Source organism: Dromiciops gliroides, chromosome 4 (assembly GCF_019393635.1).
Source record: "Dromiciops gliroides isolate mDroGli1 chromosome 4, mDroGli1.pri, whole genome shotgun sequence".
In the NCBI taxonomy this organism is placed as follows: Eukaryota; Metazoa; Chordata; class Mammalia; order Microbiotheria; family Microbiotheriidae; genus Dromiciops; species Dromiciops gliroides.
In genome coordinates, this window is record NC_057864.1 from 76,110,249 (window position 1) to 76,175,385 (window position 65,137).

The following is a 65,137-nucleotide window of genomic DNA, read 5'->3' on the forward strand; positions in this document are numbered from 1 at the left end:
CGAACAAAAACCCCTTGCATAAACAAATCATATATAATTTTCTTTTTGTTTTTTGTTTTCAGGGCAATGGGGGTTAAGTGACTTGCCCATGGTCACACAGCTAGTAAGTGTCAAGTGTCTGAGGCTGGATTTGAACTCAGATACTCCTGAATCCAGGGCCGGTGCTTCATCTACTGTGCCACCTAGCTGCCCCCATATATAATTTTTAGTCTTCCCCTTACTGTGAGAACTTAGTAAAGGCTTGCTCTGTACTTTCAAACATTTAAGTATTGAATTAATGGGTAAAATTACTGCCCTTGGTTAGATTTGAATTGTAAATTTCCACATTGTACAAAAGGATTAAAAAGAACAAAAAAGTGAGAGGGTGTCATGTGTCTGTGATAAGAAATTCTGGATTTAATTGTTCTCTTAGTAAGTCTAAAAATGACATATTAGCCCTCTTTCTGTTACTCAACTGTGGATGTTTGGTGAAATAAATACAGGATATTCTGCCTAACCTAGAGTTTCCTTTAGCTATGACGCCAGAAGGGAGTTGGAAGAAACAATACAGAAAGGGGTAAATTCCAAAACACACACACCTGTGCATTTCATTTCTTTACCTACTCCCCACTTCTCAATCTATTGTAATCTGTCTTCTGACTCCACAACTCAGGTCAAACTTCTTTCTCCAACTTTACTGACGACTTCTTAATTGCCTTCCTCAGCCCTCATTCTACTTGACTTCCCGGGTACTTCTAATAATGTTTACCAGCCTCTCCTCTTAGAATCCTTAATTTCCTTCCAAAGGGAGCTGAGCCTTGAAAAGAGGCTATTTCTGATGCTGCTAGTGATTAGTGCTCTCTCCTACTTGGAGGAACATGGTGTATACTTTATGTTTATTATCTCAGTAATTACTGTATCCCCCAGTAGAATGTAAGTTCCTTACTACTAAACCTGTTTTGTTTCAAAAGTTTCTTGAATTGAACAGGATACTGAAGTTTACCAAAATTAAAATGCTTTTAAACCAGGAACTATGAAAGCAAAAACATAAAAACATTTGTTAAAATGAATCATTCCCTCCAAGACCATTAATAAAAAAATCTTCATGGTTTAATTAAAGAAACTCAAAACTTAATTACAACTACCATTTCCTTGGGAATCAGCAACTATTTATTAAACAAATATCTCAAATAGGCATCCTCAACATGAATCCTGATGCTTTAACTTGTTACTATTCTGATATCCCCCTTTAAGTTTGCCTCTATCTTATTACTATTCATTTCCAGATTCAGATTCTGCATTACTTTGGAAAGCATATCATCATCTTTTTTATCTCCTGAAGCAGCTCCTTTGTTAAGAGTTCCTTCTGCTATAATAAAAAACTGTTCTGTTGGCTGTAGAATGCTTACTCCATATCCATTGTTGCTATAAATATGATTATTATTCATCTTCAATTTAGGGGCAGGAAGAACCTGTTGGGGTATTAAAATTGGTTACAAAATATAAAGATGAGAAAACTAAAATGTTAATACCTAACTTGAGCCTAATTAATCTGTCAGTTAAATAACTATCTTTATAAACATTAGCTGGAAACAGTACTACTTGCTTCACTTTTTAACAAGTGCTGCTTTTCCGTACTCTGAATAATAAAAACTGTAAAATATTCTTCAAAATGGCCAATTCATCAATATATCTAGATTCACATTCTTACAAAATTTAATTGTGCTCATAAATAATATTCTACTCAGACTTACTTGATAGATCCTTCTATGTCACATAATCCTTCAGAGAAGTCCTACTCTGATGTGACCTTGGATTCTCAAAAGCAATTTTAGCAGATAGTAAGCCCTTGAAGTTTCTAAAAGCTAGAAAATCTTCAAGCATGGGCCCTTTGCCAGACTGAATCTACTGTCTAAGGACAAGCCTAGTTGGATTATTACCAAAATTTTGACCACCTGGTGACAGTTCAGAGTAGTTACACTACACATTCTACAATGATGGTGGGAACAAGGAAAAAGGGAAAGAGTGTTAAGAATAATACAGTCTAGGGGCAGCTAGGTGGTACAGTGGATAAAGCACTGGCCCTGGATTCAGGAGTACCTGAATTCAAATCTAACCTCAGATACTTGACACTTACTAGCTGTGTGGCCCTGGGCAAGTCACTTAACCTCCACTGCCCTGCCAAAAACCAAAAACCAAAAACAAAAGAATAATACAGTCTACCAGCATTAATTTATCTGCTGATATGTGTGATAAAATAATGGAATCTGGCAGATGCCCAGGGGCCCCACCTGATTGATTTAGTATTGTTTGAATTGGATGGAGGCCAAACCTGGCCAGCGTGGTGGCGGACTACTGACGTCAGCAAGAGACTACTCTCAACCAACCAGCTTGAAGGACCTCCCCTTTGGGGGAGGGAGAGAGTAACGAGGAAGTGAATGCTCGCTTAGGGAAGAAGTCTTTTTTGGTGAGGAGGAACAAGATGGGGGCAGATGAAGAGCAAGGGGAGCCCCTCTTAGTCATTCGGACCAGTTGGTGGTGAGAGATTTCACGTGGGCTACTAGGAAAGGAAATTGGTTTCTTTCTCACTGGCTATACCGAATTAAATCTAAGCTAAGACTTCCATGCTATAAGGAATCTGTTCTCAATCTCTCTCTTCACTAACTTATAATATATATTTTAATAAATCTTTAAAAGCCTAAACCCTTGCTCAATTTACCAGTGATTTTAGCCAGATTAGGACCCACGATTTATATTTTAAACAACATATTCAATTTCTGTTCAATGACCAAGAAGCTGTTACAATACTGGGCAGTCACATCAGGAATACCTTGTTAAATTCTAGGAACTGCATTTTAGCCAAGAAAGACGAGATGAATTCTGTGCAAAAGACTCATCTTTCATTGGGATGGTGAAAAGGTCAGAAAGGATGCAAAGTGAGGATGAACATCCCATCTAGCGGTTCACCTGGCCTATCTTGTCACTTGCCATGTCATTGCCCTGATGTACCCAACTAAGTTAACATGAGATACAGATTAGACTAAGTGGTCTCTGAGATCCTTTCCAGCTCTTACATTCTGATACTGTGTAGAATAAATCTGACATTCCACTATCATCTGAATTCCTACAATGAATATTTTTAAATTCTTCCTAGTAAAAACTTTAAGACAAGTATAAAAAATTAGATTACCTTCATGTTCACCCCGCCTAGGGTGCTTTTTGAATTGTCACTAGTTCTAAGATTATTGCAGTGATGAATTTCATTTCTTTCCAAAATGGCTATGCTGCCAGGATACAGTTCAACGCCAGCACCCTCCAAAATAAAAACAAGCAAAAAGTCAATAAACATCACAAGAAAAAACTCATAAACTTTATTTAAATCTGAAACCATAGTCCCGTTTTTAAAGAAATGAGGCAATTCTTTGACTTATGGAAATTCACAGGATGGAATAGGTATTTAAATTCTGAAACTCCATGAAAGAACATACAAGCGTAGCAATCTTTTGCAGAAATCTCCTTTGGAAACTAGAGCTAGAAAATGGCTAAAACGGAAACATGTTTTACATGACTGCACATATACAGTCTTTTGTGGGGGGAGGGGGCAGGGCAATGAAAGTTAAGTGACTTGCCCAGGGTCAAACAGTTATTAGTAAGTGTCAAGTATTTGAGGCCGAATTTGAACTCAGGTCCTCCTGAATCCAGGGCTGGTGCTTTATCCACTGTGCCATCTAGCTGCCCCACATATACAGTCTTTATTAAATTGCTTGCCTTCTCTGGGAGGGAGGAAAAGAATCTGGAACTCAAAATTTAAAAAAAAAATGTTAAAAATTGTTTTCACATGTAATTGGAAAAAATAAAATATTAAAAAATAAAGGGAAAGAAAAAAAGAGAAAATATGGCTAGAAGGGATAGTAAGATCATAGAGTCCAATTCTCTGCCACCCTAGATAAATGTTAATTTCTAGGGAAAGATATTCTAAAATCTCCCGTTCAATGTTAATTTCTCTCAAGCAATTACAATTATCCTTTCCACATTCCAACTTGCTCCATTGTGGTTTTGATATAAAGCAACTTGGCATAAGAAATTAAATGGGAATTTTGTGGGAGTTTTGCAGAGGCCACAGATGGCAGTTAAGGCCAGCAGATGACACAGAGTCTATGACCAAATACTTAATCCAAATTTTACAATAAGGCACTTGTAAACACCACACAAAAAAACAAAAGAAAAAATTCAGACTTCTGAGGTATGAACGGAGGGCCAAAAATTTTTATGCAGATTTTCCAGATCACTGGGAGGGGAGTGGGGCTAATGCCATCGATATGAAAGGGATAACTGTACTCCTTATGCATCAGTCCACTTTTCTTAGTCCTAGGCCAAAATAAAAAGTGGGTCATCATTCTAATAATTAATGAACATTTTAAATCCTAATTTTTTTCTTTTCCCAAATTCTTTGTTAATTTCTTATTAGATTTTTCCTTCTAGATCACTAATATTTTTGGCTATCAAATGGACTGTCTCTGAACTTTTAGGTCCTGTTTAACCCATTGCTCTGTAGCAATGTCTAATACTTCATAAATGTTAAAAAGTATATAAATACATACATACATATGTATGCATACATATATGTATATCATGTATAATGTAAAGTTTTATTTAAAAGGTAAGACATTTACATTAATTCACATTTGATTTTTGCCTCAGAGCCTTTTGTCACAGTTACATAAACTAGTCACTCTAATCTTGAATCTGTATGATTTTTCCCCTAAATGTACTCTCTTGAACCTGTTTCTGATTAGCTTATTTTAGTTACTGATTACTTTGCAGAGTAATTTGAACTCTGAATCTGTTCTAAATAGCTGCTTGTGATATGCACATCAAAACCATTTCCAAGTCTGCTTCTAAGTAGTGATGTCATTAAAATGAAATACCTGAGCTCCAGTAATTTCACTGTCAGTGATAGTTAAAGCTGCTCCTGTAAGAACACATACTCCTGTTCCTTCACATTTCAATACACAGTCTTCTAGGGTCATATGACCAGATTCCACAACCACAATACCATCAACAGTCCCTTGTTGTACCAAAGTAAGATGCATCAGTTTCACATTTTCAGCTTTAGATACTACAAAACTGTCACGAGAAGGTTCTGAAGTGATCACAATCTCCTCTCTCTTTCCAACTCCTGATTTACAGAAGAAAATATATAATTACTTAATACTAATAGAATGGATTTAAAGTCTTTTAGCAATTTAGTCATAAAAATTGTCCTTTTCATATTTACAATAAAAGATCCAATAAATAGCTAAAGAAGATCCTTATCTACAATAGCCTGATTTTTCCAAATTCATTTTCTCAATTATAGGGTATCATAATAGAAACAATCTCTAAACTTACTCAGGACTTCTATTCATAATCCTTCACTTAAGGCTTACTTTAATGCCCCACAGAAGTCCTACTCTATTGAGGCAAAGAAATGACATTTCTTGAAGGTTAATGCTAGCACAGATGTTACATGGACCAAATGAAAGACTGTAATATGAAGGGCAGACTATCCTAATTCATAGAATCTCATTACCAAAAGGGAAGAGTATCTTTGGCTACAGCTACTTATCTATCAAGGTTATAAGTAAGTGACCACACTGATGAAAAAAGATTAATCAAACAAGCATATATTAAATGCCTACTATGTGTCAGGCACTATACTAGTCCCTGGGGATACAATTACAAAGGAGGAAACAATCCCTATTTATGAAGAACTTACATTCTAAATGTAGGAAATAAGTACATATATAAATATAAACAGTATAAATATAAAGTGAATGAATGTAAATACAAAGTAATTATATACAAAATAGTTCGGGAAGGAGGGCATTAAGCAGTTGAGGGAAGGAATCAGGGAAGTTTCATGCAGAAGCTATTGCTTGAGCTGCATATTAAGGGCGAAAGGGATTTTATGAGGTGGAGGTAAGGAGAGAGTGCATTCTAGGCATGTGGGATAGCCACTTCAAAGGCATGGACAGAGGAGATGGAGTGTCAATAGTGTGGGGAGAGAAGTAGAAACCAAAAATATAGATTGGGGCTAGATTTTAAAAGACTTTATGAGCTAATCAGTGTTCATATTTCATCCAAGGCATAACGGGGAGCCACTGGAAATGACTGAGTACTATGACTAACATGGTCAGATTTTTGCTTAAGTATCAGTTTGTGTGAATAGGGAAAGTCAAAGAAAGAAGATGGAGCAGTGGTCAGACAGCTAGGAGGAGAACAATGAGACAGTAGTGTCATGAAAACCCAGAGAGGAAACAGTATTCAGATGGAAGAATGTGGTCAATAATGTCAAATGCAGATCAGTTGAGATGGATGACTGAGAAAAGACCATAAGAGGTTGTTTTGGTTGCATGATAAGAGGAGAAGCCAGATTGCAAAGTTAAAGGGTGAGTGAGAGGAAATGGAGACAGTTTTTCAAGGAGCTTAGCTAAGAAAGGGAGGACAAATTATTTACATATATATGTATATATGGGGGGGGGGGAGGATAGCTCAAGGGAATGGCAGATACTTACTAGGTCTAGTGAAGGATTTTTTAAAAAGAATGAGATAGATTTGAGTACTTTTGAATGCAGTAAGGAAAGAACCAACAGACAAGGAAGAAAGAAAAAAGGGATGAATGAAGATGCAATCTGCTGGGGGAGTTGGATCAGCTAGTCAATAAGCATTTATCAAACACTTACTGTGTTCCAGGCACTGTGCTAAGATCTGGGAATACAAAGAAAGACAACACAGTCCCTGTCCTCAAGTAGTTCACAATCAACTGCATATGTAGAGACATTGGCTTTGGCCAGGAGGACCACCTCTTTGTCAGAGAATGGAGAAAAAAAGAAGGTAGAAGGTAATGTCAAGGGGTTTTGACATGGAAAAAAAAAGCAACACCAGGAATGCCAAATGGCCTCAATTATTTCAATAAAGTCCTCAGCTAAGAGAGAAAAGAAGAGGAAGAAGGAGAGGTATAGGACGTTTACAGAAGAAAGAGATTTGAAATAGTTTTGTAGGGAGATAAGCAATCATTTAGGGAGGAATAAAAGGACTGCTTTGTTGTAGTGAGGGTCTAGGTGAGTTGTATAACATGATTGCTAATATAATTTTATTATATACCTTTAATTAACAAACATTTATTTTTTCTTTCTTCCCTCCCTTTGCCAGCCCTCCAACAACAAACAACAACAAAATCCCAACTGTAACAAATATGCAAGGTTAAGCAAAGCAAATTGCTGTTATTTGGGTATGTCCAAAAATATCATTCATCTCTCATTTAGGAGATGCATTGCAAGCTTCATGTTCATTCCTTTGGAAACATGATTTTTCATTGCATTAATGATTAGAGTTCTCGAATTTTTCAAAGCTGAATAACATGGATATGTACTGATCAGCATGGTTGTGGGACCTCATCTAGCAGTTGGAGTACAGAAAATGAACAGTGGTAGTATTCCAGATCTGAGGTTTGGAAAGAGATGAGTAAGAATAAGAGGACAAGGGATTCAAGAGCAGAGGACAATGGAAAGTTGAAATGGCAAACAATAAGATTCAGATTGAAAAATAAGGAGGATAGTAAAAAAGCAGTTATAGCCTGAAAAAGTATAAATGGTACAGGGATTAAAGATGTCAATGAGGGTAAAATATTAGGTTTAGGAGGGTGTGAGGCACAGCAAGAGGTGGAACAAGAGGTCAGATAATGTCAAAGTCTCTATTTAAAGAAGTGGAACAGGGGCAGCTAGGTGGCGCAGTGGATAGAGCATTGGCCCTGAAGTCAGGAGTACCTGAGTTCAAATCTGGCCTCAGACACTTAACACTTACTAGCTGTGTGACCCTGGGCAGACACTTAACACTTACTAGCTGTGTGACCTTAACCCCAATTGCCTCACTAAAAATTAAAAAAAAAAAAGAAGTGGAACAGTTGTGGGTAATGAGCTCTAGTGTATGACCATCCCTATATATGGAGTAAAGGAATAAACAGGCCATGGGATTTAAAGAAGCTACAGAATTGACAGGTTAGAGGATCTGAGAAAGCAAATACATGAATATTAAAATCTCCTAGCAGAGAGGTAGGAGTTAAGGAGAGAAAGATGTGAGACTGGTGCTAAATTCCTTGAGAAAAGAAGAATGTGATGAAATAATGAGATTTAGCAGATACTCAAACACCCACCTGGAGATTAATGTAGACTGATTGAATCAAGTGAGAGTGGTTAACTGCTGATTAGCCTACTTCAAGTTAACTGGATTGTAATCACACCTTGAGAACACCTTCAGAACCAATGGATTTGGAGGATGCCAACCAATCAGCTTGAAGCAGTGTGTAAGGACCACCTCTGTTCCAAACCTATAAAAAGCTTCCACAATGAGTTTGCTGGAGAGAGTTCCTGATTAAAGTAGGCTGGTGGAGGAGGACTTGAGGAAGAACCCAACCAGGCTGGAACTCTAGGCTAGGTAGGACTTCTTTTTCTCAACTTTCTGAACTCCTTGTAAATATCTGTATGCTTTAATAAATGTTTAATGCCCAAAGATGTGCTGAAGCTTCTAATTTAAGGCGACCACAATATAGATTTTAAACATCACAAGAATTACCTAAAGTTGATACATTACAGCCAATAATTTAGACCATGGGAGGGACAGTTTAATTGAGAGAACTTCAAAGGAAGAGGTTGCTGAGTGATGGGAAAATCTGGAAGTGACAGTAGAAGAGCAAGGAGTATTCTGACTCCTCTAGATCAGGATGTACAGGGGTGTGGGGTGGAAGTGTGTGTCAGAGAAGGTAAAGGATAATGGAGTGTTGTCAAGGAGGAGCCAAATCTCAGTAAGATCTGGTAGATGGAAGGAGAGTGAGGCAAAGAGATTCAGGATGAAGGGAATTTTGTTCACTATGTAATGAGAATTCCAAAGAGCAGAGAGGAAGGGGTGGCCAGGGTTGAGATGGGAGATGAGTGACTAGGATTTGGAGAGTTAGGATAAAAGAATACAAAGAGTACTTAAAGGGAATGTCTATTAAAATACCTCCTCATATGAGCATTTTTTTTTTATAGTGAGGCAATTGGGGTTAAGTGACTTGCCCATGGTCACACAGCTAGTAAGTGTTAAGTGTCTGAGGTCTGATTTGAACTCAGGTACTCCTGAATCCAGGGCCGGTGCTCTATCCACTGTGCCAACTAGCTGCCCCTCACATGAGCATTTCTAAAGTCTATGATCTACAGTCAGAACATAAAATATTCTAAGGCATGAAAATTTAAAATATTTTCAGGACAACAAATGATCACAAATAAAGACTGTAGGTCTTTTTGAAGCTAACATAGCCAGGCCAATATTGAGATATTCCCGTTGGAAGGTAAGCTACTTGAGGGCTTTTTGTTTGCTTCTCTTTGTATACTTAAGGACTAGTACAGTGTTTTGAGTGTTTTGCATGTAGTAGACATTCAGTACTTACTGATTTCAATGTTTATAATCAAGTGTACAACTGGTTCTGGAGGAAAAGCTAAACAGGCATGAAAAATTAGCATCTACTAAAAAAGAGGCCCTGAAAAAAAGCTTATATATCTTGAAACAAGTTGCAACTCCAATCCACAATATGTGGCAACAGAGAATAAAGAAACAACTCTGAACTTTGTCAGCAAACCTGAATTTGTACTCCAACTTTGGTACTTACTATCTGAATGATCATGGACAAGTTTGTAAAATGGGGCTATAAATATGTACTACTTTTCTCACAGGACTGCTACGAGGAAAGTGATTTGTAAACCATAACTTGATATGAGCTATTATTATACTCATTTTCAGATCATTGTGACTATCACTAGATGTAATATCACTATTTAAATGTAAGAAAATCTGGTGACAACTATACTAGATAATATATAGGCAATACTAAAGGTACATCTGTATTCAAGAAGACTGGGACAAAAGAGTAGGTAGCTATTACCTGTTCTAGATGTAAATAAAATGAAAAGAAACAAATTTGGCCTTTCCTTTCAATTAATTTTTTTTGTTTGTATGTAAATATGTTACTGTTTTTTTAAAAAATAAAATGGAATTAAAAATATGAGAGAATGTGAGTTCAAACCCTGCCTCTGATAGTGATCACCTTTGTGACTATGAATTAGTAATACTATAGACTACAGATGTGAAGGGCTGTAAGTCACATCAACCAACCTTCTCACTTGAGAGACCTGGAAACTGAAGCTCACTGAGGTCAAGAAACTGCCCAGTCTCACGAAGGAAGTAGAGAAAAGAGCTCAGATTAGAATCCAAGTCCTCTGACTCACAATCGAGCGCTTTCTCCACCAAAGTATACTTAGTGAACCTTGGGAAACTCTTTAAGGCATAATGCCTACGTTATAGATGGGCCACAGTCTCAATGGAGTGAATTTTCACATTAATAAAATCACAGATTCTTTATGTGGAAGTAAAAGATGAATACATTGGAAAAAGTTAAACTCTTAAAACTTATTTTTTTGGGAAAAACTACCTCAAAGCTGACACAAAAATATGTCTCTGGAACCTATACATTTTATCCATATCTAACTATAGACTTAAACATAAGTTTTACAATATGTAATTATACTAATCCCAAGAACTAGAAAAAGAGTTAGGCTAACCTTTAATAATGATGTCATCAGTCAATAAGGCAAGATTTGTAGCTTGATATTCTCCTGGAAAAATGACCACGGTGTCACCACTGTAACAACTATCCAAAGCCAGATCTAAATCATCATGTTGTTGGAGAAGTGTGTCTGAGGATAAGTCTTTAACCTGTAAAGAGAAAAAGAAACACTGGACTTCTAAAAGTAGATTTACTTAATGAATTTATATAGGTTATAGGATTTAGAACAAGAAGGTAATTTAATAGATCATGTAGCTAATCCTACCACTTTTCTGATAAAGAAATAAGAGGAAAGTAATTGTCCCAAGGTCAGTAGGCAAGTAAGGCAGAGCTCAGTTTCAAACTCAAATCCTTTGATTTCAAATTATTCTGTAACTAAATTATACCCCAGCTGCACTTTGCTGAAGTAGAAACCTAGATGCCATTGATTCCTTGATCATCCTTACCCTCCCCTCAAATATCTTATCTGTTGCCAAGTCCTTTCCATTCTCAATACTGCCACCCTGGTAGAGGCTCTTGTTACTTCATGCCTAAAGTCTTTGCCTTCTGGTTGGCCTCGCTCTCTCAAGTATCTCCCATTCCAGTCCCTCCTACACTCAGTCATCAAAATGATGATCCTAAAATGCAGATCTGACCATGTTGATTTACTAGTCAATAAATTTCAGTGGTTTATCTATTGCCTATAATATATATATATACACATTATGTTAAGGGTTAAAATTCTAGCTAAACTGTCTAAAATATCTAATGAGTGGTCGCCAATAAATTATAAGCTTTAGCAAGAGTTAGACTTTTAAGCATTTATTAAGGAGAATAAGAGTTTGGTAAAGAGAGAGAAAAAGGCCTAGATTCCTATCTATTAAAGGGAGAGCACATTTCTAGCTCCCTTCTCCGCCAGCGTCCAAAGGAAAAAGAGCGAGACTGAGCGCCAGTCTCTTCCTTCCTCCTCCCACTAGCCCGCGTCACTTCCTGACTCCTGGTCTTGCCCTCAAAGACCTTCCCTTCATGGGCAGAACTCCTCTACAGTAAGTATCCAGCAGGTGGCGTTATTCCAATCGTCCAGCCTTGGACATTTGACACTTACTAGCAGTGTGACCCTGGGCAAATCATTTAACCCTCACTGCCCTGTCAAAAAAAAAAAGAGAGAGAAAGAAAGGAAGGAAGAAATAAAGGAAGGAAGAAAGAGAAAAGGAAGGAAGGAAGGAAAGAGAAAAGAGAAAAGGGAAAGAAAGAAAGAAAAAGGAAAGAAAGAAAGAAATAATGAGCAGGCAGATTTCAGAAAAACCTGGAAAGGCTTACATGAACTGATGCAAAGTGAAGTAAGCAGAACCAGGAGAACACTATGCACAGTAAAAGTAATATTGTATGATGATAAACAGTGAATAACAGCTATTCTCAGCAATACAAAGATCCAAGACAATTCTAAAGGACTCATGATGAAAAATGCTATCCATGGGGGCAGCTAGGTGGCGCAGTGGATAAAGCACCAGCCCTGGATTCAGGAGGACCTGAGTTCAAATCCAGCCTCAGACACTTGACATTTTACTAGCTGTGTGACCCAGGGCAAGTCACTTAACCCTCATTGCCCAGCCAAAAAAAAAAAAAGAAAAGAAAAGAAAAAGAAAAAAGAAAAAAAGGAAAAAAGGAAAAAAAAAAGAAAAATGCTATCCATTTCTAGAGAAAGAACTGATGGAGTCTGAATGCAGATTGAAACATACTATTTTTTACTTTATTTTTTTTTTCATGTTTTACTTCTTAGTCTGTTTTATTTCACAACATGAGTAATATGGAAATGTATCACATGACTGCACATGTGTAACCTATATGAAACTGCTTGCTGTCTTAGGGAGAGGAAAGAAAAGGGAGGAAAGAATAGAATTTGGAACTCTAATTTTTGTTTTTGGTGAGGCAGTGAGGGTTAAGTGACTTGTCCAGGGTCACACAGTTAGTGTCAAGTGTCTGAGGCCGGATTTGAAGTCAGGTCCTTCTGAATCCAGGGCTACTTTATCCACTGCGCCACCTACCTGCCCCTGGAACTCTAAATTTAAAAAATGAATGTTAAAAACTGTTTTTCCTGTAATTGGAAAAAATAAAATAATTATATTTTATTTTGACATTCATTTAAAAATTTTTTTTGGTTCCCAATTCTCTCCCTCCTTCTAGTCTCTCCCTTACCCATTGATTAAGAAGGCAAGCAGTATGATAGCAGTAATACATGTGAAGTCATACAAAACAGATTACATTTTTTTTTCCATGTTGAAAAAAAAAGGCAAGGACAACAAAGTAAAAAGAAAAAAAGCATGCTTCAATCTGCACTCAAGAGTTCATCAGTTTTCCCACTGGATATAGATAGCATTTTTTTCATGAGTCCTTTGGAACTATCTTGGATCACTGTACTGATTAGAGTAGCTAAGTTTTTTACAATTGATCATTTAGAGCATAGATTCTTTTCTTCTTCTTCTTCTTCTTTTTTTTTTTTTTGCAGGGCAATGGGGGTTAAGTGACTTGCCCAGGGTCACACAGCTAGTAAGTGTCAAGTATCTGAGGCTGGATTTGAACTCAAGTACTTCTGAATCCAGGGCCAGTGCTTTATCCACTGCGCCACCTAGCCACCCCCTAGAGCATAGATTCTTAAATAGATTGTGTCATGGACTCCCTTGGCAGTCTGGAGAAACTACTGGATACATTCTCAAGAATAATATTTTTAAATGCATAAAAAAAATGTTCAGCATTACAAAGGAAAGGCATTATACTGAAATAAAGATGTAATTTTTCTTCCCAGCCAAGATCATGGATACTCTGAAATCCATGTTCAAGGACTCTAGGTTAAAAAACAACAACCTGTGCTATATAAAGCATTTTATCTGTTATTGTCCCAGATTATTTATAAGCTAGTCATAATTTTAAAGTCATTTGGAATGAGCATTTCTTCACTTCATATATCCATCTGATAATCCCTATCTACTTATGCAAAATGAATCTAAAAACAGTGAGAAAAACAAAGGTTTTACCTTGGCAATTTATTACACTTAGAGTAACACAATATCAGGCTAAAAAGGAACCTCAGAGGCCACTCATTTGGTGAATCAGTTAATCAACCTATCATAATGGATGAAAGGGCAAGGGAAGAACCGCTGAAATCATTGCTTACCACATCACACCAAGACCTACTTGCTCCTTTTTCCACAGTATAAAATAAACTTCCTAACTACAAAACTTTCCAAACTCCTTAAAAAATACATTATACTATGAGATTAGCTCCTGGATAATTCTGTGTTTTATTTTATAGTTTGGGAATTTAAATGAGTTGCCTAGGATTTTCTGAAGCAGGGAAGAAACTTTTATTTAATGAATAAGAAATGAAAATTTTAGTGATTCTTCTTTCTTCCTCAACTATAAGGCAAACAGCCTACCTTCCCTGGGAGACATTCCTTACATGAACTTACATAAACAGAAATCAGAGAATGTATTAGCTGTACTAAAGAATCTAAAAATAATTTAATGCAACTTGAACAAAGATGAGCTTTTTCCAGAAATGTAAAATTATTTTTAGATTTTTTAGGACTTTCATGCCATAATTCTACCTACAGATATTTAAAAAGGTTTGCCAAACAAAATGCTTTCATAAATATGAAGAATATTAACCTATTTAAGAGTGAAGTTTTTAGCAAAGTCTATTCAAATGATCATTTCTACTCTTTTTTTTTTTTTTAGTGAGGCAATTGGGGTTAAGTGACTTGCCCAAGGTCACACAGCTAGTAAGTGTTAAGTGTCTGAGGCCGGATTTGAACTCAGGTCCTCCTGACTCCAGGGCCAGCGCTCTATCCACTGAACCACCTAGCTGCCCCATGATTTCTATTTTAATTCTATTCAAATAGTCATTTGCCACTTTTTCCTGTTAAAGCATATTCATAATATAATTTACTTATTTATCAAAATATTACCCTTTCCCTTAGAAGTAATGACTGTTATCTCATTAATTAGATCATTCCTTCTAACAATGCAAAGTGCAACCCATCCCCATTATGTGCAATTCTTATTTATGTCCTTTCTATAAATTCACCTCAAGTGTGTCCCATATATGCTAGAGGCCCTTCTCACTTTATCCTTACATCATGAAGGTACCTTTGCTGTCCGGCTCTTATCCCTCATTCCTGCATGTGGCCACCCCATCTTTTCTTCCTTCTCTGACATTAAAGATATTTTTTACTCCTATTTTTCAGAGTTCCTCATTGGTTATATGTTACAGGCTCTTCCCAATCATCACCAATTTCTCTACTGCCTTCTGTGTGATACTCATTTTGAATTCTTTGAAAATAGTATCATCCCATATCTTGCTGCAAAATTATACACCAAGAGAAGGGCTGCAAAAATGAGCTTTTGGTTTTTTGACAAGATGGAAGCAACATCATCTCTAGGGCTGAGGATCTAGCAGATGTACTGATTATCATTGTTAAAAAAAAACTATCCTGGAATCTGTCTGGTTGACTCAGAACTCATTCTTTGCTTAGATCTGGAGTTTGTTTTATGATTTTATTTTATTGCTATATACTGAAAGCAGGGTGATATTACATACACTTGAAAATACTAATAGAAATATATTTCTTTTAAAATGACCTATAGGGGCAGCTAGGTGGCGCTGTGGATAGAGCACCGGCCCTGGAGTCAGGAGTACCTGAGTTCAAATGTGACAGACACTTAACACTTACTAGCTGTGTGACCCTGGGCAAGTCACTTAACCCCAATTGCCTCACTAAAAATTTTTTAAAAAAATAAATAAAAATAAAATGACCTATAAAAAATTCACAGGAAAGAGCAAAAGGTGAAGAATATCAAAGGAATTAATGGAAAAAAAGTAAAAGAAGGAGGTTTAGCAGCACCAGATCTTAAATTGTATTATAAAGTATTATCAAAATTATCTGGTACTAGCTAAGAAATAGGTGGATCAGTGGAATAGAGTAGTCATACAATACACCGTGTTAAGTTATTATAGTAACACTGTGTTTGACAAATGCAATGATTCAAGCTTGTAGAATAAGAATTCACTATTTGGTAAAAATTGTTGGGAAAACTGGAAAGCACCCTGGCAGAAACTGGGCATAGACCAGTATCTTACACCATTTATCAAGACAAGGTAAAAATGGACACATGACTTAGATATAAAGGAAGATGTCATAAGTAAATAAGAGGCTCACTGTTTCAGTTTTGATGGTTCAGAGTGAATGTAAATAGCAATTGTTTCTGTTTTGCCCAGAAACTCTTGAGGGTCTTCCCCACACTGACTGTTTTGTGAAGGCAAAGTAAGCCATCTTTTACCTCAATTCTTACCTAGCCTTAACTACTGAATGAGTGTTGCCTCAGACAAAGCAGGACCTGGGAAAGACCTTAACTTAAAAACGCCAAGGTCTCCCAACTACATCCTGACCTATGTCTTGCCACTGGATTCTAATGACTATGTAGGAGAGTGGGGCTGATGAATTTGCACAGCTCTGCCTCACTTAAATCCAATTCACTTGTAAGTCAAGACATGACTCTGCTGGTCACTGGTCCTCTTCAAGAACAAAGGACGAACAACAACGAGAAATAAATTAGAAGAAAGAACATGGAATATATTACCTATCAGACTTAAGGACAGGAGAAGAATTTATGAATAAACAAGAGATGGAGAGCATTGTGAGGTATAAAATGGATAACTTTGATTGCATTAAATTAAAAAGGTTTTGTATAAATAAAACCAATATAGCCAAGATTAAAAGGAAAGCAGAAAATTGGGGAAAATGTTTATTGACAATTTCTTGGATAAAGGTTTCATATCTCAAATACATAGAGAAGTTTGTAAAATTTATAAGAATATGGATCATTCCCCAATTGATAAATGGTCAAAGGATAAGAACAGGCAGTTTTTCAATGAAAAAACCAAATCATATAAATAAAATTCATCCTATAAAAATGCTCTAAATCATTACTAATTAGAGAAATGCAAATTAAAACAACTTTGAGATATCATCTCACACCTTTGAGACTGGCTACAGTGATAGAAGGTAAACAGATGAATGTTGGAAGGAATGTGGAAAAATTGGGACACTAATTCTTGGTTGGTGGAATTGTGAACTGATCCAATCATTTTGGAGAGCAATCTGGAATTATGTCCAAAGAGTTCTAAAACTATATATATCCTATGATCTAGCAATACCATTAAGTCTGTTTCCCAAGGTGATCAGGGAAAAAGGAAAAGAACCAATATGTTCTAAAATATTTATAGCAGTTCTCTTTGTGGTGCCAAAGAACTGGAAACTGTGGGGATGCCCATCAATTAGGGAATGGATAAACAAGTTGTAGTATATGATTGTGATGGAATACTACTATGCTATAAGAAACGATGAGCTGGATGATTTTAGAAAAACATGGAAAGACTCCCATAAAATAATGAAGAGTGGAATGAACAGAACCAAAAGAACAGCAATACTGTTCAAAGTATATCTGTGAATGACTAAGTATTCTGAGTATTATAAATACTCATATCAATCACAATGGACCACTGAAGGAAGATGTTATCCACCTCCAGAGAAAGAAACGATAACTAGAAGTGTGCAACTATGGTTTTACACATGTGTGTGTGTGTGTGTGTGTGTGTGTGTGTGTTTGTGTATATGTGAGAGAGAGAGATGGTGGTCTTCTCTAGTGTGAGGTAGGGAGGGAAACAATTCAGAACTTAAAATATAATGAAAAAGTAAACTTAATTTAATTTTTAAAAAATTAAATTAAATTAAAAATACCTAATAGTTTTTTCTCCATTACTTTAGAAGGATCTTCCTGCTCTTTCTTACTTCTCTCCAATTAAGGTCAACTATCAAGGTTTTATGTATAGTGGGTAACTGAAGAGAGCCTCTCAGGAGCCTAATGACTTCAGCATTATAAAAATTCAACATTTGGTCTTCTAAAAGAAGATGATGTATTTTGGAAGGGGGAAAAAAGGGAAAGGAAGGAAAAGGGAGTAAACATTTATGTAGTGCCTACTATATGCCAGGCACTGTGCTAAGTACTTTACAAATATTACCTCATTTGATCCTCACAAAAATCGTGGTAGGTAAATGCTAGTAGGATCCCAATTTTACAGCTGAAAATGAGGCAAACAAAGGTGAAGTGATTTGCCCCAGGCCATACAGCCAATAAGTATATGAATCTGGATTTGAACTCAAGTCTCTCAAACTACTGCACTACCCCACTGTCTCTTTTGGAAATGAATAATGTAGAAGCAGCAGCATCTTACCACATTTATACTGAACTTTCACTGTGCTACGTCAGATGACTTCATTGCCTTTATTTCCCTCTACTTCCTTTCTGAAGGTCCTCCACTTTTCCTAAGCCAAATTTAGTAAAGAATTCTTTTTTATTATACACCGTCTGGGTATTCTTTCAAACAGTACTGACTGAAATGCCCTACTCATCTCAGGGTCTGACCTTCCACATCATTCAAAAAGTTCCCAATATACAAACTCTTTCAGGAAAATTTCCCCAACAAATTAGAGAAAAAGTAGTGGTTTCATCACTAACATGATAAAAGTCCCCAAATTTCTTCATACATCTTCACCCTCCACTAAATACGTCTGATTGATTATATTAAGAAATACTTCGGGGCAGCTAGGTGGTGCAGTGGATAGAGCACCAGCCCTGGAGTCAGGAGGACCTGAGTTCAAATCCGGCCTCAGACACTTAACACTTACTAGCTGTGTGACCCTGGGCAAGTCACTTAACCCCAACTGCCTCACTAAAAAAAAAATTTGAAAATTAAAAAAAATACTTCATCTTTCTAGATCCTGTCAAGCTTAAATTTTAAACTTCTCAAAGACAATGGTAATCTCAAATTTCCTTTAAACAATACCTAGCCCAGTGTACCACATGCAAAGAAACATTTAATAATTGTATTTAGTAATGATGAGGCAGATAGTTAAATCTGAATTAACAGAAGCCTAAAGTATATTTCTCACCATTTCAGTAGTCATCACTTTTGCTACAATATGAGTTATAGTTTTCCCCAATTCTCTTTTTCCTTTCCTACGTCTCAAGATTCTTGGGAAGAAAGGTCCATGGACTCTGTAATTTAAAAATCCAGATGTTTATTTAAATAAAATGTTTTAAGTGAACATAATATTTATTATGTTAGAACCTTGGTTATCCAGCTTCACAGGGGAATGAGAAATTCTATACGCTTTTGTAGATAAAAAAGTTTTTGTCTTTTCATCAACACACAATACACAAACACATACACACACTGTCCTGTAATTTTTTATTCAAGAGTTTGCTAAAGTAATGCTATCTGTCAGTAGGACAAAGTCAATAAATGATTATCAATTTTATTTGTTAAAATATATTTTCTTTATAAAAACAATATAAACAATTGATAAGTTTACTCCTCATGTATGCATTTACCTGACAATAGTATTTTACTTTTTCCAATTTCATGTAAAGATTGTTTTCAACATTCATTTTTTTGTTTGTTTGTTTGGTTTTTGTGGGGCAATGAGGGTTAAGTGACTTGCCCAGGGTCACACAGCTAGTAAGTGTCAAGTGTCCTCCTGAATCCAGGGCCAGTGCTTTATCCACTGCTCCACCTAGCTGCCCCATAACATTCATTTTAATAAGATTTTGAGTTCCAAATTTTTCACCCTCTCTTCCCTCCCCTTCCCCAAGACAGCAAACAATCTGATATAGCTTATACATGTACAATCATGTTAAACATATTTCTACATTATTCATACTATAAAAGAAGAATCAGAACAGAAGGGAAAAACCATGAGGAAAAAAAAAAGCAAAATTAGTGTGCTTCCATCTGCATTCGTATTCCACAATTCTTTCTCTGGATGCAGATAGCATTTTCTGTCATGAGTCTTTTTTTTTTTTTAAGCAACAAACATTTAATTTATTTTTTCCAGTTACATGTAAGGGTAGTTTTCAACATTCATTTTCATAAGATTTAGAGTTCCAAATTTTTCTCCTTCCCTCCCTCCCTTTCCTCCCCCCTCCACAAGATCGCAACCAGGTACAATGTACAATCCACAAGTGTTCTTTTTATCAGTTCTTTCTATGGGGGTGCATAGTAAACTTCCTCATTAGTTCCTTGGGATTGTCTTGGATCATTGCATTGCTGAGAGTAGTTAAGTCATTCACAATTGCTCACTGAACAATACTGCTGTCAATATGCACAATGTCCTTCCAGCTCTGCTCACTTCACTATACATAGATGTCTTTCCAGGTTTTTTGGGGATCATCCTGTTTGTCATTTCCTGTAGCACAAGACCATTCCACTACAATCATATAGCACAGCTTTTTCCATCATTCCTCAATTGATGGACATTCCCTTGATTCTCAATTCTTAGCCTCCACCAAGAGTTGCTATAAATATTTTTTGTACAATTTTTCCCCCTTTTCTCTTTTTCATGATTACTATTGTTAACTGTTTCCCTTCCATCCTATTCCCTTCCCCATGATATTTATTCTATTATCCATCTTCTTTCATCCTATCACTCTTCAAAAGGGATTTGATTCTGTCTGTCCCCTCCCCCACTCTGCCCTTCCTTTTTTTGCCCCTCTCTCTTTATCCCCTTCCCCTCTTATTTTCCTGCAGGGTTAGAGAGATTACTCCACCCAATTGAGTGTGTACATTATTGGAGGGAATAATGAGATTGAGGTCTTTGAGCCAATTCTGAAGAGTGTTAGGCTCATTTACTGCCCAGATTAAATAGATTACTCCACCCAGTTGCATGTGTGTGTGTGTGTGTGTGTGTGTGTGTGTGTGTGTGTGTGTTAGACCCTCATGAGTTCCAGAGCTCACTGCCTTTTCTCCACCATCTTGGCTCCGCCCAGGAAGTCTCCTGTCATGAGTCTTTTGGCACTGTCTTGGATCACTGCATTGCTGAGAAGAGCTTAGTCTATCAAAGTTGATCATCCCACAATGTTGCTGTTACCGTTATCTCAAGTTTGAAAATCAAAGGTATAAGAGAACACAGAGACAGCAAAACTGTTTGATGATAAACTGTGAATGACTTACCTATTAGCAGCATTATAATGATCTAAGACAACCCCAAAGGACTAATAATGAATCATACTATCCACCTCCAAAGAAAGAACTGATATTGATTGAACACAGACTAAAGCATGTTATTTTTTACTTTCATTTTTTCTTTTATTCAAGTTTTCTTGTACAAAATGATTAATATGATAATGTTTTATATAATTACACATATATAACCCATATCTGATTGCTTACTGCCTCAGGGATGGGGAAGGGTAGGGAGAAGAGGGATTAAATTTGGAATTCAAAATTATGAATAAAAATGTTTATTGGGGCAGCTAGGTGGTGCAGTAGATAGAGCACCGGCCCTGGAGTCAGGAGTACCTGAGTTCAAATCTGACCTCAGACACTTAACACTTACTAGCTGTGTGACCCTGGGCAAGTCAATTAACCCCAAATGCCTCACTTAAAAAAATGTTTATTATTTTAAAAAAGGAAAACTGTATTTGATAAGCAGCTAACCACATCACAAAAAAAATGGAATTGAATTTATCTTAAACAGAAAGGAAATGACTAATTACTGATGTGGAATTCACTTCACAATCTAATATCTGAGTGAAGTTAGACCATAAACCAGAACAAATGTCACAATCAACATCAAATTAGAAGACTAAAAAAGGTGCTGAGTATGAATGCAACAGGTTCCACCTCACCTTTTCAAACAGGCTACAAATAATAAAAAATAGGAACTAGAAAAAAGACAAAAATATTGACTGACCCTAATTAAGCATTTTCTTCAAGAGTGATATAAAGTAGTCATCACAGTAAGTTGGCCAAAGAGTTCAGAAATGCCTTAGTCACCCAACATTCGTTGTCTTGCCATGTAGAGAAATAGCAGTGAAGGGTAACACTAATTTAGAATATAAACTCATTTACAAAACACTAGGGAAAAATTTAAAGAATGGCCAAAGACTAAAAGCATTACTGTATTTAGTTTCATTGATAGCAAAAAGCAAATAAGGGGAAGACAAGTCTATAAAAAGCTTGGTATAAGAGTCCCAGGGGAGTGAGAGATGGTAGTTAAATTTTTAATGTGAGCATTTACACCTCAGAAATAGGTAAACAGTACAAATCAGGGCTTAATTTAAGAAAATAGAGAAAGTGTTAATGCAGGTTTAACTTAAAAGTATGTCATGTGAACATCTTTTTTGGAAATGTGTTGCTTAAAATCTAAATTGTGGGTTCTAATCTGACCCACCCCCCAGTCTTGGGGGGAAGCTGGCTAAAGTCACTGATAAATTCAGCAAGAGTTTAGGCTTTTAAAGATTTATTAAAATATATGTTATAAGTTAGTGAAGAGAGATTGAGAACAGATTCTTTATAGCATGGAAATCCTAGCTCAGGTCTAATTCTGTATAGCCAGAGAGAAAGAAATCAATTTCCTTTCCTAGCAGCCTACCTGAAATCTCTCACCACCCATCTGGTGTCTGAACGACTAAGAGGCCTCTCCCCTCCACCCCCCCTTCTCCTTCTGCCACCACGCTTGTTTCTCCTCACCAAAAAGAGAGTTCTTCTATGACCAAGTGTCCACTTCCTTGTTCCTCTCTCCTAGAAAACCCCCTCTCCAATAGGAAACAGGGCTGTCCACACACACAGCTCCAAGCTAATTCGCTGGTAGCTCTGATTGACAAGTCCCACAGGTGGTTCTATAGATGTAATTTCTGGATGCTAAAGTCACATGGTCTCTAAATCACATGCTTTCTCCTCATGCTGTAGCTTCTCTACAGTATCTCTCCAGTAGGGGTGTCATTCCAATTCTCACAGAAACAGTTGTGAAACATTTACCAGCACACTCCTGCCAGAGACCAAATCTAAGCAGCCATACCACCCCAAAGTAGTTAAAAATGAAACTGTCAAGAATCACACAATCTCAGAGTTAGAAGGAACCTCATAGGCCATCAAAGCCAATATATATCTAAATAACATTCCCCTCTAAATCAAAGAGGGAAAGGAGTTGGGGGGAAGGACAAGTAGAAAGTGGCACAGATTTGTCAGCTTTTCTTTTTTAAAATAGTATTTTATTTTTTACAATTACATGTAAAGACCATTAAAATTTTTTTTTTTTGTACTGGGCAATGAGGGTTAAATGACTTACCCAGGGTCACACAGCTAGTGTCAAGTATCTGAGACCACATTTGAACTCAGCTCCTCCTGAATCCAGGGCCGATGCTCTATCCACTGTGCCACCTAGCTGCCCCCTAAAATTTTTGAGTTAAAATTTTCTAATTCCTTTCTCCCCTTCTCCCTACCAGTAGTAAGAATTTTAAACAGGCCATATATGTGCAGCCATGTAGAACACATTTTCATATTAGTCAGATTGGGAAAGAAGAAACAGACCAAATGGAAAAAAATACAAAAAAGATAAAGTGAAAATAGTAAGCTTTGATCTGCATTCAGACTCCATCAGTTCCTTCTCTGGAGATGGAGAGCCTTTTTCGTAATAAGTCCTTTGAAATTGTCTTGGATCTTTGTATCAAAGGTTATGCACAGTTTGATTTCCCTTTGGGCTTAGTTTTAAATTGCTCTCCAGAATGGTTGGATTGGTTCACAACTCTACTAGCAGTGCATTAGTGACCCATATCCTCTCCAGCATTTATCATTTTCCTTTTCATTTGTCAACTTTTCTGCAGCAATCTACTTTCATCACAAATGAAACATCACATGGCATTAGATCTCAGTTCCATATATATGTACATATATATGAATATGAAGAATTAGGAATGGTATTTAGTAAGAAAAAGTTGGGAAAAGACACTGTCCCAGGAGAAGAACATACAGAAGAAATTTGCATGGAGGGCAACATAATCTTGAAAGTATCAAAGACTGTTCTAGAGGTAACTTGGGAAGGGGAAAATGCTAAAAGAACAGGAAAAAAGCATAGACAAAATTACTATCCAATTTTCATCCTTACAAAATTCTTCTGAGATTTAAATAATAAATTCCAAAGAATTAAAATTAAATATCACCCAAATGCAAGGGGGTATAGTGGGCATGAGAAAGATGCAACATTTATTAAAATTATACAAATGTCCTTAATAAATGCAACGCTATAGAAAACTTCTGTTCAAAAACTTTATTAACCTTGAATGAGGCACATAAGAATGTTTTCAAAGATCCCAAGGTGCATGAAAAACACAAAGGTAAAAATCTTTGTCCTCAAGCTCATATTACTGGATCAATTGGAATACTAAAGTATTAGGAAAGTTAAATTCCTCAAGAGCATGTATTGTTTCATTTTTGTCTTTATATCTCTAGCACATAGAATAGTGCTTCAATCAATCAATAAACATTTATTAAGCACCTACTATGTGTCAGGCACTATGATAAGATCTGGGGATACAAAAAGAGGCAAAAGACAGTTCGTACTCCTCAAGAAGGGAAGACAATAAGAAAACAAATCTATACAAACAAGCTATATATAGGATAAATAGAAATAATTAAGAGAGGGAAGGCATTAAAATTTAAAAGGGGTTAGGAAAGGGTTCCTGTAGAAAGATAGGATTTTAGACTGTCCTTTAGAAAGTCAGGCCTTTTTGTGATGGCAAAGAACTGGAAATTGAGGGAATGCTCATAAACTGGGAATGGCTTAACAAGTTGTGACATATGATTGTGATGGAGTACTATTTTGCTATAAGAAATGGTTTCAGAAAAAAACATGGCAAGACTAACGAAACATGAAGTGAGAATGAGGAGATCATTGTGCACGGTAATAGCAATGTTGTAATGATCAACTGTGGAAGACTTAACTACTCTGAGCAATACAATGATCCAAGATGAGAGAACCGCTGAACTCTGAGTGCAAACAGAAGTATAATTTTCTCACTTTATTTCTCTTTCTTTTTTTTGGAATATGGTTAAAATGAAAATGTTTTGCATGATTTTACTGGTATAACTGATATAATGCTTGCCTTCTCAGTGGATGGAGGAGCATGGGGGAGGGAAGGAGAGAATTTAAAGCTCAAAATTTAAAAAGAAAAGAATGTTAAAAATAAATAAATGATAAATAGAAACAAACAAACAAAAAAAGATACGGAGATCAGTAGTTGTAGTGAAGGGAGTCCCATGGGGGACAGCAAGAGAAAATGCCCAAAGCCAAGATAGGGAGGTCTTGTTTGTGGAATAGCCAGGAGGCCAGTGTCACTGGATCAAAGCATGCGTGTTGCTGAGTAAGGTGTAATAAGACTGGAAAGGTAAGAGGAAGGCTAGATTTGTGAAGGGTTTTGAATGCCCAAACAGATGATTCTGTATTTGATCCTTAAGGAAACAGAGAGCCACTGATGTTTATTGAGAAGAAGGGGTGACATAGTCAGACCTGCACTGTAGGAAAATCACTTTGGTGGCTGAATGGAGGATATATTGGAGTGGGGAGGAGGGGGAGAATGTCAACTTGAGGCAGGCCAACCCATCATCAGGCTAGTTCAGGAGTCCAGAAGTGAGGAGATAAGGTTCTAAAGTAGAGTAGTGGCAGTGTCAGAGGAGAGAAGGAAGTGTATTTGAAAAAGGGTGCAAAGGTATTGAAATCAGTAGGCCTTGGTAACAGATTGAATATGAGAGTGAGAAATAGTGAAGAGTTGAGGATGACTTCCAGGCTGTAAGCCTGAGGGACTAGCAAGATGATGCTGCCCTCTACAGGAATAGGGAAGATAGGAAGAAGGGCTGGTTTAGGGGGAAAGATAATGATTTCTGTTTTGGACACGCTTAGTTTAAGATATCTATTGGATGGCAAAGTGGATAAGAGCACCGGCCCTGGAGTCAGGAGTACCTGGGTTCAAATCCGGCCTTAGACACTTAACACTTACTAGCTGTGTGACCCTGGGCAAGTCACTTAACCTCAATTGCCTCACTAAAAAAAAAAAAAAAAGATAGCTATTGGACATCCAGTTGGAGACGTCTGAAAAGCAGTTGGAGATGCAAGATTGGAGGTCAGCAGAGAGCACTGTGCTTAGTCAACAGCAGGCTTGATTAATGTCTGCTGAATACAGGACTGTGGAATCATTATGTTCAATGTCATGCTACAGAACCCTAAATCCTAACTGAAACAAGATAATAATTTTGAAAATCACTTATATTTATACTGTATTTTATAGTTTTACTTATATTTACACTGTATTTTATAGTTTTAAAAAGTCTTTTCCTAAACGGTCTCATCTGATTCACATAATTATTCTGAAAAGCAGGGAATGTTAAATAGAATGATCCTTATTTTACTAAGGAAATAGGTCCTTTCAGAGAGTACACTATTCTGCCTGGAGTTATACAGCTGGTAAATGCTGATCGCCATAGTACAATGAGCTTATTACATTTATATAGTGCTTTATGGTTTTCAAAGTACTTCACATACACTATTTTATCTGATCTCAACTTAGACAGATAAGGAAACTAAAGCTTGGACAATTTAAATGATGGGCCCATGGTGACATATATAATAAGAGGTAAAGAGCCAAGACCTGAACTCAGGGTTTCTGTCCAATATGACACCATATTGCCTCAGTTATTTGTCCACTGCCTGGGGAGACTGGAATCATAGACTTTCAGAGCTGGAAGGTCATAGTCCATACCTAATACCTATAAAAGAAATCCTTTTTTAATGACATCTCACACAAGTAGTAAACTAGCTTCTGCCTAAAAAGCTACCAATGATGTGGAACTCACTAATTCCTAAAGGATCCCATGGTACTCTTGGGTAGCTCCAGCTCTAATTAACAGGGAAGTTTCTATTTATATTAAAGCAAAATTCTACTTTTGGGCACCTTTTACCCACTGATCTTTATTCTGTCCTCTGCAGCCTTTTATCAGTATAAACATTAATCTACTGCCCTTCAAGTCTTTGAATAAAGTTCTGATACCCATTTGGTCTTTTCTACAAGCTACACACCCCCAGTTCCTTCAATTAATCCTTCTATAGTACATCTTCTAGTATTTTCACTATCTTAGTTGCTCCTCCTTTAATTTATATTCCATTCTGAAAATATACTTCCTAAAATGTAATCCAGCATTAAATATAGCATTCTAAAAATATCCTGACCAGGGCAAAATGCAATAGGACTCTTATTCCATCTTTCTGGGTAGTATGCTTCTATAACCAAAGATGCTTAAGAAAGCATTCATTTGGGGTTTGGGTTTTCTTAGAACATTTTAACTTGTTCTTCTTTTTTCTCATTGCATTATACTTTGTATCATGCTTGTGTAAGGGGGTGGGGGGAGGGAGACTGTAATTTTTATTTTTGTTTCCCAGTGCCTGACAGAGCCTTAAGTGCTTTTTCTTTTTCTTTTTTTGGCAGGGCAATGGGGGTTAAGTGACTTGCCCAGGGTCACACAGCTAGTAAGTGTTAAGTGTCTGAGGCCGGATTTGAACTCAGGTACTCCTGAATACAGGGCCAGCGTTTTAACCACTGCGCCATCTAGCTGCCCCCTTAATATATGTTTTTTAAAAATTAAATTAAGATTGGATCGTCAAAGAACTTATAATTAAAATCTAATCAAGGTAAAGACAAGAACTCAAATAAATATTATAAAAAAAGAAAGGTGAGATAAATGTAGTACAAGAAAAACACTTTGAAAGACTGGGGGAGGAAGGAAAAATTATTTTCAACATAGGAAGGTTAATGTAATGATTGGAATGGCGCCACCTGCTGGAGACTTACTGTAGGAAAGTTCCACCATGAGGAGAAGGCCTCTGAGGGCAAGGTCATGCAGCTTTTCTTTGGTGTCAGGAAGTGATGTTTGCTTGGGGGAGGAAGAGGGGGCGAGGCTGGCTTTCTTTCCTCAGGACTCAGGTGGAGAAGAGAGCTAGAAATGCGTTCTCCCTTTAATAGACAGATGAATCTAGGCCTTTTTCTTTCTTTTCACCATATTCTTATTCTCCTTAATAAATGCTTAAAAGTCTAACTCTTGCTAAAGCCTATAATTTATTGGCGACCACTCGTTAGATATTTTAGACAGACTAGCTAGAATTTTAGCCCTTTACATTAGGCAACACTTTATCAAGAAGGCATCACTTAAGTCTTGAAAGAAGGGGCTTTAAGAGATGGAGATGAGAGATAGAAGAAATCCAATCTAGACATGAGAAAAAGCCTTTTGCTCATTAAAATGCTAAGTGGAGGAAAAACGCAGAGTAAGAACAGTTTGTCTGGAACAAATATGTGAAATGGAATTGTATGGACAAGAACTGCAGATGAGAGTTGTGAGTCATATTGTGAAAGATCTTGAATATCTTCAAAGTTATATTAGAAATTTATACTTTATTCAGTAGGCAATGGGGAACCACTATAGATTTTTGAGTAAATATGAGGTGGATAAGCCATAATACTTGGGGAGTGGTATAAAGGAAGAATTGGAGAAGGAAAAGAATGAAGGCAGGAACAACAACTAGGAGACTTTTATAACAGTCCACATAAGACTAGATGAGACCTTGACTATAGTTTTTGCAATTAAGAGTAAAGAAGAAAGGAAAGAAAGGAGAGACATTGTGGTGACAGATTTGATAGAATTAAGCAATGGACTGGAAGATGTTAGACTTGAACTTTATGAGCTCTCTCTCTTTTTTTTTTTTTGAGAGGCATGGGGGTTAAGTGACTTGCCCATGGTCACACAGCTAGTAAGTGTTAAGTGTCTGAGGCTGGCTTTGAACTCGGGTCCTCCCGACTCCAGGGCCAGTGCTCTATCCACTGCGCCACCTAGCTGCCCCCTTTTATGAGCTCTCTCTCTTTTTTTTTTTTTTTTTTGCGCGGGGCAATGGGGGTTAAGTGACTTGCCCAGGGTCACACAGCTGGTAAGTGTCAAGTTTCTGAGGCCAGATTTGAACTCAGGTACTCCTGAATCCAGGGCCGGTGCTTTAACCACTGCGCCACCTAGCCGCCCCCTATGAGCTCTCTTAATGAAGGTGTTATTTATAATTATTAACTCTATTAAAATATTTATTGTAAGATTTCAAGAATTGCTACATAGATGCAAGTAATATCTGAGAAGATTCTAGAATAAACAGAAGTTAGAAATACTAGTTCCACTAATCTTGCTCCCAAACCTAACAAAACCCCAAACAAATGAAAAGCTAAGAAAAGTTAAAAAAAAAATTTAAACTTCCTAAAAACAAAAGACCCTAAAGCCATCACCATTGCTTGCTCCTCTGGAGGTAGAGCAGAAAGGAAAAGGCTGGAGGCACTATCACCACAACGTGCATCTTTAGTGTGAAGCACAAAAGGAGCCATAACTAGGAAAGTTATGGATCACAGGTCTTACCCAATCTCTCATTCTTCATGAGTTAGACAAAAATGAAAAAGAAACAAAACCATGACTGACAAAGGTAGATTAAGTAAGAAGGTAGTAGAAGAAGGTATGAAGAGAGTCTATAAAATGGTTAAAGAAACAGCAGCATGTGGACCAAAATGTCCTTCTTGGATTACTCTATATAATAGAGCAGAAGTGGGGGTCATCTTGACATTCAGGATACTAATCCCCTTTCTCCAAATCCACATAAACAAATGAAGGAAGCAGCAGAAGGGACTCCTGGAGATAATCAATAAGCTACAAAAATAATCCTTCAACATTATAAGGAAATTCTGCAATATCTAAGAGTGAGGGACAACATTTCTATGGAAATGTAAATTGAATCAATACCAGTAGTGTTATAAAAAATACCAAGTGCACCAGCCCTGGATTCAGGAGTACCTGAGTTCAAATCCGGCCTCAGACACTTGACACTTACTAGCTGTGTGACCCTGGGCAAGTCACTTAACCCCCATAGCCCTGCAAAAAAAAAAATACCAAGCAAGAGACAAAATAAATTGCATAATAAAGAATGAATAAATATTTTAATTTAAGGGGAAAAAATTTTAAAAGGCATTTTTAAAAAATCTTACACAAAGAGGCAGCTAGGTAGTGCAGTAGATAAAGCACCAGCCCTGGAATCAGGAGGGCTTGAGTTCAAATCCGACCTCAGACACTTGACATTTACTAGCTGTGTGACCCTGGGCAAATCATTTAACCCTCATTGTCCTGCCCCCCCCCAAATCTTACACAAAGGACCATCAAGCAAAATAAGAATAAATGTAATTAAGCAAAGATCAACAGGTAGTGACACTATGAAGCCCAGGATATCATGGAACCCCAAAACAAGACCAAATTTTAGATTAAATGGGAACCTGGTAGGAATTAAAAAGGGGAAGGGGATAGAATGCCATATTTGGAAATATATAAACAATTTCTTAACATGGCCAAGGACAGGCAACATGCCAAATGTAAAAGCCTACAGGATGTTAATGTGGTGATATCCAAAATCCAAATCTCCATGACATAGAATTATCAAGCCTCAAATTACAAAGACAAGGAATTATTAAAGCATCAAGAAGAAATTATTTAATGAAGCATATCAATTTGGAATTTCAGATATCTTGGCAAAAAACCAAGGCAGATAGTATAGCTGGTCAAAAAATCTTTACAAGACTTCTGATCCAAAAAAACATGTATCCCACAGACATAAAAAAAATTCTGATCAAAGAAAAAATGCCATTCAAAAAATCAACAATATCTGGAAGAACTTATCAAAAAAAAGTCCAAAACTGAAACAATTACCCTGGAAAACCGAGGTCCTTTAGATCAATCAAGTGACAAGTGCTCAACAAAATTACTTATAACCTTAAGAGTACAAAGTCGTGTATATAAGCTTAAAAACCCCCAACAATTTGCCTCGGGATAAAAGAATATGCTTACTATGATTAATGAGAAAAGAATAAAGAGTTAAACTATATGAAATGTTTTCTATTTTTTAAAACCAGAAAAAATGTTTAAAACATTTAACGAGGGGAAAAACCAGAGATCTAGCTATCCTGCTCAAATAGGAGTTAAGCCTCAGGGAACCACGCAGATAGCTAAGTGGTATAACAGATGGTTAGGAAAACTCGGTTAAATCCTGCCTCAGACAATTACTAGCCGTGTGACCCTGGGGAAGTCATTTAAGTTCTCAGAGCTTGTTTTCTCATCCATAGAACAAGAGGGTTGGAGTTGAAGCCTTCTAAGGTCTCTTCCAGTTTATAATCCAATGAATCAACAGTGTAAAAGAGAGAAATTTAAACTGGTTCATTTATCAGTCTTAGTGCAACAGAATGACTGACAATCTCATCTCTCACCTGGCTGCACCCACTATTAGGGACTTCTTTGACTGACTTGTCCACTGCACTCCACTTTTCAGCTTCCTTTTATGTATTTTCTTTTCCCTGTTAGATTGTAAGCTTCCTTGAGGGCAGAGACTATCTTTCTTTTTTCATATGTGTATCCCTGGCATTTAGCACAATGCCTGGCATATAGTAGGCATTTGATAAATGTTTACTAATTATAGGAAAATAAAATAGCAATCATTTTCTCTGGCAATATTAAAATAGGGGAAAAAATGACAAGAGGCAAATCAATTTTGACATTTATAACATTAAATGTGAGAGGCATAAATTCCCTTAATTAAAAGTAAAATTCTGAAATAGATTTAAAAATTCACAGACACGCTGACTGAAAGATCATTTTTTAAAAGTCATCCATCTGTTCAAAGGTTAGGATAGAGACTAGATCTGTGAATTCATTGATACAGGGAAACTACCAGATGAGGAAACCCCTTCCAGTGCAGGCTGGCATTTTCTTTGCAATTTACAGTCTTAAGAGAATGGCATAGTACACGAAGAGGTTGAGGGACTTGCCCAGCATCAAACAGCCAATATGTTTCAGGAGGGGAATGGAACCAAGGTCTTCCTGGCTACAAGGCCAGCCCTCTAGGGGTATATATAACTGTAAAAAAATTGAAAACAATTTTAAATGTCTGTCAATGCTGTCCATCATGCCTGGAATTCTCTTTCTTCTCAACCTTGCCTCTTGGAAGCCATAGCCTTTTCAAAACTCAGCTCAACTACGACATCAAGAGACCTGTCTCAATCTCCCCAGTTGTTAGTACTTCACTTCCCAAAGAAAATTACTTTTATATATTACTTTATATTTACTTGTCTATGTACAGGTTATTTCCCCCTAGAAGAATATAATTTCCTATTCCCTTCACCTGGAGCACAATAAACAATAAATGCTTGTTGACTTGAATTGAATAATTAATGGCTGAAAAAAAACTGGTAGCATATCAGTGTAATGTGAATTACTTGTCATTCTTAATTGCATTAAATGTGGAATAAAATGAAATATGGAAAGATATAAAATAATGTGAACCAGAAGATCTGCAGATATACTGATTGCAACTACATAAAAGGAAAATATATGGACAAATAAGAAGTGAATGAATGGGCAAAAAAGGAGATAGGGACATAGCAGGATAAGTTATAGTATGTTGAAGAAAATCACTCCATATTTTATTGATGTTTGAGAGGAAGTAGTTACCTGAGGCGCAAATCTTCCCACATCTTCAACAACCCACATAGCATTACAATCTCATAGTATTTTTTCCAACACTCAACAGCTTCTGCTGCAGATGGATCTTCTTTAATATTGCTTTGGTATTCAATTAGTTCCACACGCTTGTTTTTGTACTTCTCCAAAGTTTTTTTAAAACGCTGTGCAATAGGACCAGGAATTGTACCATCCTGTATATCACACCACCTAAGAAATATAATAGAACTTTTATCTTCTGAAATATAATTTGGATCATAAAATTTAGAGCTACAAGGGAGTTTAGTGCTAATAATCTAACCCAATTCTAATTTTACAGGTGATGAATAAAGGCCCAGATTGGCAAAAGTGACTTATTTATGAAGCCACAAAGTAGGCAGAGTTGGGATTCAAACCCAGGTGTTCTGACTAAAAATTCAATATTCTTTCCATTAGATCAGAGGTGTCAAAATGACAAAATTCCCAAATATAGGGCTACAGCAGATTAAAATGTAATTGGGAAATGTTTAACAAAATAAATAAAAATACAAAACAACATAAGGAATGCTAATTTGTAATTTTCTATCTTAATATGCTGCCCACAGGGATCCATTTACAAGTTGGACACTATTGCACTAGATCATTTGTCAAAATATACTTACAGATTAATTCTTTCTTCAATTAGGGCTGTATAGTTCTCACAACTTTCTTCATCATCCCAGTCTCTCCAAAGGAAATCATAGAAAAACCTAAGATAAACCCAAATTTTCTTCATGATAGTAAAAAAATTTGTCCAAAAATATGGGGAATGGTTAAATAAACTGTGGTACATAAACAGTGAGATACTGTAATGCAATTAAGAAAGACAGATGTTAGGTGTATATAGAAATCTAGAAAGATCTATATGAAAAAACACAAAGTGAATAAAGCAGAACTAGAAGAATGGAGGACATACCAATTAGATAATCTATGAGGAAAAGTGAAAGAAAATAAACAGATAACATATTCCTGATGAGGATTAAGGTAGACTAAACTAAAAAATTGTTCTGATAATTTATACACTGAGATTAAACTAAAATAAATTGAGTTGGTTGTATTGAGGTTTTATGTTTATATTTTATTAAATTTTTTAAAAATCCATAACCTTAAGAATAATCGGCAAAACTTTAAATAAAAATGTTTTAAAATTTAAAAAGAATAATCAACACGTTATAATATTCAAAACTTTAGAAGTTTTTCTCAAGAATTTAAGTTATGAAGTATTTCTCAAAGGGACTAATAATTAGAGATAGAGACTTAAAAGTGGCAAGTTCTGTGTTCTTCCTAAGGCTATCTCAGATTCTCATAGGAAAAACAACAGTAAAGTTGACAAAATATTTTTGGTTTTGTTCCCAGAAGAAAAGATTAAGAAATGGGGAAAACAATTAAAGAAAATTAATCACCCTATTGGCAACCCTGACAGACCTCAGCTGACTTGGTCATATGATGATACAGGTAATAGAATAATAGTGAGGTGGTTGAAATAAACACCATAAACATGCTGAAGCCGAATAGTTGGGTGATAGATAAGCAAAGTTTTGGGACAAGTACAGGTGTCTCATAAAGCAAGGAGCTCTACCGAAAGGAACAAGGCAGAAGAAACAGGAAAGAGATGATTGGCAATAGGAATAACTGATGCTAATAATCACATAATGATTAATTTTTAATGTGTTTAAATGTAGACAGAATATTTGTTGCTTATTTCCTAGGCTTTAAAAAATCAAATTCTTGATAAAAATCAAGCTCTAATTACAGCAGTCTCTTATCCCAATGGAAATACCTGCCAGAAAGAACAATAATAAGAAGGCAATTTCAAACAAATCGGGGGTTAAATAGGCACTGGGTGAATTGAACTTTGTACTACATAATCAAAACAAAATAAATTTAAACTTAAAAATGTTTATTGAGAGCCTTCCATGGGCAAAGGCTACAGATTAAGTAAAATCGGCACAATTAATGTCATTAACATCAAATCAATGAAAAATACTAATACCTTACAGCTTCCAAGGCCAGGGCAATATCATGTATATCATCGTCTTGCCCTTGAACTGGATAAACTTCCAAAAGAGGTACACTGTGTTCTAGTTCTTCTAATGTTTCATCAATCAAATCCCTTGGGATATTTGCAATATTAGATGAAAAGGGCTCAGCAATAGATACATTAACTTTGAAACAAGATGATGAGCTTTGGCGTGGTTTACAAGTTACCTAAAATAAATGTTAAAAGACATGTAATTAAATATTTTGTTTGCTTTTCTTTTTTATGTGGCCCAATTATGTAGTTTTTAAAATTAAAGTTTTCCTGACTTTAAAATTCATGTCATACTTATTTCATTCTGATCCTGTGCTTCATTAAAAAAAAAACAAAAAGCTTTTGCTTACATCTTGTATTTTAGAAATTAAATTAGCATAAAGGGACATGAGGGCATAGGTTGCATATTTTCAATACTATTTCTGAAGTAGAAAATATATTCTTGTTTAATAAAAGATTACAACTTCATGAAATTTTTTTGAAGTATAAACTAAATATTTTAAAGGTAAACATGTACAGCTATATTGTAATATTATGCTACTAAATATATCTACACAAACCAAAGAATTCTAGCTTCAGATACAGCTAAATTAATTCAGAGATTAGAAATATCTGTGTGCAGCCATTCTGTACCGAAGAGTATAGGATCTTAGATATCAGTTAGAAAGGCACTTAAATCATCTGAGAAGTAGGAGGCCAAGGGACTTGCCACATCACACAAGTATCAGAGGGTGGAGCCAGAATTTAAACTCAGGCCCTCTGTTTCCACAGCTAATGCTTATTTCACAGCAGCACACTGACTTTTTCCTAGCAAAGTCATTTCATAAATAGCTGTTAACACATCATTAACAATCCCCTTTCTAATAAAATTCACAAAACTATAACATCTTTTGAACAACTTTCCAATGTTAACACTTTATAGAATTAACTGATTCCTGTAATGAATTCCTAATATCTTTTGGCAAAAACAATTGAAGGCACTAAATGGAGAACCTAGGCACCTAGGGAGCACAGTAGATGAAGAGCTGGGTCTGGAGTATGGAGACCTTGAGTTTAAATCTAACTTCAAACACTCATTAACTGTGTCCCTTAACCTGTTTGCCTCAGTTTTCCCATCTGTAAAATGGGGGTAGCAATAGTTAGTACCTACGTCACAGGATTGTTGTAAGGATCAAATAAGTTAATAATTGTAAAGAGTTTAGTACAGAGTGTCTGGCACATACTAATTGCTACATAAATGTTAGATATTATTATCACAGACTATGCCTCTGTTATCTGGATTATCTAAACTTCTAAAACAGGTACTTCATAATACAAATCCATGAAAAAGTCAATTTATGAAAAAGAAAAAAAGTTCCTTGTCTAGAATTAAGATTTATTTAACTGAGGTAAAAAAATATTTAACTATAGGAAAAAAAATTCATATATCACAGTGCTTAATACCTAGAGCAAGTCACTTAGCAACTCTGTGGTGCAGTTGTCTGATCTGTAAAATGTGGAAGTTGGACTAAATGATCTCTAAAGTCTTAACAAAACCCCAAATAATAAGACCAGATGATTACTCTTTATATTCAAAGAACAAATGTTTTCCTAAAATTGGCCTGGACAAAAAAAATGTATATGGAATCTTATTTTCCTATTGAATTTAAAGCTATATATACATGCATTTAATTTTTATGCATGTACATGCATAACATTTTCTGGTCATAAGATATAACAAAATAATATTTTATATAACCACCATTTTAAAATGGTGACCTTACAAGTTAATTGTTAATTTAAAAATAAACAAAAATGTTCAATCAACCCCAACCACATTCAAGCTTAGTTTGTTGGTGGTGTTCATTATTCCTCATCTTATTGTGCTACTTTTCTGCCTTTGCTATTCTAAAGTTCTAAAGGACATTAACAGACATGGGATTCATAAACTGCTATATTATCTTTCTTTTAAAAATTCTTTAGCTATATTGTAGTCATCTAATTCACATCGTTTTATTGTACAGGTGAGGCAACTGAGTCTCAAAAAGGTTAAGTGACTTGTTTAAGGTTATTTTTATTCACTTATTCAATATATATTTATTATACATTTATAGTGGGCAGGTTCTGAGTGAAAAATAAAAATTAAATGAAACATAATCCCTGTCCTCATAGAGATTGTAGTTTAATTATGGTCTAAGACATGGATAACTAAAATATATACTATCAGATAATTATATTATAAAGTTGAAAAACAATGTGCTACTGGAGCTTTAAGGCAAAAAGTCATTATTAGTAAGAGATCACAGAAAATTGCATTTTTAATTGTCCAAACAGAACCAATATAGCCAAGATTAGAAGGAAAGCAGGAAACTGGGAATAAAAATTTTACAACAAGTTTCTCTGATAAAGAACTTGAAATGAAGCAAGCAGAACAATGTACACAGTAGTAGAAACACTGTATAATGATTAACTGTGAATGACTTAACTATTCTCCGAAATACAATGATCCAAGACAATTCCAAAGGAATCATGTCGAAAAATGTCATCCACCTCCACATGCTTTTATTTTTTTTGGGGGGGGGTGTCTGTGTTTTCTTTTACAACATGACTAATACAGAAGTTTTGTATAACTGTACACAGGGAGAGAATTTTGAACTCAAAATTAAAAAAAACAAATGTCAAAAATTGTTTTTATGTGAAATTGGAGAAAAATTTTTTTTTAAATAAAATCATCCTGATCATCATTTCTTACAACACAAAAATATTCCATCACAGTCATATACTACAACTTGTTCTGCCATTCCCCAAATTAATGGGCATCCCTTTGGTTTCCCTCTTGATCTTATTGGGAAGACTTCTAGCTTATCCTTATCAATATTTATGCTTGCTGATGGTTTTAGATAGGTACTACTTATCATTTTAACAAAAGCTCCATTTATTCCTATGCTCAGAGGGCTGTATTTTGTCAAAAGCTTTTTCTGCATCTATTGACATAATTACATGGTTTTGGTTGTTTTTGTTATTGATATAGTCGATTATGCTGACAGTTTTCCTAAATATTGAACCAGTCCTGCATTCTTGGTATAAATCCCACCTGGTCATAGTGTATGATTTTTGTAATATATTACTATAATCTCCTTGTTAGTTTATTTTATTTAAAATTTTTGCATCAATAATAAGGGAAATTGCTTTATAGTTTTCTTCTCTATAGTTTTGCTCTTCCTGGTTTAGGTATCATCCCCATATTTGTGTCATAAAAAGAATTTGGTACAACTCCTTAGGGTATTTTCCCAAAGTTTAGATAGTATTAGAATTAGTTTTCTTTAAATGTTTGGTAGAATTCACTTGCAAATCCATATGACCCTGGGGAATTTTTCTTGGCAGCTCATTAATGGCTTGTTCAATTTATTTTTTCTAAGACAGAATTATTTAAAAATTCTATTTCCTCTTCTGTTAATCTGAACAATTTATATTTTTGTAAACATTCATCCATTTCTCTTAAATTATTAGGTGTATTGGCATGTAACTGCTTTAATTTCATGTTCATTGGTGGCACATTCATCCTTTTCATTTTCATTTTTGATACTGGTAAATTGGCTTTCTGTCCTTTTTAAAAATCAAATTAACTGGGGGAAGCTAGGCAGCACTGTAGACAAAGCACCATTCCTGGATTCTGGAGGACCTGAGTTCAAATGTGACCTCAGATACTTGACACTTAGTAGCTGTGTGACCCTGGGCAAGTCACTTAACCCTTATTGCCCCGAAAAATAAAATAAAAAAAATTAACCAATGGTTTATCATTTCCCCCCAGCTTCTAGTTTTATTTATTTATTCAATGGTTTTCTTACTTTCAATTTCATTAATCTTTCCTTTGCTTTTCAGGATTTCCAATTTGGTATTTAATTAGGGAGGGGTTTAGCCTTTTAATATCTCTCATGATTTCTTTTTCCTATTTACCTTTTTATGCTTCTCTAGAGTCTTATATTTGAAAGTCAAATTTTCTATTCAGTTCAGGTCTTTTCTTCACAAATGCCTGAAAGTTCTCTCTTTCATTGAATTCCCATTTTTTCCCCTGAAAGATTATAATCAGTTTTGCTAGGTAGGTGATTCTTGGTTGTAATCCCAGTTCCTTTGCCATCCAGAATATCATATTCCAAGCCCTCTGATCCTTTAATGTAGAAGCTGCTAGATCTTGGGTTATCCTGACTATGGCTCCACCATACTTGAATTATTTCTCTCTGGCTGCTTACAATATTTTCTCCTTGACCTGAGAGTTCTGGAATTTGGCTATAATATTCCTGGAGGTTTTCATTTTGGGATCTCTTTCAGGAGGTGATCAGTGTATTCTTTCAATTTCTATTTTACCTTCTGTTTCTAGAATATCAGGGCAATTTTCCCTGACAATTTCTTGGAAGATGATCTCTTTTTTTGATCATGGCTTTCATGTAGTCTAATAATTTTCAAATTATCTCTCCTGGGTCTATTTTCCAGATCAGCTGTTTTTCCAAGGAGATATTTCACATTGCCCTCTATTTTTTCTTTCTTTTGGTTTTGCTGTATTGTGTCTTGATTTCTCATAAAGTCATTAGCTTCCATTTGTTCAATTCTACTTTTTAAGCAATTATTTTCTTCAGCTTTTCAAGCTGTTTACTTTTTTTCATGACCCTCCTCCATCACTCTCGTTTCTCTTTTCATTTTTTCCTCTACTTCTTTTACCTTATCTTCAAAGTCCTTTTTGAATGCTTTTATGGCCTGAAACCAATTCATATCTTTCTTGGAAGCTTTGGATGTAGGAGTTTTGACTTTGTGATCTTCTTCTAAGGTGAATTTTTTTCCTGATAAAAGTGTTTTATTTTTTTCCAGTTACATGTAAAAATAGTTCTCAACATTTGTTTATACAAGCTTTCCAATTTCAGATTTTTCTCCCTCCCTCCCCTTCCTCCCCCCTCCCCTAGACAGCAGGTAATCTGATATAGGTTATATATATAATAACATTAAACATATTTCTGCATTAGTTATATTATAAGAGAAGAATCAGAGCAATGAGGAAAAACCTCAAAATAGAAAAACAAAAGAAATAGTATGGTTCAATCAGCATCTATACTCTACAATTCTTTTTTTTTCCTGGATTTGAAGATCCCCTTCCATCATGAGTCCCCTGGAACTCTTCTGTACCATTGCATTGGTGAGAAGAATCTAGTCCATCACAGTAGATCAACACACAATGTTGATGATACTGTGTACAATGTTCTTCTGGTTCTGCTTATCTCACTCATCATCAGTTCAATGCAAGTCCTTCCAGGTTTCTCTGAACTCCTCCTGCTCATTGTTTCTTACATCACAATAGAATTCCATTACATTCATATACCACAAGTTGTTCAGCCATTTCCCAAAGAGATCATAAAAAAGGGGAAATATTTATAGCTGCTCTTTTTGTGGTGGCAAGGAATTGGAAATTGAGGGGTTGCCCATAAATTGGGGAATGGCTGAACAAGTTGAGGTGTATTTTGATCTTCCTTGTCACCAAAGAAACTTCCTAGGGTCAGAATTTTTTTCTGTTTGCTCATTTTTCCAGACTATTTCTTGACTTTTAACTTCTTCTTAAAGTGGGGCACTGCCTCTAGGGCCCACTGTCCCAAGCTTCATGGGGTCCCAGGTGGTACGATTTAAGGAGAGGCACATTTACCACTCCCCTGGCCTGTGCTCTGGTCTACAAGCAACCACAGGCCTGCTTGACCTCTGACCTGGGAGAGAATTTTGTTCCATTGTGGAACACCAGAGTGTGCCTGTGCCCCTCCCCAACCTGTGCTGCCACTCAAGACTCTGACCTGGGTCCTAGCTCAGGCAAAACAACACAGTCCTGCTTCAGCACCAGAAAAGAGATCCCTGTAATCTCCCCCTGGCCAACCACTCAAACCCCCTCACCATCTCTGGTTTGAGTTTCAGAAGCAGATGCAGTAGCTGATTCCAAGACTCCTCTCTAAAAAATTGTTTTTTTCATGCCTCATGGAGCCATTAGCTTCTATTTGCCCAATTCTAATTTTGAAGGAATCATTTTCTTCAATGAGCTTCTGTACCTCTTTTCCCATGTGGTCAATTCTGCTTTTGAAGAAATTATTTTCTTAAGTGTTTTTTTGTTCCTTTTTAACCAACCTGTTGACACCTTTTTATAATTTTCTTGCACTACTCTCATTTCTTTTGTCAATCTTTCCTCTATCTCTTATCTGATTTTGAAAATCCTGAGTAAATGCTATTCATTAATGTAAGACTGACAAACTTCCAGAAAATATTCAAAAGGAATCAGGAAGACATGAGTTCAAGTCCTTCCTCTGATGAGGCAGCTAGGTGGCGGAGCCCTGGGCTTAGAATCAGGAAGACTCATCTTTCTGAGTTCAAATCTAGCCTCAGATACTTACTAGATGTGTGACCTTAGGCAAGTCAATGTTTACCTCAGTTCCTCATCTGTAAAATAAACTGGAGAAGGAAATGGCAAACCACTCCAGTATCTCTGCCAAGAAAACCCCAAATGCACTCATGAAGATTCAACACAACTGAAACCTGCCTCTGTTATGTTGTCTATGTGATCTGAAGCAAGGTATATAACCTCTTAGTACTCTAGGACACAAAGACTAGAACTAGCAAAGAAGGTGTGGTGCATTGGTAGAGGGAGTTTTCTCTCATTGGAAGTCCCTATACTAATGAAATCAGAAGTGAAGGAAAGAGAAAAAAGAAGGAAAAAAGAAAAAATACCCCAAAGAATTATGATCAAGTTAACCAAAATCACAAGCTTTCATTCTCCTCTTAATAATCTGTAGTTTCAGAGATCCTATATGACTAAAAATCTTTTATATGAAAATGATGTTAATGACCAACTTTTTGGTAAGAGAAAGTTTTAGATTCTAGTAATAATATAGGATTACATTAATTGTCCACATTCTTGACCTTTAACCTAAAATACAGATTTCCAGGATGAATAGATAAGTGGCTGGGAGTGCTTTTGCAGGGTGGGGAAAAAGAAGTGGTTTGTGGAACAGATTCTTTCCATACAAAGCTAAATGACCCTCAGGGGAATCAAACCCATAACCCATAATCAAACCCAAAAGCCAAGGCCTTAGAAGTAGCTTATTCTGGGGCAGCTAGGTGGCACAGTGGATAAAGCACCCCCTGGATTTAGGAGTACCTGAGTTCAAATCCGGCCTCAGACACTTGACACTTACTAGCTGTGTGACCCTGGGCAAGTCACTTAACCCCCATTGCCCCTCAAAAAAAAAAAAGAAGTAGCTTATTCTAACCAAGTGCTCTAACAAGCCTAAGTCATATCTAATGAAGACAAGAACTTTAAATAGAAGCCTGCTCCTATAAAAATGCTAGAAGATAAGAATTTTACTAAGAGTGCTTTGGTCCCTTGATTTTTATTCAAACTTGAAACTAACTACATACAGTAATTCAAACTAGGATAACAGAAGTGTTATTGTCTGATAGACCTTCCCTACACTATAGGTTTTAACCAATATGCTTTTAAATTGAAATTTGGTTGGCACCTGGAAAATAATGCTTTAAAGATACATGAGGGGCAGCTAGGTGGCACAGTGGATAGAGTACTGGCCCTGGAGTCAGGAGGACCTGAGTTCAAAACCAACCTCAGACACTTGACACTTACTAGCTGTGTGACCCTGGGCAAGTCACTTAACCCCAATTGCTACACACACACACACACACACACACACACACACACACACACACACACACACAAAACCGAGCTAAAAAAAAAACCTTAAAAAAAAAAGATACATGAAATGTTTATTTTCCAAGGTAAGTATTCACTAACGTTAGTTTAAACTTATCAACACGATATAAAAAAACCATTTTTTTTTTGGTAAAAAGGAAGACATCATCCAAGCCCTATTTAAATAAACCCTCAAATTGTAATTTCCAAATCAATAGGCTTTTATTTAAATGGCCTGATAATTTTATTCAAAGAAGAGTAAATTAAAAATAATTTACCTCAACAAGGACTCCAACAAAAGGTATGGAAGCTTCTTCATATTTGATGAAGAACAACTCTGGATTTGTCTTCCAGACACCAAGCCATTTGTCTTTCATCTTTAATTTTTCTGATATATATTTGCTCATTGCTTGATCAGCATCCTCTGCCTAGCGTAAGCATAATGGAAAATATTAATAACATTTATGACTAAATTTTCTTCCTGATCTCCATTTAAATATAAATTAATGAAGGCAGAAAGGAACATTCTTTTTTAAAAGGGAATTTACAGAAACATAAACCAAAATAAAATACCACTTGAGAATTTTCTTTAGGATTAAAACAAACTGCAAAGAGATCTATAAGAATAATATAGTATTTTGTAGATATGCCTTTCATTAAAAACTGGAATACAGTAGCAAATCCAGAAGCCAAATAATGTAATTCTAACTCTCCAAGTAAAATGATCATATAGCAACAAAGCAAATAATCCTTTGCCTCAAACTAACTTTTGCAAAGGGCTAGTGTTTAATATTGAGAGAACTTTCCAGAAGCTTTTTTAGTATATGAAAATCTAAAGTGCACTTTCCTTTTATAAAAGCAAACTTCAGCAACATCCAAATTATCTTGCTTTTATAGGATCTCCATGGGTTTAAATTTCAATTCAAGGATAACAAATTACTTAAGTTAAATAATTTTTTTTAACTTGAAAACAAGTTGCTTTACAAATGACACAAGTAAACATTGTTTTAGTAATCTTTTTTAGATTTACCTCAGTATCAAATGCTTATGATTCATTAAAAAGGAGTATCTTTATTTTACAAGTTTTTATTGAAGTGTTATCCAGTATTCACTCCTACCCAGTATCACCATATATCAATGAGAACAGACAAAAATCTAATTTTTTAGAAACATACACTACAGGGGCAGATAGCGGCACAGTGGATAGAGCACTGGCTCTGGATTCAGGAGGACTTGAGTTTAGATCTGAACTCAGCACTTAACACTTACTAGCTGTGTGACCTTGGGCAAGTCATTTAACCCCAATTGCCTCACGTAAAAAAAATTTTTTAAAAAGAAACATACACTACTTAAACATTTATCATCTCAGAACTATTCCTAAAACAAGAATTTTGACCTTGTTGCACACAAATCAAAACTGAACTTATGTCAATAAAAGTCCAACCTCTAAATATTCCAATCCAAAAAAAATGAAATAAAAATTCTAACGGCAACCCTAGATGTACCAAATTCACAATGGCAGGAACACATGCCTTCAACTTTTAGGGACTCCCATTAGAAAAACTCTAAGCAAGGTAGCCCTTTATTTGTCAAAGTAAACTTCCAAGTCTATGGAAAAGTAATGTAACAGAAATTTATCCTACAACAATAATAGTAAGATTCTTCATTTACAGTACAATAGTAGTGAAATGAGCAGAACCAAGAGAATGCTGTATCCAGTAAAAGCGATATTTTTCGAAGAACAAGACTGAACGACTAAGCTATTCTGAGCATTATAAGTACTCATATTAACCACAAAGGACCTATGAAGGAAAAAGTTATCTACCTTCCAGAGAGGAAACTGATAAATTGAAGTATGATACGTGTGAGTATGAGAAATCGGTGGCCTTCTTTAGCGAGGGGTGGAGCAGGAGGATGGGTCTGAATTGAAAATGTAACAAAAAATATATTTTTTAAAAAAAGATAAAATAATCAGAGTAACAGTGCGTTCTTAAGGGCTTCCTTTACCCTTACAGAAATTCTGGGAGTGAGATATTATTCCCCTCATTTTATTGATCAGGAAACCAAGGCAGAGCAAGGCTAATCGACGTGCCCAGGCTCACCAAACTTGTAATTGACCAGGCACCGCGCTAACCTCTGAAGATACAAAGAGGCAAAAGCTGTTCCTTGCCCTGGGTTCAAGTTTAACCCGAGGCGCACAACAGTGCCGGGTCCCTCCACATATGTCCCCACCCCACCCCCAACCCCCATCTTCCTCTTGCGTACAATGCTGAGAACGGCAGTAGCCATCCGATCAAACGAGGTCTCTGTCCTCTGTCCCTGCTGATGTCGTCTATTAACATGAGGGATGTCCCCTCTTTATTTCCACGCCCCCTCCCCATTCCTCGGAGCCTCGGAATTCAGTTGGGTGACCCCGGGCGGGGGAGGGGTGGCTCTTGGCCGCTACGTCTGAAGTCTGCTCGGGCAGGCCACTTAAACGCACCTGCCTCGGTTTCCCCCCATGTAAAACGGGGGAGCCCTGGAGGAGGCGACGCAGGAAGGGTCGGGGCGCACGCGTCTAAGTCCTGCCCCCTTCCCTGGACGCCGGCTGGGCCTGGCCCGGCCTCACCTTGCAGCCCTGCAGCACCTGGTCGCAATAGAGCGCCACTTTCTCGTCCCGCCACATGCCCCTCATGGGGGACACGCAGACGGGCGGCAATGGCTGCGCCTCCTCCTCCTCCTCATGCAACGAGTACAGGCCCTCCTCCTCCTCTTCCTCGCCCTCTCCGCTGGGGCCCTCGGCCTGGGGGATGGGCAGGAGCTGCAGCCGCCGCCTTGCCGCCTCCCGGCCCACTTTGCCCTTCACGGGCCTCGGCGAGGCCACGACCGACCGCACAGGGGACACATTGTTTTTGGCGGTCGCTTCTTCGAGGTCTGAGAAAACGGCCTTCTCCCCGCGCCTCCCGGGGCTGATCACCGCGGCCGCGTCCCCCTTCTCGGTATTGTCGGGTCCCGACGCCATCTCCCCAGCACCCTAGCCTCGAGGTTGAGCCGTTAGCCACTTTTCCCGCCCGGTGCAGGGGCGGCCAATGGGCACGCGGCACGCTCCCGGGAGCCGCAACGAGCGCCGGGGGTGGGGGTGGGGGGTGGCGCGACAGCATGAGCAGGGGACTGGCCACGTGGGCTCGAGGCCAACCTTTTCCCCCCGACACCCCCTGCGCGAGCACAACCACCTCCAGCCCCCCGCTCCTCCCCTTTCTCTCAGGAGCATCGGGGAAGGAGTGACGTCACCATTCCCCGTAGAGGATGCTTGGGCACCGCCTTTTTAATTTTTTTTTGACAGTGAAGCGTCACACCAAATAAATGAGAATTAAAACACCCCCACCCCCTTCCCTGATACCACACACACATACACACCTAAGCACACGAACACAGACACACACGGGACTGGGTCAGGGGACATCCACAACTCCACTGAGCAAGGCCTAAGGGTGGTGCCCGCTTTCAAACCAGATGGACCCTGGCCCATGGCCTTTCATTTCGAGCCGTTTAAGCAGAACACTCATTTCCCACAGAGAATTAGGAGAGGATAGGGAGTTTTACTAACCAAACATTTGTGACGTGCCTATAGGCCTGGGGACAGGGACAAAGATGACACAAACAGTGTATGCCCGAAAGCAAGGCTCAACAGCAGGCATCCCACATCTGTCAAACTGAGTCCATGAAAGAAATGAATGTAAGTATATGCATATAGACATATGGATGTAGATGTACATATGCACATAAATAAACAGTGTATGTATACATATATACATATTATGAATGTGGGTATATATATGCAGTTGTATGTGTATATATATGTATCGATATGTGTATACACATACACCATACACACATTGTGAGTAAAGATATTTATGTATATACATTCATGGGTATGGAGTTATATATACCCATTTATGTGTATATGTATGTGCATTTATTGGTAAGTAGGTATGTATGTTGCATATGTATCTATGTGTGTACACACATGTGTAATATACACACAGATACATAAATGTTATATTATATACATTGCATATGTGTGTATATACATATTTGATTATATTATATTGAGTATGGGTATTTATACATCTGTTTAGATGGATGTGTGTGTACAAGCAAACTGTATATCCTGCCAAGCGATGTGACCTTGTGGATTTGGTTTGGGGTTCAGAATTACCAAGATAATCTGTATTGGTAGATTCTGTCTGGGCAACTACTTCTGTCATGAGGATAAAACAATAGAATTACAGAGAGAACAGAGCTTTTACTAGATTACCAGACATCTGGCTTCTTCCCTCCTTTTCCCTCTCAGAAACTGAGAGCAACTGAGAGCAACATATAAGGAAGGATTGAGGCAGCCGATGTGGTGGAAAAGATGTTTGTAGTGAGATCAATGGATGACCAGTGGACAGCCCTTACACTTCCTAAATATATTCAAACTATCAAAAGGATGGGAAGACCTTATCATATTTTATTTTTTTTGCACGGGGCAATGGGGGTTAAGTGACTTGTCCAGGGTCACACAGCTACTAAGTGTCAAGTGTCTGAGGTCGGATTTGAACTCAGGTCCTCCTGAATCCAGGGTCAGTGCTTTATCCACTGCCTAACCTAGCTACCCCCAGCCCTATCATATTTAACGGACTCCATGTGGAATCCAAATAAAAGAGGAAATGAACAAAAACTAGTTACATGTTCACATCAATGAGATTCCCAATGGAGTATTCATAGATAAGGGCAATGAGTCTCAGAGAAGTTAATTGGTCATAAAATGATTTAAAGTTGGAAGAGATCTCAGAGGTTTTTAGCCCAAACCACTAATTTTACAGAAGAAACTGAGACCCATAGGCATGAAGGGACTTGCCTAAGGTCATAGAGGTAAGCAAATTCCAGAACTGTGATTCAAACCCAAGTCCTCTGAGACCAAATCCTACGTTCTTTCCACTACACCTTTGCCTCTTTCCCCACCTCTATTATGATGTATTTTACAGACAGCTTAGAATTCTCACACTGAAGTATGACTGGGATTCAATACTAAGTCAGGAATTTTCATCTGAGAACAGCCAAAGAAGTGGTCTGGGAATTGAAAAATTGATCAAATAATACATGGTGGAGAAGGACACCACACAAAACATCATTTCTGGTGTTGTTTTCCTACCAAATGAGCACTGTATTGGTTGCCACAATTTCTATTTACAATTTAGCAATGAAAACACTGGAAGTATTGACGTCACCGTAGCATATTGGGAAAACACCTGCCTTCCTTCATACTCATCTGGAAGAACATTTTGTTAGGATTTGGGTCCAACATGAGGAAAACATTAGCCATCATGTTAACATAGTTTAGGGAACAGTTAGAATACTCATCATGTTCTGGGGTTGTCTTACTCAGTCTGGCCCTTTTGTTGGGAAACCCAGATGTTACTAAGTCAAGATGCCATCTCCACTCTCTGAGAACAAGAACTGTTTTGATGTACTCTGTTCCAAAATAAGTTCGTTTCTCATAAATTCTGGTGTCCTTGCTTTTATTGTTAATAAATAATAAAGTAATAAAGAACATCTGTCCCAGAAGGCCCTACCTGTATAGGCAGAGCAGGAAACTACCTCTGTCATGTGAGTAAAATAATAATGTGATTTTTAGAGCTAAGGGAGAACTTATAAAATACTAGAGATTATCTAGTGTACTCTATTTCCCTCACTATTTAATTTAAATTTTCAAAAAGTTAAATTAAGAACAAGAAAAGAAGTTAAATCATATATTTTTCTATGAAACACTCTCACCTTTCCCCTTTCATTGGAAAATGAAAAGAAAATCCTTGTAACAAATATGCAAGTTCAAGCAAAACAAAATTTCAAAAAAACCCCAAAACGTTTTAATGTCTCATTCTATACCCTGTGTCGATCACCTCTCTGCCAAGAGACAGATAACATGCTTTATCTTTGGTCCTCTGGACTGAAGATTGGTTATTGAGTTGATCAGAGTTCTTAAATCTTTCAGAGTGGTTCATTTTAGCAATGCACAAATTGTTCTGGTTCTGCTCCTTCTAGACTCTATATCAGTGCCTGTAACTCTTCCTAGCTTTCTCTGAAACTGTCCCTTTCATAAATTTTTTATTTCTCAGCACAGTGCCTGGTACATAGTAGGTGCTTAATTAATGTTCATTGACTGACTCACGGCATAATAGTATTCCATTAAATGGAAATACCACAATTTGTCCAGTTATTTCCCAATTGATGAGTATCACCCTTAGTTTCCAGTTCTTTACTAATATAAAAAAGAACATGGTTTCATAAGTGGTTATAAATTATATAAGTGGTCTCATACATTTGGGTTCTATTCTACTTTCTTTGATCTCCAGTCCTAACAGTGGTATTGCTGGGTTAAAGGATGTATGCAGTTTAATAACTTTTTAGTTATGGTAACAAATTGCTTTCTAGAATAACTGGATCAATTCATAGCTCCACTAATGACACATTATGTTAATTAGGCTATGGGCAATTATTAAGGTAATTGCTCCTATAAAACTTCAGGCAGATTGTATTAGAGTAGCAATAATTACTAGGCCTATATGACTAACTGATAAATAGGCAGAGATTTTTAGATCTGTTTGGAGTAAGCAGATAGAACTTGTTATAATTAGGCTGCATATAAATAAAATAAGAAATGGGTATAACAAGTATGTGGTAATTAGAACAACAAAGATTGTTATTCGTATATCATAGCCTTCAAGTTTTAAATGAATGGCAACAGTGTGCATTTTCCTACAGCCCATCCAACATTTGACATTTTCTGTTTTTGTCAACTTTTCCATTTGGATGAGTGTGAGATAGAACCTCAGAGTTGATTTAATGTGCATTTCTCTAGTAACTGATGAGTTGGAGCATGTTTTCATGTGATTATTATAGCTTAGGTTCTTCTGAAAACTGACTATTCATTTCCTTTGATCATTTATCAGTTGGGAAAGGGCTATTATTACATATTATAAAATTCAAATTATAAATTTGAATCAGTTTTTAAACATCTTGAAAATAAGACCTTTATAAGAGAAACTTGCTTACAAAGATGTTTTTCCCCAGCTACCCCCTTCCCTTCTCATTTTAGCTGCATTGGTTTTGTTTGTGCAAAACCTCAAATTTCATGTAATCCAAATTGTCTACTTTATCTTTTACGATCTTCTCTATCTCTTGTTTGATGATGAACTCTACCCCAGCATAGGTCAGAAAGTAATTTCTTCTTTGTTCCTCTAATTTATGATTCAATTTTATGTATATGTCCTGTTATTCATTTGGAGCTTATCTTGATATACAGTGAAAGGTGTGGGTTTATAACCACTTTCCAGTTTTCCCAGAAGTTTTTGGGTTTTGGGGTTTTTTTGGGTTTTTTTTGACGAATAGTGAGTTCTTTTCCAAGAGTATCTGGGCGGGGGGTGGGGGGGGGGCAGCTAGGTGGTGCAGTGAATAGAGCACCAGCCCTGGAGTCAGGAGTACCTGGGTTCAAATCTGACCTCAGACACTTAACACTTACTAGCTGTGTGACCCTGGTCAAGTCACTTAACCCCAATTGCCTCAATTTAAAAAAAAAAGAGTATCTGGGGATTTGGAGTTTATCAACCACTATATTACTGTGTTCTTTTGCTTCTGTAGGTTTTGTACCTAATCTGTTCCACTGGTCAGCTTCTCTATAGAAAGGCTAATTGTTTGAATTACTTGCCCAAGGTCCTAAAGGCTAGTTAGTGACAGAGCCAAGATTAGACTCTTCATCAACTAACTTCCAATTCAGTGCTCTTTCTGTGATGCCGTGATGTGATTTGAAGGGCACTGAATCACCTCACACCGCCCCCCCCCCCCAATATCTCCCCTACTGTGCTGCTTTGTTTGCCTGCATTTTAAATTGCTCTTTTGGGGAGAGGCAATATGTGTTCAGGAGATCCCAGTGAAACTTAAATGTTATTTGAATTTGAATGTTACTTTATAGTCATTAGTACTACGATCACATTAGCCCTAGCTGTCATTTCCCAAGACAGCAATCTAGAGAAAATGAGAAATAAACATTTATTAAGCACCTACTATATGCAAGGTGCTGTGCTAAGTATTTTACAAAAATTGTCTCATTTGATCCTCACTTGATCCAACCTGAGGATGTAGATGCTATTATAATCTCCATTTTACAGTTAAGGAAACAGAGGCAGACAAAATTAGTAAGTGTCTAAGGCCATATGTGAACACAGGTCTTCCTGACTCCAACACTGGCTCTCTATCCTAGCTGACCCAGGGCAGATACATTTTTGTGGAGATGGGGTAGAGTGAATTGATCAAGAGCACAGGGCAAGGATTAGGGAGGTCAGGTTTAGGTAGAGGTAACTCGGGACAACCAGGAGTACCTTGAGGGTCTTGTGGATAAAAGGGAAAATATGTACCAACTTTGCCCATTTAATTTTGCCTAGCATGAGCAAGTGGACATTTGACCCATTTCTGCCTGAGGGACTGGGAATAAATAACTGAACCAGAGAAGAGCTTGAAGGAAAAAAGGGATGAGGCAATACTCAGATCCTTTTCTCCTACACCAGCAACATAACTATAACATGCTGTCCAAACAGCCCTGTATTTTCCAAAACATCAGCATGATATACTAGAAAGAATACGGGACTTGAAGTCAGCAGGCACTAGGTTTGGATCCTGTGTGACCACAGTTTAGTCTCTTTGAGAATAGTTTCCTTTGTAAGACTTACCTCACAAGCATAAATCTGCAGTACCAAATGGGCCTAGTGTGCCAGGGAATGCCACACATCCTGGGGTGATCTTTGATGTGGGTGCTACTGCTGACCTTGTTGCCTCCAGATTCAGTCTACAGGGTCCACAGGAGAAGGCCAACACACCAGTTGTCAGGAGGCCATCCCCCATGCTGAGCAGAGGGCCCTTTGCTCAGGAGACTAAGAGTAAGGCTGGGGAAAATCGAGGGGAACAGCCAATGGAATGTTTGGAGGCTGTCATGGTGCTGTCCCCTTTACCAGAAGGACTGCTAGTGAAGGGTTAGGCTGTTCAGACTGTTTAACTTCAGCACACAAATGGCCAGATGTGCAGTTCAGGGAGCTGATTACATCCTGTTTACCTTGTATATGTCTTGTGTGTAGATAGTTGTTTGCTTGTCGTTTCCTACATTAGAATGTGAGCTCCTAGGGAGCAGGGACCAGGGTTTTGCCACTCTTTCCTAAGCACTTATCCTAGTGTCAGGCCTGCAGTAGCTCTTAATAAATGCTAGTTGACTTAACTCGATCTTTGGGTTTTCTTGTTCCTCTTAGGGATACCTGCCCACACACCCAGCCCATATTTTATGCTTATATTTGCTCATAGTGTGTTGTTAAAATCAAATACTCTCTCTCTATTTATATATGTATAAAACATTACATATTATATATATACATCATTTTATCCTATTTTATCCTAATGGCAAAGGGGAGCTACTGGAGTTTGTTGAGTAGGCGAGTAACATGGTCAGATCTGTGTTTAAGGAAAGTTACTTTATCTACAGTAATGGCAAAAGAAAGGACTACGATTAACAGAAGAAGACATAATCAAGAACCATTTGTCTAGCTTTGGAATATAGTCACACACCTACAACATACTAAACACTCTACATGCTACCATTCTCAGAACTTTGCCAAGTACCTAGGAGATACCCAATCCTTTGCCAGCAGAAAGCAAAACAGATAATTCACACAGCAACAACTGATAATCAGAACAAATTGAAAATAACTGTGATCAAGAGTGGTTCTTTTCATGCCTTCAAGTTGATTTCTGATTGACCTGAATTTTGGGATACTGCATTCAATAGCAAAGTCCATTAATTTCCAGTAAAGACTAATGATGATGATGATGACAACAGCTAACATTTTAAAAGTGTCTATTATGAGCCAGTCATTGTGCTAAGTGCTTTACAAATATTATCTTGTCTAATATTTTAACAACCTTGGGAGGTAGATTCTATTATTGTTGTTCCTATTTTTCTGATGAGGAAAATGAGGCAAACATTTTTAAAAAACTCAGTACCCTGTATCTTGTAGGGAAGTAAGGTGTAAAGAAACTGGAAAGGTGGGAGTGCAGGTTATGGAGGGGTTTTAAAGCCAAACAGGATTTTATATTTGATCCTGGAGTCAATAGGGAGATAGTTGAGTTGACTGAAGGGGATAGGGTATGGAGAATGATACAGTCAGACTTTAGGAAGATTATTTTGATAGGTGAGTGAATGATGGAGCAGAGTAGGAAGAAACTTGTGGCAGAGACACAAACAGGTTGTTGCAATAATCCAGGTATAAAGCGATGAATAGTTGCACTAGGCTGGTGACTTTAGATACTATATGTAAAGAATCCAGAGATCCTTTCTCACTATGAAAATGTCAAAAAAACACAACTCTGGTCATTAGGAATCATTGTAATATTAGGATCGTGTCACCCTTTCCAGTTTAATTTTTCATTAACAAACAAAATTAATCTTCCTTTGAAACATAATCCTTGAGGGCTTTCCTCTCCCAGACAGCTTTCTCTCTCTCTCTCTCTCTCTTTCCTTCCTTCCTTCCTTCCTTTATTCATTCATTCATTCATTCGTTTATTACTTAAACCTAGGAAAAACCTTAGCTTAAAAAGGTCAAGATCTTCCTCTGCATCCGGGGCCATTTCTAGTCATCCTGATGTATATCTTGCCACTGGACCCACATAGGTCTGGAGGAAAGAGTGAGATTGGTGACTATGTATAACTCCCCTTTCCTCCCTTAAGTCCAATTCACTGCAAGTCATGACACCACCTTCTGATGTCATGGTCCTCTTCAAGAACAAAGGACAAACAACAATAATAAAAATTAATCTTCCTTTGAAACATAAATCAAGTCATAGGTTTTACATATGAAAGGAACCTCAGTGACCACCTAGTCCAATGTTTCACAAACTTTTCCAAAGTGGTAGGAACTTTTCAATTTAAACAAAACATTGGCAGAACCCTTATAGTAAAATCCTCTGAAATCATTGTTTTAATTCCTATTAACAAACAACATAAAGTTCATTTTAAAAAAAGCCCCAGGATATTTCAGGTTTCCTTGCAGCACATTGAGACCAACTGAGTCCTAGTCCAATAAACCCCCTTATATATCAGTGAAAAATCGACCTCCAAAGGGGAATTAATTTGCCCAGGGTCATGCTGATAAATGAGTAAGAGAGCTGGGATTCTAACCTATGTATCTGACTCCAAATCTCTTGTTCTTCCCAATACACATGGTCTCAAGTGGATATTTTCTCTACCAACTACAATATTTATTCAGGAAGCAAGTTACAATCTTATGAGGCATAACTTCCCCACACCCCTCACACCACCCCCTTCCTTTATTTCCCTCTGCCTCATAAATATTTATATCTCTATCTCCTCACCATTATGTGTATACAGAGTTAATTTTTTTTTTTTTAACGATCCATTCTTGATTTTTGTACAGTGATTTCCCCTGATTTGGAGACCAGTTAATAAGAGGAAAAAGCACTAAATATTAGATCTGAAATGAATGTTAAATTATCTGGTTCAGACGCCTCATTTTACACACGAGGAAAGTGAGTTTAAGAGAAAATAAGCCTGGGGGCAGCTAGATGGCACAGTGGATAGAGCACCGGCCCTGGAGTCAGGAGTACCTGAGTTCAAATCCAGCCTCAGACACTTAACTCTTACTAGCTGTGTGACCCTAGGCAAGTCACTTAACCCCAATTGCCTCACTAAAAAACAAAAACAAAAAAAGAGAAAATAAGCCTGGCTGAAACGCCAAGTCTTCATTTTTTTTTTTGAAGGAATAAACATTTTTTGTTTATAGTTTTGTTTTCCAATTTTTAATCCTCCTTCACTCTCTCCCCTCGCTCCTCCCTGAGGCAGTATGCAATCAGATATAGGTTATACATGTATGATTATATAAAATATGACCATATTAGTAATTTTGTATAAAAAAACAAAAATGAAAGTGAAAAAATAGCATGCTTCAGTCTATGTTCCATCAATATCAGTTCTTTCTTTGGAGGTAGATAGTATGTTTCATCAATAGTCCTTTGGGATTGTCTTGGATCATTGTATTGCTGAGAATAGATAGTTAAGTCATTCATAGTTGCGCATCAAACAATATTGCTGTCTCTTTGCACAATGTTCTCTTGGTTCTCCACACTTCACCATACATCGGTTCGTACAGGTCAAAACTCCAAGTCTTCTGACTTCAAGTCAATGTTTGATTCACCATCCTCCAAGAAGCTGTTTCTACTTCCCATCTTGCTTAAAGTTTGATTTTCAGACCATTATCCACTGGGTCAGGATATTTGAATTTTTGCTCATATCTGTCGACAACGTATGAATGTGTTACTCTGAGGTAGAGCTGCGGGAGGCGGGGGGAGCTGTGTTTTTAGTATATTGTTAGACAAATATTTGCTGAATGAATGAGTATATTGTTGAATTATTTGAAATACTGCTGCCATAGCCCTGGGGTATTTACAGGAATTTCATACTAATGGGGCTTCAGAAATAGTTATGTGGCACATAAAAATGTCAGCCATTGGGGGTGGGAAGAGGGAGGAGCATGAAAAGGGAATGGGAGAGAGCCAATTGCTCTAGTGTGGTTATTGGAAAGTCATCATCATTCTATACATGATTTAGAGGGGGAATAAAACTTGGATTGTGCAGGAGCTTTAGTCCATTGCCTTTGGGTTTGGGGGTATGGTTGTTTTTTTACTGGTTAGGTTTTTTTTATTGTTTGTTTTTCTAAGAATTTTTCCATCTGAAGCTTAGAAATGTACTTATATGTTGGTTTGGTTTATTTTTTTCCATCTTGTAAATCCATGTTAGAAATTGTTGGTAAATACTATAAAATTGCAGCAAGCCTAAAGTCAGGAAGATTTGAGTTCAAATATGGCCTCAAACACTTAATTGCTATGTAATCCTGAACAAGTAATTTAATCTCTGCCTCAGTTTCTTTGTCTATAAAATGGGGATGATACTATATAGCACCTACCTCCCAGGGTTGTTGTGAGGATCAAATGAAATAATAATTGTAAATGATGCTATTATTACTATCATATTATAACCTTTTTAGTTATTGTAACGTTTTGGTATAATATTACTGTTGTAAAATTAAAACATTATTGGTATTTTTAGTCTACACAAATTGTTTCCATCAGTTTTAATTTTTGTCTATCAGCATGCTTACTTTTCCCTCCTTTCTCATCCTTCCCAAAGATTTATGTGTATTCTAACTGTCTAGAGAGAGGTTTTTTTGGAAGAACCTTTCTCCTTGTGTTGGCCAGAGGAGGTCACTAGAGAACTTCGGGGTTAATCAAATGCCACATTCCCAGAGGGCTGGGCGGTGCCCAAAGCATTCCTCTGGTCCAGCCTGGGAATGAGTGAGGAGTTGTCTGCTGCTCTGCTGTAGGACAAGCTTGGACATATTTCTTTAATGTCTCAAGCTTCTTTGTCCTCCAACTGATGTTCTGCTAGATCTCCAGCATTTGGCAGCTTGTTATCCCCCCAGCATTTTTATTTTGTATGAATTTCTTTTATTTTGAAGCAACAGTCCAACTTTTCATTTCATTCTTGATACAATTATACAAGATTCTATTAAAGAGAGGAAGTGGAGGTTATGGACCACGCGTGACCTAAAACCACATACTGTGTCAGTGTTCTTCAGAGAAGGGTAGAGACAGAAACTATTGTTTCCTGGCTCTGGAGATGTTTGGAAAGGGGCCTGAAGAACTGACAAAATGTCTTGGATCTGTTGTCCCCCAGTCTTGATGCCTTCATGCAGTGATAGCAACTCAGCTTGCATTTGCAAGACAAAAATAATCTAGAATAGAATGGTATAGGTAAAGGGACATTAGGGACTGTCTAATATTATCCTCCTAACAGGTGAAGAAACTGAGGTTCAGGGGGTATTAAGGGCTGTGCCCAAGGTCAACCATCCTTTACTGACCAGAGCTAGAACTCATGTTTCATGGTCCACAGCCTCTTACTTGGGTAAAATAATGTCCTGTCATCCTATTATTTGGTATCACGGCATGCTGATACAACAGATTCATAATTACATGCTTGAAAGCTTCACCTCATTTGTATATGGCCCAAACATCTTTGGGACTAACGTAATGAACACATGATAGAGGCAACAGTTCATAAATGATTGCTTTAGGAACCAAAATTTAATCTTATGGTACTACTTTCTTTCCACAGATAAATAACTATGACCAAGAGGCAAGGTTCTACTGGATATAAATTTGAAGATTCTAAATAACACAGGATGCCATTCTCATATTTCTCATAGCACTTTGTCTAGATCCCTTATCACATTCTATCTTACCTCATACTTAAGGATTTTGTTGGGGGTGTTTTATCTTTGTGTCCCCTGTACCTAGCATAGTACCTTATCAACTGACCCATACATGTGATTTCATTGGAATGGGAAACTCCCTCTACCCACACAGCAACTGTTTTGGAAACTATAAAGTCATATGGCCAGTATGTGTCAGAGGCAGGAATTGACTCCAAGTCTAATTACTGAGTAAGAGGCCATCTCTCTATCTATTTCACCTTATTATATAAAACAGAGCTTCAGAAATGTTTGTAGAATAATTTGAATTGGTAAGGCAACTCTCTGTCACTGGTAGGACTGTAATTATTTCTTGTTTTCATTTCTCAAGTTTTTAGATCATAAAGATGACCCCTCTCAATTGAGCTTGTGGTCTCCTTCTGCCTTGCCTACAACTACACAGTCTGAAAAACTATTGTTAACTCTATTTGCCAACATATAGATGTCTATATAAGAGAAGGAGCACTTCTTCTATACTGCCCAAAATAGCAATTGGAGGATTCTTGAACTTTGCAAAGAGGTACTCCTAATGTCATCTCCTGCATCACCCTGGGATAAATAATGTTGGATTGGTTCTTCCACCTATGATGCTGGGGGTTACAGGGTACTGGGACTTTCAAGAATAGGACTTTTAGGATGAAAGCTTCTAGGAATTTGTGACATCCTTTGTGATGGGCAGGGTAAGGGTAGAAAGAATATGAAGTACAGAAGCAGGAATTCCTCCTTCTCCCCTTCCTGAACCTCACCCTTCCGGAAAAAATACAGACAGTAGTACAGAAAAAAATGTCTAAATTCTAGCTACAGTAGTCATATCCTGCTGGAAAAATTAGCCCACATATCAGTTGGGGGTAGAGATGAAAGCAGAGAGATGGTTATAGAATACTTTTTATTATTCTACTATTACTAATAATAGTAGTAACAGGTCACATTTATGTAGCTCCTTATAGTTTATAAAGAAATCTCCTTACAATAACCCTGTGAGGTAAAAAGTACATTAGGAAAGAAAATTCAATTCAAAAAACATTTATTCTATCTACTATGTGCAAACCAGTATGCTAGGCACAGAAATACAAAGATTTTTAAAATAGCCCCTGTCTTCAGGGAGTTTACATTCTAGTGAAAATAACCATTGTACTAAGGCCTCCTAAATGATTACTACCTATATTCTTACACTCACAAAATCATGATATTGGAAAGGCCATTAGAAGTCAGCTAATCCAACCTCTAATTTCATGTGGAAATCATTTTTACAATATGACTGAGCTCCAGAAGAACAAGTCTAATTCCTCTTTTGTATGACAAGCTTTTAAATATCTGGAGAAAATTATCATGTCCTGACCTGAGGAGAATCAAAGTAAAGACATGAACTTTGGTTGGGGTGGATGGAGCAATGATAATTGACAACTCTTCAGAAAAGGCAGAGCTGTTCAGTTCTTATTTTGATTTTGTTTTCTCTGAAAAAGAGAGGCTGTATGATATAGTGGATAGAGAACTTGCTTCAGTGCCAGAATGATCTGAGTTTAAGCCCTGCTTCTAACACATATGGGCTAACCTCTCGGTGTTGTAGGTTATGCTTTAATACTTTACGTTATGGAGAAGGTATTAGCCTGCATTAGTAGATAGTAGTACTTTGACAAGAGCTCCTTATACCCATGAAATCACAGGTTAAACCCCAACCCCTCATTCATTTGTATGCCTTTTAATATATGCTATAGAAAGTCATCTATGAAAGTCTTCCTGTTCTGTATCCAAAATTATTATGATGGATACAGAGAAGTTTATCTGGCCTCTTTGTTGTGGTGATAGTTTTACATCACTTAAACACTTCAAAAGAATGATGGTAATCAGTGTGAACATCTTTACTTCTATTACTTTCCACTTTTTTTTCAGAATCAGTAGTTCACTTAAAATAACTTTGTTTTAAGCTATTATATAACTACTTTTGGAACTGTTTCATCCTTATCCTTTTAATTTCAAATGAATGTTGACTTTAATTCTTAACACTTTTGCTTCCACAATGACACAGTGGAATGGCAGGAATAGAGGCAGAGGGTGCTAAGGAACATAGTTTTTTTGATCTAGAAACATTAATTTAACTGTAGATACTCTAAATGTGAGATCTCTGTCCAATGACCAATGAATTGCCATACTATTGAAAGAAAAGAATGACATTAATATTGATATTATTATTATTATTATTTTAATGAGGCAATTGGGGTTAAGTGACTTGCCCAGGGTCACACAGCTAGTAAATGTTAAGTGTCTGAGGCCAGATTTGAATCCAGGTACTCCTGACTCCAGGGCCAGTGCTCTATCCACCGCGCCACCTAGCTGCCCTGGTATTGATATTATTATGAGAAACAAAACCAGAAAGCAAAAGAAGTTGAAGTAAATGGAAGAAGTTGAAATAAGTGACCAGAAACATAATTTCACTGGACACTTGGTCATTTTGCCTTATACTCATGATGAGCATAAGCAAAAGTTAATGAATCATGAAGATTATGGATGCTTTTGTCCCAGTATCTGCAACAGTCAAGCATTTATTAAGTTCCTCCTATAAGCAAGGCATTTTGCTAAACACAGAGGATACAAACATAGCTAAAAGTAGTTCCTGATCTTGAGGAGCTTACAAAGCAATCTGGGGTAAAGAAGAGAAATTCTTTTTTTTTTCCTTGGTAGTATTTTATTTTCCAATTACATGTAAAGTTTGTTTTCATCATTCATTTTTATAAGATTTTGAATTCCAAATTTTTCTCCCTCCCTTGCCTCCCACCTCCCCAAGATGGTAAGTAAACAGATATAGGTGATATATATATGTATGTGTGTGTATACACACACATATACATATATTTTCCATTATAAGTCTTTTAGAATTGTCTTGGATCATTATATTGCTGAGAAGAGCTAAGTCTTTTACAGGTGATTATCACACAATGTTGTTGTTACTGTGTACAATGTCCTTCTGATTCTGCTCATTTCACTCACCATCATTTCATCTAAGTCTTTCCAGGTTTTTCTGAAATCGACCTGCTCATCATTTCTTTCTTTTTTTTTTTTTTAAGTGAGGCAATTGGGTTTAAGTGACTTGCCCAGAGTCACACAGCTAGTAAGTGTTAAGTGTCTGAGGCTAGATTTGAACTCAGGTCCTCCTGACTCCAGGGCCAATGCTCTATCCACTGTGCCACCTAGCTGCCCCCATCATTTCTTATAGTACAATTGTATTCCATCACATTCATATACCACAACTTGTTCAGCTATTCCCCAGTTGATGGGCATCCCCTCAATTTCCAATAAAGAAGAGAAATTCTATGAAGAACTTAATAAGATTCTCCAAGCCAAGTCAATTTATACTTTGATATTTCATGACACAGACAAGGAGAACACAGAGGAGAATAGAGAAAAACATGGTGGAAAATGTATCTCAGTTTTGAAACAAGAAAGAGGCCAAAGACTTGTATAATTGTATATTACTATTCAGAAGTTCCATACCTATATAGCATGAATATTTTCAGAAGATATTGGATATGATGAGCACTAAAAAGAAATGAAATCGACTGATCTCAACAGATGACAGACAAGTGGTTCTTGATATGAGCTTTATAGTTTGACCATAAATTAGATAAGGCAAAGGTAAACGTTACCATTATATTGGGAGTCAGAAGCAAGATGGTAGAGAAAAGACAGGGACTCACCTGAGTTCTCCCAAATTCCCCTCCTAACATCTTTAAATAATTCCTCAAAATAAATGTTGGAATGGCAGCCACAAAAGGATGGGGTGAAACAACTTTCCAGCCCAAGATAACTTAAAAGGTTGACAGGAAGTCTATCACACTAGGGTGAGAGCAGAGCTAATCCAGTGCAGATTGTGCCCCAGCAAAACAGTAGCAGGCTTTGGGTGTGACTGAATCAGTAGCAGTAGAGGCAGCTTCTGTAGCTCTCAGCCCACAAATAGTAAGGGGATCAGAAAACTGGTCACAAGGAGATTATAGGGGCCCCTTTGCTGGCACTGGGGGCAGGACTCTGTTTCATGGCCCATACACAGATCCAAGCTGCAGTCCTAGGCCAAAGTCTCAGGGTGAGGAGGAGCATTAGCACACCAGAGCTTGTGGCTACAGAATAGCAGGGGCTCTAGTCACAGGTCAAGGGTGAAAAAAAGTGTTTGTGGTCTCTCACAGACCAGAGCATAGGCCAGAAGAGTAGTAAACACACCTCTCCTTAGAATATACCACCTTAATAGAACTGAAAACTTACAGACCCTAGCTCTGAAAACAGCTGCACAAAAAACCTGAAGCTTGGAGCAGTGTCCCTTCCACCCCAACAGGAGCAGAGTCCAACTTTAAAATAAAGTTAAACGTCAAGAAATAAGCTGGGGGTGGGGTGAGCAAACAACAAAATTAACATTAAATTAGAAGGATAAAAATGAGCAGACATTAAACAATTGCAACAACTTCAACCTGCCCTTTTCAAATGAGCAGTTGATATTGAAAAGTAGAAAATGGGAAAATTGACTTTGATATCACAAAAATTTAAATGATATAAAACAGTCATCACAATGAGGAGGCCAAAAGAGGCCAGAAACTGTTTTAGACAGCAAATACCTCATTTCCTTCCACAAGGATAGATATGACAGGTAAGTATAAGATCTATTCGGAATATAAACTCATTAGTAAAATATCACAGAGTAAGATACTGGAAGATTATAAGGAGTAATACCTTATAAAACAGAAAAAGAAATGGGAGTGAAAACTATTTCTAAAGAAGGTTTGGTATGAAATTCTAATGAGCCATATATCATTCAAGGGCACCAATAGATAAATCTGTCAGAAGGACAAGGCATGGTCAGGATGAATTTGTCACAAATTCGTCGGTTTCTGTATAAATGTAGTGGTGAGGCTGCTATGCTGGGCTGAGGAGGAGAGAGCTTGTTACCCTTCCTCACTGGTCCCTACCTTCATGTGAGCCATTCACTCTTTCTGCCCTTTCCTTAGGGCATGACTTTCTAATAATTCCCTTGGCTCTGCACGGTCCATAATGCTCATCTTAGATTTTTCTCCCACTAAAAACAGATAAAGTCATTGTATAAGATAATCCAAATCCACATTCTCTCTTTGGGAAAATTTGAAAACATGAATCAATATTTACCTTTTGTCCGATTTAAATCCTGAGTAAAGATTTTCCCTGGTGAATTTTGGCAGTTTATAAGAATCTACCCTTCTCCCTTATTACCTTTCTTCTAATGCATTTAAGTAATGAAACACAGAGGTTATTAGTGCAACAGTTAATCACCTTTAACTTAGAGAAACTGGCTTTAAAACAAAAGTGAAACAGAACACAAATTCTTTAAGAAACAGAAACTTGGGAACAAAGACATCTCTCTTGAGAAGGAAGCTGTGAAAGATGAAAGGGAGAAACTACCAGTCTTGGGTCTGTAGCTGGCTCTGCTTTTCACCTTATCTCCCGTTCCACTGAAAGCCTCCTCCTAGCCTTTTGGTCCTTGCGTACATGTTTCTGGGCTGCTTCTCTGGGGCACCTCCTTGCTTTATGACTTCTCTTGGTCCCCTTGGAACAGTTCCTACTTGTGGTAGTAGCTCTACTCACCTCTTGTGGTGCCAGTGGGAGTAACCACACTGCCTGTTTTGTTGGAGCCTACAATACACACTGGGGTGCCCGATGGAGTGGGGAGGTGAGACTGTAGCTTTTATTATTCCTTTCCTTCAGGATAGGAAGACTTGCTTGTCAATAAAAGTCTGTTAAGTTCAGAATAAAAAGAAATATATATTTTTAAAAGTTCATCTTGCAGCACAAAAAGAGAAGAAAACCATCAATAAAAAGTGTTACCCAATAAAAATAATCGCTAGCATAGAAATACCACATTAAGAGTTGTCGAACACTTTACGACTATTATTTCGTTTTATCCTCACAATAAACCTGAAATGTAGGTGCTACTATTATTCTCATTTTACAGATGAGTAAGCTGGGGTGGAGAGAGGTTGTGACTTGCCTAGGATCACATAGCTGAGTAAGTACCTGAACTAAGTTTGGTGGCTGCCTGGAATTTTGCGGAAGCAACAATTATGCTATATAAATAAAAATAGAACTTTATGTGGTAAACTAAAGGGAAAGATACATACACATAAACATTTGGGACAAGAACTGAAGGCGGACAATATATTGGCCCAGAATTATATAGGAGGAAGAAAACCAACTGGATTTCATTGGGGAAATTGAAGTGCTTCTAATGGTCATAAGTTGCTTCATGGTTTAAAGACCCATCTTTTCAATTAATTTATTTACAATGATATTCAATGATTATGAAGCTTATTTCAAATACAATCTCTATAGAATTAAAGGAGAAGATTGTCTCTCCTTATATGTGGCACAAATAAGCTACAGTATGTTTCCATTTATGGCCCATGCTCTACAAATGGCATAAGAATATCAATATCAACTATAATGAGGCTATATTGCTTTATCTGGGTAATAATTATAAGTGCCTTTGTTTATTATTATACACCATACAGTGATATGAAATATTACTGCTCACCAGTCCTATCTTTGTATAATGGGGCTATGAGAACAGGAAGAAGGTAGTTGAGGTATGAGAGCAAGAAGGCAAGAGCCACGACAAGGCTCTAATAAGGGCATCAGTCCCTCAGCAACTCTAAGGATTCTTTCCTAAAGGAGAACCTAGATGTCCTTGGTTTGGTTTTCCTAAATCAGTCTTCATAACCCAAGCTAATTGTGCGTTGAAAGGAAGGAAGTAAAAAGGCCTAGATGAAGCAAATATGACTCTGAGGTGTCTCTTACCTGAATGTGAGTTTCCTCTGTGTTTATTTTTATATTCTCTATGATGGTCACTGGGGAAACTCTTATGCATTTGGGCTCCCTATGGCCTCCAGGATCAAATGCAAAATCCTCTGTTTGGTATTCTAAGCCCTTCATAATCTACACCCCCACTCCCTTTCCAGTCTTCTTATCTTATTTCCCAACATGTACTCTTTGATCCAGTGACACTGGCCTCCTGGCTACTCCACAAACAAGTCACTCCACCTCTCAACTCTGGACATTTTCTCTGGCTGTCCCCTATGCCTGGAACACACTCCTGATCTCTATCTATTGCCATCCCTGGCTTCCTTTAAGTCCCAAATAAAATTCCATCTTCTACAGGAAGCCTTTTCAAATCCCTCTTAAATCCAATGCCCTCCCTCTGTTAATTTTTCCCCTATCTATCCTGAATCTATTTTGTTCGTACATATGTGTTTGCATGTCGTCTCTCCAATTAGACTATGTGCTCCTTAAGGGTAGAGACTATCTTTTGCCTCTTTTCATATTCCCATAGTTTAGCACAGTGCCTGGCACTTGGTAGGTGCTTATAAATGCTTATAGATTATTGGCTAATATTGTCTTTCACAAGACAGCTCTTAAAATTCTTGAATACCATTATTCTATCACTACTATTTTTTTGTCAAGTTAAGCATTCTTAGTGCCTTCCACTAATCCTCACGTGGCATGAACTAGAAGCCCTTTTCCATAATTGTTGCCATCCTCTGGGCACTCTCCAGCTTATCAGTCTTTGCTAAAATATGTATGATGCCCTGAGCAGAAGGACAGTCTGAAGTATAGTATTCAGTTCTGGATACCAACATCTTAGGCACAGATTACACCAAAAGGTTAGGAGTTAATAACTGTGTTGCAAGGTCATCGGACACTGGCAATACCTTGTAAGTTCTAGGACCCTAATTTAAGGGAAGATCCATGTTTTTCCCTTCTCCCAACTCAGTTGAGTGTTTTGATGAGGTTTTAATATGATAACAAGGCATTTAAGTAACTGGAAAATGGTGACCCTGCCTTTAGGAAGTACAGACAAATCTTTTGAATGAATTGATAGGGCACAACATGACTTGCTGAGAAAAGACATTAGCCACATCCCTAGAGATTTTCAGTAGCTAAGTCCTGGGAAGTATAGGCTTGAGGAGACTCTTATAAGTTGGAGAGAGGAGAACATTTCTCTTTCTTCCTTCCCATCAATTACAGTGTCTAGCAGCAACTTTTCCAGAGGAAGGCAGCCCATTCAGCAATTCTAGTTTATCAGTTTTAGAGTGTTTTATGCACACTTGAAAGAGCAATAGATAAACATTCTAGATAAACATTAATGCAAAACAACAGTCACTTGAAGATGTAACTTTAAGGAATGGGATCCTTTGCAGGAGAGAAGAGAGTGGATTTTGCTAGCTCTAGCAATTGAAAGGTGAGCTGTGGAAAGGCACAGACCCAAGGAGCCAGCAAACAATTTACTCTGCAGAGATGTTGAATCCAACGGGAACCGTATGAAGACTCTACAAAGAAAAGAAAGGTTTCAAGGCCCTCAAGTACCAAATTGCCTTTGTCGCAAATGTATCCTACACATGTGCCTCATCACTACTGAACTCTAAGTTTGAATTTGCTCTTTCCACAGATGCTGTGTGTATATGGGGGATGGGATTTGGAGGGAAGCATTTTATAGCTACGATTTTTTTTTTTTTGGCTGTGCCATATTAGCAAATGCCTTTGGGCATTTGCAATTGGGGTTGTGATTTGCCTAGGGTCACACAGCTAGTGTTTGAGGCTGCATTTGAACTCAGGTGTTCCTGATGCCAGGATTGGTGTTCTATCCATTGTGCCACCTAATTGCCCCACAAATGTCTTTTCTAAGAATTAATTCTACCAGCTAGCTAAGTATTAATGGAAAGTACACTGATAATGACTTTGAGCTGTAGAGTTAGAAGCACAAACTCACAAGTTTGCCCCTAGAACCCAAGATAGCAGCAACCTTCTAGGGAATCAAATCTTAGATATTAGATTTATATTCTATTCTGACCTATATTCTATGTACCACCTATGGTTTCCAAGTTTGTTCCTAGTTAATTTCTCCCATCAACTAATTGCCTCTTTCACT

The 65,137-nt window shown here is 37.1% G+C and overlaps 1 protein-coding gene across 1 annotated transcript; it reads right to left on the minus strand.

Annotated features, from left to right (window-relative positions):
- Positions 1–1,199: 1,199 nt before the first annotated feature.
- On the minus strand, positions 1,200–44,819 carry SHCBP1L (SHC binding and spindle associated 1 like). Its single transcript, XM_043964585.1, has 10 exons — positions 44,427–44,819; positions 42,097–42,246; positions 34,075–34,289; positions 32,705–32,791; positions 32,055–32,273; positions 18,607–18,712; positions 10,614–10,767; positions 4,908–5,158; positions 3,170–3,292; positions 1,200–1,451 (listed from the first exon to the last, which is right to left on the minus strand). The coding sequence occupies exons 1-10, from the start codon at positions 44,817–44,819 to the stop codon at positions 1,200–1,202; spliced, it is 1,950 nt and encodes a 649-aa protein (XP_043820520.1).
- Between the last annotated feature and the right edge of the window lie 20,318 nt (positions 44,820–65,137).

What these genes read in the sequence shown, in the direction of transcription:
- SHCBP1L (XM_043964585.1), bottom strand. Translation starts at nt 44,819, where the DNA reads ATGGCGTCGGGACCCGACAATACCGAGAAGGGGGACGCGGCCGCGGTG. An exon ending in TGATGACATCATTATTAAAG is followed by an intron (nt 5,159 to 10,613) that starts GTTAGCCTAACT and finishes TCTGTAAATCAG; the next exon opens with GAGTTGGAAAGAGAGAGGAG. An exon ending in GTGAAATTACTGGAGCTCAG is followed by an intron (nt 3,293 to 4,907) that starts GTATTTCATTTT and finishes TTTATTTTGGAG; the next exon opens with GGTGCTGGCGTTGAACTGTA.